At 44.1% G+C, this 72,089-nt stretch overlaps 2 protein-coding genes across 3 annotated transcripts in view; both read left to right on the top strand.

The window, feature by feature from the left end:
- The first annotated feature begins 19,655 nt into the window (after nt 1-19,655).
- On the top strand, nt 19,656-47,295 carry LOC115168077 (uncharacterized). Of its 2 annotated transcripts, XM_029722973.1 has the most exons (8): nt 19,656-19,979; nt 22,707-22,782; nt 33,273-33,348; nt 34,734-34,809; nt 44,894-45,078; nt 45,583-45,627; nt 45,738-45,875; nt 46,240-47,295. In XM_029722973.1, the coding sequence occupies exons 1-8, from the start codon at nt 19,889-19,891 to the stop codon at nt 46,354-46,356; spliced, it is 804 nt and encodes a 267-aa protein (XP_029578833.1). In that variant the 5' UTR covers nt 19,656-19,888; the 3' UTR covers nt 46,357-47,295. The 2 variants fall into 2 exon arrangements, 1 of the variants encoding a protein (XP_029578833.1); XR_003870616.1 differs by lacking the exons at nt 44,894-45,078; nt 45,583-45,627; nt 45,738-45,875; nt 46,240-47,295 and adding an exon at nt 20,105-20,186 and having other exon boundaries at nt 34,734-34,969.
- A 24,141-nt stretch (nt 47,296-71,436) lies between these two features.
- Nucleotides 71,437-72,089, top strand: part of LOC115168085 (D(1) dopamine receptor-like) — a 2,395-nt gene continuing 1,742 nt past the window's right edge. The window contains exon 1 of the mRNA XM_029722990.1: nt 71,437-72,089. This exon is cut by the window's right edge and continues 1,742 nt beyond it. Within this exon, the coding sequence (XP_029578850.1) occupies nt 71,539-72,089 (551 nt within the window). The 5' untranslated portion in view covers nt 71,437-71,538.

Here is a 72,089-nt window from a genome sequence, read left to right on the forward strand (position 1 = left end):
CTGCAGCTGGAAGAACTGACTAACAAAGGAAAATAGAAAGTCCAGGCCCCAGTGACGACTCCCATGCCGGAGGTAGGGACAATGGCTGCAGGCTCCCCAGGAGGGCTACCACCGCCTCCCGTCCGGCAAGCCCAAGTGCAACCCACACCACTAGTACTGAATGTATATACACAACAACATCAAAATTGGAATGGTGGCAATAAGTAATACAAAGATCTGCAAAAACATCAGAAAAAAGGAACCAGAAGTCCACAGGGACCACCTGGTGTCTGTTGGGGATGCCAACAGCCAGGACACTCCAGACGAGATTGCCCCACAAAGCCTTGGCAGAACCAAGGGGGAGGGAACGAAAGTAGTTGGCAGCCACAAGGAGGTGGGAACCAGAATAACTGGAACCAGGATGGTGGTTGGCAGGGCAACCAAAGGCAACCAAAAGGCCCTGTGAACCCATGGACGGGGCCAAATCAAGGATACTAGGGATGCCCAGAGAATCCTACAGGGGAAGGTCAGTTCCCAATGATAACCACGAGAGCTGATCAAGAACCTATGCTGCAGGTTCACATAGAGAACAGAGACACACCCATGATGATAGATACTGGAGCCACTTACACGTGTAATCCAAATTATGCCTCTCATCTCATTTTATGCCAAAACTATAGCATTCTCTGGAAAAACGCAGCTAATTCCAATGATTTTTTTTGTGTGCCCCTGGCAGAAGAATGCAGACATTTGTATGCGTTTACATACAGAGGAAGACAATACACGTATACTCATCTCCCCCAGGGATTTAGGTACTCTCCCCACGTTTTCAATCAGATATTGAGAGCTGATTTAGAATAATTAATGCTTGATGGCACATTGATTCAGTATGTTGATGATCTATTGATCTGTGCATCTACGTTGGAACAGTGCCATGCTGACTCCATGAAAGTACTACAACGATTGGCAGAAGGAGGACATAAAGTCTTCAAAACAAAACTTCAGTACTGCCAACCCCAGGTTGAGTACCTGGGAAGAACCATAGCTCATGGAACAAAGGCAATAGCACCAGGACAGCTGGAAGGAATCAGCAAAGCACCATTGCCACAAACGGTAGCTTTATGACCTTTTTAGGAATGACTGGATTTAACTCAGATTGGATAGAGGAATATGTAGCTAAAACAGCTCCTTTGTGAGAGATAATGAAAGAAGCAGGACAACTTAATCTTAGGGCAAAACTAGACTGGAACACTGATGCCCTGATTGCATTTGAGACCCTAAAAAATGAAATGCAAACAGCACCGGCCCTAGCAGCCCCAGATTACACAAAACCATTTTTGATATATTTAGCAAATAGGTGTCACGTCCTGACCAGTAAAGGGGTTATTTGTTATTGTAGTTTGGTCAGGACATGGCAGGGGTGTTTGTTTTATGTGGTTCGGGGTTTGCTGGGATATGTATTTATGTAAGAGGGGTGTTTGTTTTATGTGTTCCGGGGTTTTTGGGTAATGTTCTTGTTTTGTATTTCTATGGTTTTTCTATGTTGTGTATTTTTTTGTTGGCCTGGTATGGCTCTCAATCAGGAACAGCTGTACATCGTTGTTGCTGATTGGGAGTCATACTTAGGTAGCCCTTTTTTCACCTGTCTTTTGTGGGAAGTTGTTTTTGCATAGCTGTGTGTAGCCTGCGTTACTGTGCGTTCATTCGTTTTCTTGTTTTGTTTTTTCAGTGTTCAAATAAAAGTTAAAATGAGCACTCAACCCGCTGTGCCTTGGTCCACTTCATACGACGCCCGTTACAGAACTTCCCACCACCAACGGACCAAGCAGCGGGCCCAGGAGGAGCAAGGATCCTGGGCCAGGGAGAGAAGGGAGTGGAGGACATCTTGGACATGGGGGGAGGTAATGGCAGGGGACAAGACCCTGCCATGGAAACAGGTGGAGACAGCGAGGGAGGAACGGCGAAGTGGAGCGAAGAGCGGGCCCAACGAAGGAAGCACGAGAGGCACCCCCAATAATTTTTTTTGGGGGGGCACACGGGAATTTTGGCTGGGCCAAGGGTGAGCCCTAAGCCAACTCCCCGTGCTTATTATGGGGAGCATATGGAGTGGAGAATGCCAGTATATGCGGAAGTGTGCACAATCTCACCCGTGCGCATGCACAGTCCGATGCGAGCGATCCCAGCCCCTCGCAAGTGCCATGCTAGAGTGGGCATCCAGCCTGAAGGAGGATGCCTGCGCAGCACATCTGGCCACCAGTGCGCCTCCTAGGCCCAGGCTACCCTACGCCTGCTCTACGCACGGCAACCATCAGGCCTCTGCACAGCCCAGTTCGCCCTGTGCCAGCACTCCATTTGTACAGGGCTACTATTACATCCAGCCAGGACGGGTTGTGCAGGAGGTACGCTCCTGACCTCCAATGCCTACTCATGGCCTGGTGTATCCAGTTCCCGCTCCTCACACTAGCCCTGAGGTGCATGTCTCCAGTCTGGCATCTCCAAAGCCAGCACCACGCACCAGGCCTCCAGTGTGTCATCCCAGTCCAGCTCATCCTGCTCCTGCTCCTCGCACTAGCCCTGTGGTGCGTGTCCTTAGTCTGGCGTGTCCTAAGCCAGCCCCACGCATCAGGCCTTCAGTGTGCAGTCCCCGTCCAGAGCTTCCGACGACAGTGCCTCGTCCAGAGCTTCCGACGACAGTGCCTCGTCCAGAGCTTCCGACGACAGTGCCTCGTCCAGAGCTTCCGACGACAGTGCCTCGTCCAGAGCTTCCGACGACAGTGCCTCGTCCAGAGCTTCCGGCAACAGTGCCTCGTCCAGAGCTTCCGGCGACAGTGCCTCATCAAGAGCGTCCGGCGACAGTGCCCCGTCCAGTGTGTCCGACGACAGTGCCCCGTCCAGCGTGTCCGGCGACAGTGCCCCGTCCAGAGCTTCCGGCGACAGTGCCCCGTAGAGAGACGGCCCACAGTCCCGAGCCAGCAAAGACGGCCCACAGTCCGGAGCCAGCAGAGACGTCCCACAGTCCGGAGCCGAGAGAGACGTCCCACAGTCCGGAGCCGAGAGAGACGTCCCACAGTCTGGAGCCGAGACGGCCCACAGTCCGGAGCCGAGAGAGTCGCCCTACAGTCCGGAATCGGCGCAGCCAGAGTCGCCCTTCAGCCCGAGGTCTCCAGCGATGCACATCAGCCCGAGGTCTCCAGCGATGCACATCAGCCTGAGGTCTCCAGCAACGCACATCAGCCCGAGGTCTTCAGCGATCCGCCATATCCCAGAGACTTTGGGAAGGGTAACATTTAATAATTATTTAGCGGGGGTGGACAGGTTAGGTGGGGGAGTAAGGCTGGAGCCTGAGCCACCTCCATAGTAGGTGGGTTGGGAAGGGGGGGGGTGTAGCACAAGAGCCGTCGGTGACGGTGGCCACCCTCCCTTCCCTCCCTTTAGTTTGGGATTATTTTGGTTTTGGGGTTATTTTTGTGTTTTTGTGTGAGGTGCATCCGGGGTCTGCACCTTTGGGGGGGGGTACTGTCACGTCCTGACCAGTAAAGGGGTTATTTGTTATTGTAGTTTGGTCAGGACGTGGCAGGGAGTGTTTGTTTTATGTGGTTCGGGGTTTGTTGGGATATGGATTTATGTAAGAGGGGTGTTTGTTTTATGTGTTCCGGGGTTTTTGGGTAATGTTCTTGTTTTGTATTTCTATGGTTTTTCTATGTTGTGTATTTTTTTGTTGGCCTGGTATGGCTCTCAATCAGGAACAGCTGTACATCGTTGTTGCTGATTGGGAGTCATACTTAGGTAGCCCTTTTTTCACCTGTCTTTAGTGGGAAGTTGTTTTTGCATAGCTGTGTGTAGCCTGCATTACTGTGCGTTCCTTTTCTTGTTTTGTTTTTTCAGTGTTCAAATAAAAGTTAAAATGAGCACTCAACCCGCTGCACCTTGGTCCACTTCATACGACGCCCGTTACAATAGGTGTGATAGATATGCAGCAGCATTACTTATGCAGGAAACATGTTGTGGAAGAAGGAAACAGACAATTGCGTAATACAGTACTAAATCAGATCCAGTAGCACAAGTTTATCCACCGTGTTACCAAGGGGTGGCAGCATTACATTATGCTTATGATAAAGTGTCAACCATAACTATGGGATATCCTGTGACAATAAACACACATCATAAGATAGTGGAGCTGATAGAACAAATTTGTTTTAACTAATATAAAAACTTTGGATTACATGACCCTACAAACTTATCCAGATGTCTCAATTAAAAGATTTACTACTGTCAATCCAGCTGAAAGAGTTCCATTATAATTTGAAGGGAAAGCACATGATTGTGTAGCAGAATCTCCAACGTTTACCAAATTGCGTCCGGATCTTAAATCTATACCATTGCTAGACAGAGAGGGAAGTGATTTGGAGAATTACTTTGTAGATGGCTCCTGTTATAAAGTAGAGGTTGACCGATTAATCGGAATGGCCGATTAATTAGGGCCGATTTCAAGTTTTCATAACAATCGGTGTTACGGATACAGGTAGTGTGTATCCTGTATGTGTATTTCTTTTCTCTCCTTCTCATCCTCACAGGTGGCAATCATCATTCCCCCAATCAATCATCAATCAGAAGACACCTGCTCCTTTTTCATTACCCTATCACGTCCCTTTCCCTTGGTTTAAAACCCCAGTCAATCTCTTTCTGGAGTTCAATCTCACTCTCTGTAGCTCGATCTCTCTGTGTTTAAATCTCGCTGTGTCTCAAGCTCTTGCTATCGCTCTCTTTGAATACAGATCGCTCGTTTGTTTTGCCCATACATGTCACATTTGTCCGGTATCTGTGAGTATTGTTTTGTTGTGGTGCATGACTGTTTGTTTGTTAGTGGGAAAAGGGGTACCAAGACAAGTCGCCCATAAGCATACACTACCCGTAGGTAATTGTCTAAATACCCTAGTTAGAACTGGGCGGACCACCCACTGTATTTTTGGTTAGTTAGCTAGCTGTTATTGAAATAGGCTAGTCTAGCTTAGGGGTGTTTTTGGATTATTGTTTCTTTCCTTGGGTCCAGCTCAGCCCCTTTTCTCACACCCCATTACCGTGTGTTTAGAAATAAACCATTAGTATTTGATGGTACATTTAAGTTGTCTGTGGTTATTTGTTCTCACTGTTTATCACTATTATGATTTGCATGAGTTATGTTATGGGTCTCGTTGCCATCCCCCCTAGACTGCAGGGCCAAAGGGATTCGTAACAATCGGTAACCAGCATTTTTGGACACCGATCATGGCCGATACCATTGCACTCCACGAGGAGACTGTGTGGCAGGCTGACTATCTGTTGTGCGAGTGCAGCAAGGAGCCAAGGTAAGGTGCTAGCTAGCATTAAACATATCTTATAAAAAACAATCAATCTTAACATAATCACTAGTTATTAACTACACATGGTTGATATTACTAGTTTATCTAGCTTGTCCTGCGTTGCATAAAATCGATGCGGTGCCTGTTAATTTATCATTGAATCACAGCCTACTTCGCCAAATGGGTGATTTTGCAAAAAAAGCACTGTCGCACCAACGTGTACCTAACCATAAACAACGCCTTTCTTAAAATCAATACACAAGTATATATTTTTAAACCTGCATATTTAGTTAATATTGCCTGCTAACATGAAATTGTTTACTTCTCTTGCCTTCTGTGCAACAGAGTCAGGGTATATGCAGCAGTTTGGGCCGCCTGGCTTGTTGCAAACTGTGTGAAGATCATTTCTTCCTAACAAAGACAGCGTACTTCGCCAAACGGGGGATGATTTAACAAAAGCACATTTGCGAAAAAAGCACATTTGTTGCACGAATGTACCTAACCATAAACATCAATGCCTTTCTTAAAATCAATACACAGAATATTTTTTTAAACCTGCATATTTAGTTAAAAGAAATTAATGTTAGCAGGCAATTTAAACTAGGGAAATTGTGTCACTTCTCTTGCGTTCATTGCAGGCAGAGTCAAGGTATATGCAACAGTTTGGGCTGCCTGGCTCGTTGCGAACTAATTTGCCAGAATTTTACGTAAATATGACATAACATTTAAAGTTGTGCAATGTAACAGCAATATTTACACTTATGGATGCCACCCGTTAGATAAATGTAACAGTCTTCGTCGTCTGAAGAAGATGAATCATCGGACCAGAACGCAGCGTGGTAAGTGTTCATGATTATTTTAATAACTGAACACTAAAACAAAAATAACAAAGAGAATACTGAAACAGTTCCGTAAGGTGCAAAACACTGAACAGAAATTAACTACCCACAAAAACCCTGTGGGAAAAGGCTACCTAAGTATGGTTCCCAATCAGAGACAACGATAGACAGCTGTCCCTGATTGAGAACCATACCAGGCCAAAACAAAGAAATACACAAAACATAGAAAAGGGCACATAGAATGCCCACCCTAGTCACACCCTGGCCTAACCAAAATAGAGAACAAAACCCTCTCTATGGCCAGGGCGTGACAAAATATGGAATGGTTCCGTATTTCACTGAAATAATAAACATTTTGTTTTCTAAATGATAGGTCATTAATATGGTCAAATCCGGGACCTAAGGCTTGTATTTCTGTGTGTTATTATATTATAATTAAGTCTATGATTTGATAGAGCAGTCTGACTGAGCGGTGGTAGGCAGCAGCAGGCTCATAAGCATTCATTGAAACAGCACTTTACTGCGTTTGCCAACAGCTCTTCGTAATGCTTCAAGCGTTGCACTGTTTATGACTTCAAGCCTATTGTTAGGTTGCGTCAAGCGAATCTGGTATCAGAACAGAATTTAACACTAAGTCACTGAATATATTCTCAGCTTTTTATTATAGTCAAGCGATAAATGGTAAATGCAATCTTCGTATATACGGGTTCACTGTAACACCTCGCAGAGCAAACAGAGAACTGTTCAAACACAAAGTTATTTTTTAATACTCTGACAGAGATAGTTGCCGCTCAGAGCGAGCCTGTCAGAGTAGAGGCTGAGCGTGGTTTAGACTTGCTCAGCCTATCGCAGGCGCACAGGCTGGTCCCAGCCCCTTGGCGCATCACTGTTGCCAGGCATAGTTGTCTTCCAGCTTATCTTCGTGTGTGTACCCGAGAGTCAGACACCCAAGGACAGTGCCTGTTTTTATTGCTACAGTTATTCTCCCCTCTATCAGTTCCTCACGTACACCTGTCCTTGAGCGGCTTCACAACCAGGCAGTGTGTGTGTGTCACGAGTCTCCTCAGCCTACACCCTTGCTGCCCAGCAACCCTCCAGTTAGTCACATCTATTATATGTTGCTCAATCTATGTTAATACAATAAAAACCTGTTATATTTAACATTAATGTATTCATAAGCTATGCACCACAACTAGTTTAAGAAAATATAACCCAACACTATCAACTCCCGCGATTAGGCTGGCAATACTAAAGTACCTATTAGAACATCCAATCGCCAAATATATATGAAATTCAAATGGTATAGAGACAGTCCTATAATAACTACAACCTAAAACTTCTTACCTGGGATATTGAAGACTCATGTTTAAAGGAACCACCAGCTTTCATGTTCTCATGTTCTGAGCAAGGAATTTAAACGTTAGCTTATTTACATGGCACATATTGCACTTTTACTTTCTTCTCCAACACTTTTTTTGCATTATTTAAACCAAATTGAACGTTTCATTATTTATTTGAGACTAAATTGATTTTATTGATGTATTATATTAAGTTATGTTAGGGTTAAACTGGATATTTGTTTGCATAACTTATATAAGATTACATTATTAAGTATATAAACTACGGATAAGTCAACTGCTGAAGACAAGAAGAACTACACCCGGCGACAGGAAGTGCGTCACGACGCTGAGACCAGCCTGCGCGCCGACGATAGGAGGAGCAAGTTTAAACCACGCTCCTCCTCCCTCTGACAGGCCAGCATTGAGCGGGAACTATCTCTGTCAGAGTATAAAAGCGAGAACAATAGGATGTCGCTCTCTTCTTCTGTCTGCCCTGCGAGGTGTTACAGAGAGACCGTATACGAACGACATATTTACCATACACGTGTTTGCATTAATTAAAGTACAGCTAAATCAGAAGTTACTATGTGCTGACTATTTTGTTCTGATACCAGAAACGAACTGTCGCAACTTTAACAATGAATACAAAGCAAGAGATGAGATTACATCAGGATTTGAATCAATATTTCTGTGGATAACACCTAATAAAAACTTAGAGTGGATAAATTATATTTACTATAACCAACAAAGATTCATTAACTATACAGACTCGGCATTGACAGCCTTAGGAGAACAGGTACAGGCCACTAGTAAAATGCCATGGCAGAATAGACAGGCTTTGAATTGGCTCTAAGCTGAGAAAGGTGGAGTCGGTGTAATGTTCGGAGACGAATGTTGTATCTTCATTCCCAATAACACTGCACCAGATGGATTGTTCACAACAGCTATGACCAAACTGAAAGGATTAAGGCAAGAAGGTGATACCCATGCTTGGGATTGGCTGGATTTAACTTTGGGAAAATGGGGAGTAATGTTTGCAAAAATGGCAATCATGATAGGAGTCATGATGGTAATGGGAATATTTTTTTTGCTGTGTCCTACCTTTGTTGAAACCTCTTTTTGTTCAAACTACAGTGAAACAAATGGCGATAGGTATTTACAACCCACCGGTGGTAGTAAACCCTGTGCCTGGAGCTTCTTTTCGTCAAAGAAGTTCATGAATTTATCACTGCTGAAGTGAAAGCCATCTTCTCTTGGGGAATGCTGCTTTTTAGTTAGCTTTGCGACAGTATCTAAAATACATTTGGATTGTTCTTATTCTCCTCAATTAAGTTGGAAAATAGGATGATTGAGCAGCAGTGAGGGCTCTTTGATACTGCACGGTACTCTCTTTCCAAGCTAGTCGAAGACTTCCAGTTTGGTGTAGCGCCATTTCCGTTCCAATTTTCTTGAAGCTTGCTTCAGGGCTCTGGTATTTTCTGTATACTAGGGAGCTAGTTTCTTATGACTAGTTTCTTGTTTTTAGGGGTGCAACTGCATCTAGGGTATTACGCAAGGTTAAATTAAGTTCCTCAGTTAGGTGGCTAACCGATTGTTGAACTCTGATGTCCTTGGGTAGCTGGAGGGAGTCTGGAAGGGCATCTAGGAATCTTTGGGTTGTCAGAGAATTTATAACATGGCTTTTGATTATCCTTGGTTGGGGTCTGAGCAGATTATTTGTTGTGATTGGAAACGTAATAATATGGTTGTTCGATAGTCCAGGATTATTAGGAAAAACATTAAGATCCACAGTATTTATTCCACGGGACAAAACTAGGTCCAGAGTATGACTGTGGCAGTGAGTAGGTCCAGAGACATGTTGGACAAAACTGAGTCGATGATGGCTCCGTAAGCCTTTTGGAGTGGGTCTGTGGACGTTTCCATGTGAATATTAAAGCAACCAAAAATGTGAATATTATCTGTCACTACAAGGTCCCATAGGAATTCAGGGAACTCAGTGAGGAATGCTGTATATGGCCCAGGAGGCCTGTAAAGAGTAGCTATTAGGGTTGCCAACTGTCCCGTATTAGCCGGGATGTCCCTTATATTGGGCTAAATTGGTTTGTCCTATACAGGTCCTCCCTTATCCCATATATTCATCCAATCACAGTACAGCGGTTTGGCATATTAAGGCAATATGGATAAACCTGCAAAAAATAAGACTGTGCAGCTACAACAAACAACGAGAAACACAAAAGACGTGTGCTAAGGCTGTCAGTGGTGACTCGACGAAAGCATTCTGTACTTTATGCCGTCGGGAATTCTCAATTGGCCATGGGGGGAATGACCTAACTCAGCATGCATCCACAAAAATGTACAAGAAGGCCACGCTAGCTAAAGGTGCTAGCAATATCGGTGCATTCTACTGCGGAAAATGACAAAATCGCAGCAAGTGAAGCCTCATGTGTACTATACGGTTAAACATGGACTCAGCTACAACAGCACCATGTCGTGATTGCATTTGGTGTTGGGGGACAAAATACATTTATGTACGATGGCGTACGCGCGCAGCCGGTTTGGGTTCCGTGCGCGTGCACCATTGTGCGCCATCGTGCATAAATGTATTTTGTCCCCCCCCACATGAAACGCGATCACGACACGCAGGTTAAAATATCAAAACAAACTCTGAACCAATTATATTAATTTGGGGACAGGTCGAAAAGCATTCAACATTTATGGCAATTTAGCTAGCTAGCTTGCACTTGCTGGAGCCTACAATATAATGTGGAGCCTACAATATAATTTCCCTCAAACGCAGAAATGCAATAATAAATAGTCAAGATAGCAGAGTAGGCTCTTTCAACAATGAGACCAACGTTGAGGAAGGTGGTCTTGATCGCGCTGTTGGGCCGGGACCAGCCCCGCTGAAAGCGCAGGTCTGTGTGGGTCCAGAGATGGTTAAAGTCCAGAAAGCAGGCAGGGGAGATCCACCATCTCATTCAAGAGCTTCAACTGTTTGGAGAGGAATTCCGAAGTTACTTTCGTCTGGACCGAAGCCAGTTCGATCACCTGCTCCAGATGGTTGGAGCCAGGATCGCCCGGATGGATACCAACTACCGGGAGTCCATCAGCCCAGTTGAACACCTGGCGATTTGTCTCCGGTAAGCTACATTCTAGTACATTTTTAAAGCCTAGAAGTAGTAGAGGAACTTCAGACAGATACAGGGACTACTCATAAAGCCTAGACGTAGTAGAGGAACTGCAGACAGATACAGGGACTACTCATAAAGCCTAGACGTAGTAGGGGAACTGCAGACAGATACAGGGACTACTCATAAAGCCTAGACGTAGTAGAGGAACTGCAGACAGATACAGGGACTACTCATAAAGCCTAGACGTAGTAGAGGAACTGCAGACAGATACAGGGACTCTACTCATAAAGCCTAGACGTAGTAGAGGAACTGCAGACATGGCCATAAAGAGAGAGGGCAGGGCACTGGAGATCTGAGGTACAGAGAGGAGTGGAGGAGAGGTGTGTGTGTGTCTCTGCCTCTGAAAAAAAGAAAATAATGTGTAGCCATAACACAGCTAAACAAACAAATGGCCCCTGGATGTCATGGACCAGTCAATGGAACATAACTTCACAAAAAGTTTCAACACCCTGGTTTTCAAGTGGTTTTAAATGAAATAAATATATTCACCTTTAGTTTTGTAAGAGACCAACAAGAGCATCTGTGAATTCTCCTGTGTATGAGTTTCAATTCTGTCAATTCAGAAATGTATGTAACACTAATAATGAATGCTATCCTAAGACTTTATAAACAAATGACTTTATGAATTGACTGAATTTAAAGGGAACTGCCATGTGTGAAAGGAAAGGTACAACGAGGGAGGTCAAAACAACAACCAGACAACTCTTCCTGTCCATCCTGTGAGCTGCTCGGCTAAATTGACTCCATCTCTGGAAGGGAAGAGAAAAACAACACATACAAGCTTAACATAATATAACACCATAAAAGGTGAGATTTATGTTAACTAAACACTGCTGGTATTTACATTTACATTTAAGTCATTTAGCAGACGCTCTTATCCAGAGCAACTTACAAATTGGTGCATTCACCTTAAGATATCCAGTGGAACAAACACTTTACAATAGTGCATCTAAATCTTTTAAGGGGGGGGGGGATTAGAAGGATTACTTTATCCTATCCTAGGTATTCCTTAAAGAGGTGGGGTTTCAGGTGTCTCCGGAAGGTGGTGATTGACTCCGCTGTCCTGGCGTCGTGAGGGAGCTTGTTCCACCATTGGGGTGCCAGAGCAGCAAACAGTTTTGACTGGGCTGAGCGGGAACTGTGCTTCCTCAGAGGTAGGGAGGCGAGCAGGCCAGAGGTGGATGAACACAGTGCCCTTGTTTGGGTGTAGGGCCTGATCAGAGCCTGAAGGTACGGAGGTGCCGTTCCCCTCACAGCTCCGTAGGCAAGCACCATGGTCTTGTAGCGGATGCGAGCTTCAACTGGAAGCCAGTGGAGAGAGCGGAGGAGCGGGGTGACGTGAGAGAACTTGGGAAGGTTGAACACCAGACGGGCTGCGGCGTTCTGGATGAGTTGTAGGGGTTTAATGGCACAGGCAGGGAGCCCAGCCAACAGCGAGTTGCAGTAATCCAGACGGGAGATGACAAGTGCCTGGATTAGGACCTGCGCCGCTTCCTGTGTGAGGCAGGGTCGTACTCTGCGAATGTTGTAGAGCATGAACCTACAGGATCGGGTCACCGCCTTGATGTTAGTGGAGAACGACAGGGTGTTGTCCAGGGTCACGCCAAGGTTCTTAGCACTCTGGGAGGAGGACACAATGGAGTTGTCAACCGTGATGGCGAGATCATGGAACGGGCAGTCCTTCCCCGGGAGGAAGAGCAGCTCCGTCTTGCCGAGGTTCAGCTTGAGGTGGTGATCCGTCATCCACACTGATATGTCTGCCAGACATGCAGAGATGCGATTCGACACCTGGTTATCAGAAGGGGGAAAGAAGAAGATTAATTGTGTGTCGTCTGCATAGCAATGATAGGAGAGACCATGTGAGGATATGACAGAGCCAAGTGACTTGGTGTATAGCGAGAATAGGAGAGGGCCTAGAACAGAGCCCTGGGGGACACCAGTGGTGAGAGCACGTGGTGCGGAGACAGATTCTCGCCACGCCACCTGGTAGGAGCGACCTGTCAAGTAGGACGCAATCCAAGCGTGGGCCGCGCCGGAGATGCCCAACTCGGAGAGGGTGGAGAGGAGGATCTGATGGTTCATAGTATCAAAAGCAGCAGATAGGTCTAGAAGGATGAGAGCAGAGGAGAGAGAGTTAGCTTTAGCAGTGCGAAGAGCCTCCGTGACACAGAGAAGAGCAGTCTCAGTTGAATGACCGGTCTTGAAACCTGACTGATTTGGATCAAGGTCATTCTGAGAGAGATAGCAGGAGAGCTGGCCAAGGACGGCACGTTCAAGAGTTTTGGAGAGAAAAGAAAGAAGGGATACTGGTCTGTAGTTGTTGACATCGGAGGGATCGAGTGTAGGTTTTTTCAGAAGGGGTGCAACTCTCGCTCTCTTGAAGACGGAAGGGACGTAGCAAGCGGTCAAGGATGAGTTGATGAGCGAGGTGAGGTAAGGGAGAAGGTCTCCGGAAATGGTCTGGAGAAGAGAGGAGGGGATAGGGTCAAGCGGGCAGGTTGTTGGGCGGCCGGCCATCACAAGACGCGAGATTTCATCTGGAGAGAGAGGGAAGAAAGAGGTCAAAGCATAGGGTAGGGCAGTGTGAGCAGGACCAGCGGTGTCGCTTGACTTAGCAAACGAGGATCGGATGTCGTCGACCTTCTTTTCAAAATGGTTGACGAAGTCATCCGCAGAGAGGGAGGGGGGGGGGGGGAGGGGGATTCAGGAGGGAGGAGAAGGTGGCAAAGAGCTTCCTAGGGTTAGAGGCAGATGCTTGGAATTTAGAGTGGTAGAAAGTGGCTATAGCAGCAGAGACAGAAGAGGAAAATGTAGAGAGGAGGGAGTGAAAGGATGCCAGGTCCGCAGGGAGGCGAGTTTTCCTCCATTTCCGCTCGGCTGCCCGGAGCCCTGTTCTGTGAGCTCGCAATGAATCATCGAGCCACGGAGCAGGAGGGGAGGACCGAGCCGGCCTGGAGGATAGGGGACATAGAGAGTTAAAGGATGCAGAAAGGGAGGAGAGGAGGGTTGAGGAGGCAGAATCAGGAGATAGGTTGGAGAAGGTTTGAGCAGAGGGAAGAGATGATAGGATGGAAGAGGAGAGAGTAGCGGGAGAGAGAGAGCGAAGGTTGGGACGGCGCAATACCATCCGAGTAGGGGCAGAGTGAGAAGTGTTGGATGAGAGCGAGAGGGAAAAGGATACAAGGTAGTGGTCGGAGACTTGGAGGGGAGTTGCAATGAGATTAGTGGAAGAACAGCATCTAGTAAAGATGAGGTCAAGCGTATTGCCTGCCTTGTGAGTAGGGGGGAAGGTGAGAGGGTGAGGTCAAAAGAGGAGAGGAGTGGAAAGAAGGAGGCAGAGAGGAATGAGTCAAAGGTAGACGTGGGGAGGTTAAAGTCACCCAGAACTGTGAGAGGTGAGCCATCCTCAGGAAAGGAACTTATCAAGGCGTCAAGCTCATTGATGAACTCTCCAAGGGAACCTGGGGGCGATAAATGATAAGGATGTTAAGCTTGAAAGGGCTGGTAACTGTGACAGCATGGAATTCAAAGGAGGCGATAGACAGATGGGTCAGGGGAGAAAGAATGTCCACTTGGGAGAGATGAGGATTCCAGTGCCACCACCCCGCTGGCCAGATGCTCTATGCGAGAACACGTGGGCAGACGAGGAGAGAGCAGTAGGAGTAGCAGTGTTATCTGTGGTAATCCATGTTTCCGTCAGCGCCAGGAAGTCGAGGGACTGGAGGGTAGCATAGGCTGAGATGAACTCAGCCTTGTTGGCCGCAGACCGGCAGTTCCAGAGGCTGCCGGAGACCTGGAACTCCACGTGGGTCGTGCGCGCTGGGACCACCAGCGGCCACGCGGTGTGAAGCGTTTGTATGGCCTGTGCAGAGGGGAGAGAACAGGGATAGACAGACACATAGTTGACAGGCTACAGAAGAGGCTACGCTAATGCAAAGGAGATTGGAATGACATGTGGACTACACGTCTCGAATGTTCAGAAAGTTAAGCTTATGTTGCAAAAATCTTATTGACTAAAATGATTAAAATGATACAGTACTGCTGGCTGGTGAAGTAGGCTAGCTAGCAGTGGCTGCGTTGTTGACTTTGTTTGAAAGAGTAGCTGGCTAGGTAACCTCGATAGTTTCAGTACTACACCTTAACATGATACAAAGGCAACTATGTAGCTAGCTAACATAACACTAATCAAGACGTTCCTTTGTAATGTAGTTAGTTTCTACAATGCTGCTCGTCGGTAATAGTTGGCTAGGTTTGGAAATGGCGTCGCGGGGGACGAAAAATAGCTGGCCAGCTAACCCCGATAATTACTCTAAACTACACAATTATCAAACTATGACAAACTATGACAAAGACAACTTATTGACTAAAATGACTAAAATGATACAGTACTGCTGGCTGGTAAAGTAGGCTAGCTAGCAGTGGCTGCGTTGTTGACTTTGTTTGAAAGTGTAGCTGGCTAGGTAACCTCGATAGTTTCAGTGCTACACCATTATCATGATACAACGGCAACTATGTAGCTAGCTAACACTAGCTAACCTGGCTAGCTAACCTTGATAATTACTCTAAACTACACAATTATCTTAGATACAAAGACAGCAAAGACAACTATGTAGCTAGCTAACACTACACTAATCAAATCGTTCCGTTGTAATGTATTAGTTTCTACAGTGCTGCTAGTCGGTAGAAGTAGGCTAGCTAGCTAGCAGTGTTGACTAAGTAGGAGAACGGTGGCGCGGCGCAGCGGACGAAAATAGCTGGCTAGCTAACCTCGGTAATTACTCTAAACTACACAATTATCTTAGATGCAAAGACAACTATGTAGGTAGCTAACACTACACTAATCAAATCATTCCGTTGTAATGTAATAGTTTCTACAGTACTGCTAATCGGTAGAAGTTGGCTAGCTAGCTAGCAGTTGTTGACTAAGTAGCAGAACGGTGGCGCGGTCTAGTTAGTGGCATAAATATAGGAACAGTGTGGTAAAGTTGGTAATACTTGCTGTTTACTCATGGAATTTGTATTTCAGATCAAAAGATGAACATGACAGGCAAATATTTAGACAGCCAACTGTTTTAGGATATTTTCTAACCCAGAAACAACAGCTATACATTTGCCTCATATTAATACTTTGATCTGAAATACCAATTAGCCTACATGAGTATACTGTAAAAATTAGAGGTCGACCGATTATGATTTTTCAACGCCGATACCGGTTATTGGAGGGCCAAAAAAACGATACCGATTAATCAGCCGATTCTTTTTATTTATTTGTAAAAATGACAATTACAACAATACTGAATGAACACTTATTTTAACTTAATATAATACATCTATAAAATCAATTTAGCCTCAAATAAATAATGTAACATGTTCAATTTGGTTTAAATAATGCAAAAACAAAGTGTTGGAGAAGAAAGTAAAAGTGCAATATGTGCCATGTAAGAAAGCTAACGTTTAAATGCCTTGCTCAGAACATGGGAACATATGAAAGCTGGTGGTTCCTTTTAACATGAGTCTTCAATATTCCCAGGTAAGAAGTTTTAGGTTGTAGTTATTATAGGAATTATAGGACTATTTCTCTCTATACGATTTGTATTTCATATACCTTTAACTATTGGATGTTCTTATAGGCACTTTAGTATTGCCAGTGTAACAGTATAGCTTCCGTCCCTCTCCTCTCTCCTACCTGGGCTTGAACCAGGAACACATCGACCACAGCCACCCTCGAAGCAGCGTTACCCATGCAGAGCAAGGGGAACAACTACTCCAAGTCTCAGAGCGAGTGACATTTGAAACGCTATTAGAGCGCACCCGCTAACTAGCTAGCCATTTCACATCAGTTACACCAGCCTAATCTTGGGAGTTGACAGGCTTGAAGTCATAAACAGCGCAATGCATTGCGAAGAGCTGCTGGCAAAATGCACAAAAGTGCTGTTTGAATGAATGCTTATGAGCCTGCTGGTGCCTACCACCGCTCAGTCAGACTGCTCTATCAAATCATAGAATTAATTATAATATAATAAACACACAGAAATACGAGCCTTAGGTCATTAATATGGTCGAATCCAGAAACTATCATCTCGAAAACAAAACGTTTTTTTCTTTCAGTGAAATACGGAACCGGTCCGTATTTTATCTAACGGGTGGCATCCCTAAGTCTAAATATTCCTGTTACATTGCACAACCTTCAATGGTATGTCATAATTACGTAAAATTCTGGCAAATTAGTTCGCAACGAGCCAGGCAATGAACGCAAGAGCAGTGACACAATTTCATGTTAGCAGGCAATATTAACTAAATATGCAGGTTTAAAAATATATACTTGTGTATTGATTTTAAAGAAAGGCATTGATGTTTACGGTTAGGTACATTGATGCAACGACAGTGCTTTTTTCGCAAATGTGCTTAATAAATCATCACCCGTTTGTCGAAGTAGGCTGTGATTCGATGAGAAATTAACAGGCACCGCATCGATTATATGCAACGCAGGACACGTTAGATAAACTAGTAATATCATCAACCATGTGTAGTTAACTAGTGATTATGTTAAGATTGATAGTTTTTTATAAGATAAGTTTAATGCTAGCTAGCAACTTACCTTGGCTTCTTGCTGCCCTCGCGTAACAGGTAGTCAGCCTGCCATGCAGGCTCCCGGTGGAGTGCAATGTAAGGCAGGTGGTTAGAGCGTTGGACTAGTAACCAGAAGGATGCAAAAACGAATCCCCGAATCCCCCCTGAACAAGGCAGTTAACCCCTGTTCCTAGGCCGTCATTGAAAATAAGAATGTGTTCTTAATCTGACTTGCCTAGTTAAATAAAGGTGTAAAAAACAAACAAACAAAAAAAAACATCAAATCGGTGGCCAAAAATACCAATTACCGATTGTTATGAAAACTTGAAATCGGCCCTAATTAATCGGCCATTCTGATTAATCGGTCGACCTCTAGTAAAAAATGACCAACTTTACTTCACTGTTGCAACACTTATGACACTACCTGTGATGTGGAGGGGAAAAAACATACCATTGAACTCGGCTTCGAAAAGCAGCTGATACATTTTAACCTTGACTGCTGCTTTTCTTTGATGAGGCAGCCTCTTCAGTGTTGTCACCAGGCTCATGGCAAAGAGGGTCTCTTCATCCTCCTTCCTGTGAGCATCAGGTTGGGCTGCATCCCTCTCGACGGCTTGGAGGAGCCTCTGCTGAAATAAGTTGAGTGGATCTGGGGGCTGGTACCTCCGATGACGCCTGGTTTGACGTTGTTCCTCTTCGTTTCTCTCTCTGTTTGTCTCCACGGCCACATCATGTTCAACGAGGTCCTCAGTGGTCACTTCTGTGAGGTACATAATAATCTCAGGTGGTCCTAGATCCAGAGGTGCTTCCTCCATTTCATCATCTTCCATGACTGCACCGGTGGTGGTCATACTTGTGGATCATGTAGACTTTGTAGAGGGTCTCGCTGCACCGGTGGAGGCGATGGTCTCACTTGTAGATGACGTTGAGGGTCTTGATGCACCGGTGGCGACAACACTTGTGGATGACGTAGTAGAGGGTATGGCTGTAAAATTGCCACTCGTTGCCATAGGCACAATAATCCAGAAAAGAAAGAATGTGGCAGAAGCGCCAAGGCTGCTGGCCTGAAGCTGCTGACCCAGACCTCTTCTTCTCTTTCTCTGCCCTTCTGGCTCTCTGATACCTGTCCCTGAGTCCTCTCCACTTCCTCCTACAGTCTTCTTCTACATAGACATGAACATGATAAGCCAAACCATTGCCTAGCATAACTATAGTTATTAGATAGCCATCATGGACATGTCACCTACTGTACACACAGACACACACGGTTATCTGACCAAATTATCAGGGGTACAGAAATATCTACCATTTCTATGACTATTTATCTGACATTCACACTCTTTCAAACATGATTATTTGGTAAAGTTATCAGGGGTAGTAACTAGCATAATTTATATGACTATTTCTTTCACATACACACCTCATTGGCTAGGTTAGCAAGCTAGGTTAGCTAGCTAGCTAACTAGGCACATCTAGCACAAGCTCACTACTAAACTGACCTGGCAATCCTACAATCGTGGACACTTGTCTACAAGCAGCATCTTTTGTGTTTATGTCCCTGTAGCTGTCAGCAGTTGTGTCAAAAAGACACGGTTTTGAGGATACTGCGAAAATGATTCTCTCCTCCATGTGTCCAACCGCATGTGACCATCTGCAAAAGATACCTGCATCAGTATAGTTGCCTAGCTGCGCAAATTTTACGCAGCAGTGATGCAAAACCCAGTCGGTGTGTTCGAAGCGTAAATTCCTATAGGCACAAATTGATATTAAATAGTTTTCCAACGCATAATGATTTTAAAAAGAAATTTATGATGCTTGCTCAATGGGGTAAATTTAACATTTCAACTACACTGGAAAAGCTTTTGAAGCAGGTGTTCCTAAAGGGTCAATATAAAAGCGCTATTATTTACCCAGTGGGCTGAGCCAGACGGTTACTATGGGAATCAGACTAAACACAAGGTGACGTTTGTTTTTGTGTGTGATAGTTTCTCTGCTGCATGTACTTGTACTTCACATCAAAGACATGGAATGCAACACTTTTCTCTCACTCATTGAGATGACTGATAACTAATTAACATATTACTAACGATAATGGAAGTGTACGAGAAGATTCTGTGTCTGGGCAGAGGTGGAGCAACATAAATATTCCTGATGAAGTACGCGGAGTCTAAGAGATTGCATGCAGTGAAAAGAATACAAGCAGACGACTCTGGCAAAACAAACACTAAAGAGGCCATCCTACAAGAAGCAGAAATACTCAGGAGGCTGAAGCACCCTCACACAGTGACTGTGCAGGTGTAAAATATACTTTATGTATTTCACCGAAAATCTCTCATATGTATTTTAATTTATTATTTTAAGGTTATTTTTTTAGATGTATTATATTATTATCAAGAGTGAACTATTTTATTGTATTTATTTTCTAAACGGTGTTAATGCTGTGACGTCATCAACGGGTGCCATACTTTTACTCCTCAGTTTGCTCAGAGCGTGACGAGGGGATACATGTGTTATGTATGCTCTGGTCTTTTGAATTGCCATGTTCACAAATGCACAAGAAAAGACAAGCAAAGGTTATATCGTTCTGATTAGTGTTGCATTACTGTTTATAGGAATATATATTAATGTGAATGGGGATAATGTTCGAGTGCAACGTTGCAAGGCTAGCCCAGCTACGGTTTGCCTTGTTGCGGGAGAGGGTATCTTTCAGGTGCAGACATCGTGAGTTTTTTGATGATTTTCTTATGGGCATTCTGCGCTGTCTTTTATCAGTCAAATATACTTGTATGGGAGTCTAGACGGCAGCATTAACTTTTGCCTTGTATTTTTTTATCAATTTCATGCAGTCATTCAAAGAGAGACAACCGGCATAATTGTGTCCAGAGCCTTGTCTTCCACCTATACCTTACCAGAACACAACGCAGAAAGGTACCGGTACAGAGCTGGTTACACATACATCTACACAGTGGTGGAAAAAGTACCCAATTGCCATACTTGAGTAAAAGTAAACATACCTGGTTTTAAATAAAATTCAGTATCAAAAGTAAAAGTATAAATAATTTCAAATAACTTATTAATGAAAACCAGATGGCATCATTTATTTTTTTAGTTAGAGAAAGCTAGGGGCACACTACAACACAGACATAATTTACAAACAAAGCATTTGTGTTTAGTGAATCCACTAGATCAGAGGCAGTAGATGACCAGGGATTTTTGTTTGAAAGTGTGTGAATTCTTCTCTGATAGACTTCAGTGTGTCAAATAGGAGGTCCTGTTGTCCGGGCCTCTGGCAGTCTCTATGGGGGTGCCACAGGGTTCAATTATTGGGCCGACTCTTTTCTCTGTATACATCAATGATGTCGCTCTTGCTGCTGGTGAGTCTCTGATCCACCTCTACGCAGACGACACCATTCTGTATACTTCTGGCCCTTCTTTGGACACTGTGTTAACTACCCTCCAGACGAGCTTAAATGCCATACAACTCTCCTTCCGTGGCCTCCAACTGCTATTAAATACAAGTAAAACTAAATGCATGCTCTTCAACCGATCGCTGCCTGCCCGTCCGTCCAGCATCACTACTCTGGACGGTTCTGACTTAGAATATGTGGACAACTACAAATACCTAGGTGTCTGGTTAGACTGTGAACTCTCCTTCCAGACTCACATTAATCATCTCCAATCCAAAGTTAAATCTAGAATTGGCTTCCTATTTCGCAACAAAGCATCTTTCACTCATGCTGCCAAACATCCCCTCGTAAAACTGACTATCCTACCGATCCTCGACCTCGGCGATGTCATTTACAAAATAGCCTCCAATACCCTACTCAATAAATTGGATGCAGTCTATCACAGTGCCATCCGTTTTGTCACCAAAGCCCCATATACCACCCACCACTGCGACCTGTACGCTCTCGTTGGCTGGCCCTCGCTTCATACTCGTCGCCAAACCCACTGGCTCCAGGTCATCTACAAGACCCTGCTAGGTAAAGTTCCCCCTTATCTCAGCTCGCTGGTCACCATAGCAGCCTTCACCTGTAGCACGCGCTCCAACAGGTATATCTCTGGTCACCCCCAAAGCCAATTCCTCCTTCGGCCGCCTCTCCTTCCAGTTCTCTGCTGCCAATGACTGGAACGAACTACAAAAATCTCTAAAACTGGAAACACTCATCTCCCTCACTAGCTTTAAGCACCAGCTGTCAGAGCAGCTCACAGATTACTGCACCTGTACATAGCCCATCTACAATTTAGCCCAAACAACTACCTCTTCCCCTACTGTATTTATTTATTTATTTTGCTCCTTTGCACCCCATTATTTCTATTTCTACTTTGCACCTTCTTCCACTGCAAATCTACCATTCCAGTGTTTTACTTGCTATATTGTATTTACTTCGCCACCATGGCCTTTTTTGCCTTTACCTCCCTTATCTCACCTCATTTGCTCACTTTGTATATAGACTTATTTTTCTACTATATTATTGACTGTATGTTTGTTTTACTCCATGTGTAACTCTGTGTTGTTGTACGTGTCCAACTGCTTGCTTTATCTTGGCCAGGTCGCAATTGTAAATGAGAACTTGTTCTCAACTTGCCTACCTGGTTAAATAAATAAAAAAGAAATAAAAAATGTGAAAATGTTCCTGTCCTGCTAAGCATTCAAAATGTAAGGATTACTGGGTGTCTGGGAAAATGTACTGAGTAAAATGTACATGATTTTCTTTAGGAATGTAGTGAAGTAAAAATTAAGTTGACAAAAATATAAAAAGTAAAGTACAGATACCCCAAAAAACGACTTAAGTAGTACTTTGAAGTATTTTCACTTAAGTACTTTACACCACTGCATCTACGTAGTCATGGACTACTGCAATGGAGGGACACTGGATGATGGTCAAGGTTAGAAAGACAGGGGACTATTTCCTAGAGTGGATGATAATGGAGTGGTTGTACAGGTTACCATGGCAGTCAGCTACGTCCGCCCAGCTAGAATCGTCCACCAGAACATTAAGACCTCCAATGTGCTTCCAGCTAAGATAGGCGTGGTAAAGGTGGGGGACTTTTGGATATCCAAGATAATGACCAACACAGTGGATATGGCACGTACCTGTGTTGGTACCCCCAGCTACCTGAGTCCAGAGCTGTGTCAGGACGTCCCATACAGTTCTAAGTCTGATGTCTGGGCACTGGGATGCTTGTTGTATGAGATCTGTTCTGTCAGACCGCCGTTCTGCTCTATAAGATCATCAGAGGAGAGTACAGCCCTGTTCCCCAGACCTACTCAGACAGCATCACCTCTCTGGTCCCTCTCTGGTCTTCCTGCCATCCAGGACCTCTATATCAGGTGGTGTCAGAAGAGTAGAGAAGATATAGTTAACTCACCAGCTAAACAACTAACCAACTAACCAACCAACCAAGTGCATCGATTTAACTCTTGTTCTTTCTTTACTTTTCAAGCACCGTCCACAGTTCCACTGCTTCCACGAGGGAACCAACCAAAACCCCTTCAGATTTCTGCTTACTTCACTTCAAGGTATTTTGAAGGAGGGTGTTCCCCTATCTTACCCACAGATGTTCACACTTCAAGGTGCTATATCTTGTCTACTGTTTTCAAATCTAATGTTATTTGTCACACGCACTGAATACAACAGGTGTAGTAGACCTCACTGTCAAACGCTTACTTACAAGCCCTTAACCAACAATGCAGTTTTAAGAAAAGAGTTTAAAAAATATTTACTAAATAAAGTAAAAAAAGAAAAATAACAAAAGTAACACAATAAAATAACAATAATGAGACTATATATAGGGGGTCTTCTGACACTGGTTAGTTGGTTGGTTAGTTAGTTGGTCAGTTAGTTGGTTGGTTAGTAAGATAAGCAAGACACCCCTAATCTATTCCTGTTCCATGGCATGGGTCTCAGGGATGCAGGAGTTGTTTCAGAGTATGGCTGCATATCCCAAATGGCACCCTATTCCCTATATAGTACTCTACCTATTGGCCCTGGTTAAAAGTAGTGCTCAAAAGTAGTGCACTATATAGGGAATAGGGTTCCATTTGGGACGCATGTATGTTAGAGTATTTCATGTTTTTTTTAAGCCAAAAAGCGCTGGTTCTACTTTTAATAATAAAGAAGCTTTTTCATTTAATTCCATTGACTTCCAAGTGTTGCTGAATCTCCACTTCAGTTTGCTCCTCAATTCATGCACCTTGGTTTGGAAAGCGAGGCAACAGCAGTGATCCCTTCCCTTTGCACATCTCAGTGAGGACAAACATCCACACAGACACAAACATATTGCACATAATAATAATGATCAACATTTGATACAGAGGTGGAGGGAACAACGTTCTGTCCTGCCCTCTACTGGCCAGAGAGGAAATGAGCTGTTACACTGTTAAAGGTTATGCATCATAGGAAGTGTACGCAATCAATGAATTGCACTACATTTTGGTTAAAACTCAGTCTGTGACCATTTTGGTTTGATAATCCCCTAAAATGTCCTTCACACCTCATAGGCTTTATTTAGCTCAGCTGTGACCACACCACTGGAGTTGCTAAACATTTAGCATCACTCATTCCTCCTATGCACATATAGGTGAGAGGTCACCAGTAAAGTCTGAAACATCTCTAATGGCACCCTATTCCCTATTCCCTATAGCTCTATGGTCTAAACTAATGCACTGTTATGGAATAGGGCGTCATTTGGGAGGTATCCTCTGTCTCTGCTTGCTCATCATGGGAAGGGGGAAAACAGGTGGGTATATGGGGGAGGGGACGGCGTTTCCAGGTAACATTTTGATCTCCCACGTATTTGGAATAATGATATATCTTTAGATATCTAACGATGGATTGATCTAAGAAGTGAACAAAGTGAACTCCTGCTATTGGTTGGGAATTTCACACACTGGGATGTGTTTTTATCCATCCACGTCTCATGGCTCTATCTTCTCTATCAGTGGATATATCTCATGGTGAGGTCTGTGTGATAGACATAATTACGTGATGGGTTCAAGAAATGCATGGGTTGTAAGCGGAAATCTGTTGCAGGACTCATATCATCACACAATCTGACATCTTTCACGTTTCTTACACACACACACACACACACACACACTAGCTTGCAAGCTAAGAAGTTTGGTGGAAAAGTTCTATAGTAGAGACGAGATGGACAGAATGAGACATACTCACAACTCTCCTGTCTGAGTCATGAGAAAACTAGGGATGGCTTCCAATCATCACACTATCTGACATCAGAATCCCCCCTGCATCCCCCATATTCTGTACCTCCCCACTCATCTCTCTGCCCACACACTGATGGTGTGGAGACATAGGTAACTGACTGTTGACTGGAACTTATGGCACCTTTCCGATTCCAACGACTTTTATTACCAAGTCATCAGACGTAATAGGAATAATGATACGTTTAGACATCTGACTTTAAACTCAACATCTCAGCACCCAGAAGAACCAAATCAGATACTTCAATTTGATGTTAAACATTCAATAACAAAAAAATTCAATGACGTCAGCCATTGTCACAGAAATCATGTGGTGAACATACCAACATATTGGGGCATACTCCATTCAGATACATTGTATTGTAATGAATCGATTTTCTTTTTATGACCTCTTACCATGTGGCCTAGCTAGAGAATGGCCTTTTGGTTTGAGGGAGGGTGGGAGTTCTCTCTAGGGGTAAACCCTGTACAAACCGCAACACTACCATAGCGGATTTAGAAAAGGCATTTGATAAAGGACGACTGGAATTTATATATAAAAGCCTGGATTTGTTAAACATTTCTGTGAGTCTCTTAGTCAATAGGCTAAATTAATGTATAGCAACCCCAGGTGTAAAATGGTAAATAATGGCTACTTCTCAGAGAGTTTTGAACTGTCAAGAAGAATTAAACTAGAGTGTCTGTTGTTACCATATCTATTCATTACAATCAGATCAAATAAGAACTTTAGGCGATTAGAAATCCAAGGCTTAAAAACAAAGGTGCCCATGTATGCCGATGACTCAAGTTTTATATTAAGTCCACAAGCTAGATCCCTGCAATGTCTCATTGAAGATCTAGATAACTTTTCTGGCCTGTCTGGACTAAAACCCAATTATGATAAGTGTACCATATTATGTATTGGATCTTTAAAAGACACAACTTTTACGTTAACCTGCAGTTTACCTATAAAATGGGCTGATGATAAAGTAGACCCTTTGCTACGAGACTCAAAATTGAGCTCAGGTGCATCCTGATTCCATTGATCATCCTTGATTGGAGTACCTGTGGTAAATTCATTGATTGGAAAGGATTTGGAAAGGCACACACCTGTTTATATAAGGTTTCACAGCCATGAGGACGATGGAATTGTCCCTAGATTTTCGAGACAGGATTGTGTCGAGGCACAGATCTGGGGAAGGTTACCAAAACATGTCTGCAGCATTGAAGGTCCCCAAGAACACAGTGGCCTCCGTTATTCTTAAATGGAAGAAGTTTGGAACCACCAAGACTCTTCCTAGAGCTGGCCGCGTGGCCAAACTGAACAATCAGGGGAGGAGGGCCCGATGGTCACTCTTACAGAGCTCCAGAGTTCCTCTGTGGAGATGGGATAACCTTCATGAAGAACAACCATCTGTGCAGCATTCCATCAATCAGGCCTTTATGGTAGAGTGGCCAGACGGAAGCCACTCCTCAGTAAAAGACACTTGACAGCCCACTCGGAGTTTGCCAAAAGGCATCTAAAGACTCTCAGACCATGAGAAACAAGATTCTCTGGTCTGACGAAACCAAGATTTAACTCTTTGTCCTGAATGCAAAGCATAACGTCTGGAGGAAATCTGGCACCATCCCTACGGTGAAGCATGGTGCACCATCTGCTGTGGGGATGTTTTTCAACGGCAGGGACTCGGAGAATGGTCAGGATCGAGGGAAAGATGAACGGAGCAAAGTACAGAGATCCTTGATGAAAACCTGCTCCAGAGCGCTCAGGACCTCAGACTGGGGTGAAGGTTCACCTTCCAGCAGGACAACAATCCTAAGCACACAGCCAAGACAACACAGGAGTGGCTTCGGGACAAGTCTCTGAATGTCCTTGAGTGCCCCAGACAGAGCCCGGACTTGAACCCGATCTAACATTTCTGGAGAGCCCTGAAAATAGCTGTGCAGCGATGCTCCTCATCCAACGTGACAGAGCTTGAGAGGATCTGCAGAGAAGAATGGGAGAAACTCCCTAAATACAGGTGTGCAAGTTTGAAGCGTCATGCTCAAGAAGACTCGAGGCTGTAATCGCTGCCAAAGGTGCTTCAACAAAGTACTGAGTAAAGGGTCTGAATAGTTATGTAAATGTGATATTTCAGTTTTTTATTTTTTAATACATTTGCAAAAATGTCTAAAAACCTGTTTTTGCTTTGTCATTATGGAGTATAGTGTATAGATTAATGAGGGGAAAAACAAACAATTGAATCAATTTTAGAATAAGGCTGTAACGTAACAAAATGTGGAAAATGTCAAGGGGTCTGAATACTTTTGGAATGCACTGTATGGTGCATAGAAATCCAAAGAGGGTGTCCAGCAGAGAGAGGTGGGGTGGGCTGAGGGAAGCTGAGGGTTGGGATGTGGAATTGGAGACAAGTGGGAGGTGAGTTGCTGGGCGGGGATAGAATGACGGTCAAAGATAAAAGTAGAGAAATAAAGTCAAAATAAAATAAAACAAAAAGTAAGTTTGAATGACACTGAGGGGCAAAGTTGTTACATCTGATGCCTGTTTGCCTGAGGGCTGATGCCACGCAGGTGTTTGTACACATGCAAATACACACACTCATTCAAACACACACAAGTGCACATACACAGACATACGTCAAAGGAACATGTTGCCATACATGCACTAAAACATATTCAGTGGGCTTTTATTTTATTATTTTTGTTGTCCTTGATGCCTTTTGTTTTTTGCATTGTTTTCTGTTTTTTCCTTTGTCTTTTGTTTATTTTGTTGGTTATTGGTGCATTGGGGGACGGGGGCTTGGGGGACGGGGGCTTGGGGGATCTTGGATGGTTGAGGGCAGCTCTCAGGGATCTGTGGGGGGGATCTTGGATGGTTGAGGGCAGCTCTCAGGGAACTGTGGGGGGGATCTTGGATGGTTGAGGGCAGCTCTCAGGGAACTGTGGGGGGGATCTTGGATGGTTGAGGGCAGCTCTCAGGGAACTGTGGGGGGGATCTTGGATGGTTGAGGGCAGCTCTCAGGGAACTGTGGGGGGGATCTTGGATGGTTGAGGGCAGCTCTCAGGGAACTGTGGGGGGGATCTTGGATGGTTGAGGGCAGCTCTCAGGGAACTGTGGGGGGGATCTTGGATGGTTGAGGGCAGCTCTCAGGGAACTGTGGGGGGGATCTTGGAGGGCTGGCGGTTGGGAGTTTTGGCCAGCGGCTGATAGGTCGCTGGTTCGGGTCCTTGTTTTTGACCTTGTGGGAGATCTGTCGACGTGCTTTTCAGCAAGGCTTTGACCCTGGTTACTTCAGTGGGTTTCTCTGGATGGGAGTCTGTTAGATGACTGATGTACAGTGAGGGGAAAAAAGTATTTGATCCCCTGCTGATTTTGTACGTTTGCCCACTGACAAAGAAATGATCAGTCTATATTTTTAATGGTAGGTTTATTTGAACAGTGAGAGACAGAATAACAACCAAAAAATCCAGAAAATCTCACGTCAAAAATATTATAAATTGATTTGCATTTTAATGAGGGAAATAAGTATTTGACCCCCTCTCAATCAGAAAGATTTCTGGCTCCCAGGTGTCTTTTATACAGGTAACGAGCTGAGATTAGGAGCACACTCTTAAAGGGAGTGCTCCTAATCTCAGCTTGTTACCTGTATAAAAGACACCTGTCCACAGAAGCAATCAATCAGATTCCAAACTCTCCACCATGGCCAAGACCAAAGAGCTCTCCAAGGATGTCAGGGACAAGATTGTAGACCTACACAAGGCTGGAATGGGCTACAAGACCATCGCCAAGCAGCTTGGTGAGAAGGTGACAACATTTGGTGCGATTATTCGCAAATGGAAGAAACACAAAAAACTGTCAATATCCCTCGGCCTGGGGCTCCATGCAAGATCTAATTTCGTGGAGTTGCAATGATCATGAGAACGGTGAGGAATCAGCTCAGAACTACACGGGAGGATCTTGTCAATGATCTCAAGGCAGCTGGGACCATAGTCACCAAGAAAACAATTGGTAACACACTACGCCGTGAAGGACTGAAATCCTGCAGGTCCCCCTGCTCAAGAAAGCACATAAACATGCCCGTCTGTTGTTTGCCAATGAACATCTGAATGATTCAGAGGACAACTGGGTGAAAATTTTGTGGTCAGATGAGACCAAAATGGAGCTCTTTGGCATCAACTCAACTTGCCGTGTTTGGAGGAGTAGGAATGCTGCTTATGACCTCAAGAACACCATCTCCACCGTCAAACATGGAGGTGGAAACATTATGCTTTGGGGGTGTTTTTCTGCTAAGGGGACAGGACAACTTCACCGCATCAAAGGGACGATGGACGGGGCCATGTACTGTCAAATCTTGGGTGAGAACCTCCTTCCCTCAGCCAGGGCATTGAAAATGGGTTGTGGATGGGTATTCCGGCATGACAATGACCCAAAACACACGGCCAAGGCAACAAAGGAGTGGCTCAAGAAGAAGCACATTAAGGTCCTGGAGTGGCCTAGCCAGTCTCCAGACCTTAATCCCATAGAAAATCTGTGGAGAGAGCTGAAGGTTCGAGTTGCCAAACGTCAGCCTCGAAACCTTAATGACTTGGAGAAGATCTGCAAAGAGGAGTGGGACAAAATCCCTCCTGAGATGTGTGCAAACCTGGTGACCAACTACAACAAACGTTTGACCTCTGTGATTGCCAACAAGGGTTTTGCCACCAAGTATTAAGTCATGTTTTGCAGAGAGGTCAAATACTTTTTTCCCTCATTAAAATGCACTTTTTTCCCTCATTAAAATGCAAATAATTTTATAACATTTTTGACATGAGTTTTTCTGGATTTTTTTGTTGTTATTCTGTCTCTCACTGTTCAAATAAACCTACCATTAAAATTATAGACTGATCATTTCTTTGTCATTGGGCAAACGTACAAAATCAGCAGGGGATCAAATACTTTTTTCCATCACTGTAGATGTTGAGTGGCTTCACTGCAAGTTTTACAGTTTTTCCCAATTGTTAACACACATTTGCTGAAACTACATCTCAGGTACTCAAAACTCTAAACACAAAACAGTTAGCCAATTTCCCCAAACCCCACAGACATCTTGCAAAATGAAACCCAGCAATCAAAATCATGTACTCCCTGCTCAAAATTAAACTCTGTATGCAAATGAGACACACACACATCAAATGAATGTAACTTAGTGACAACTGAGATCACACTGTGACATATTCAAAACATTGCTATCAGAACCAGTTTCAGTGTAAAGACTTATATTTTGTTAAACTGTATATTGTTTGTGCGTATTCAAACAAGAAAGGAACGCAAATGCAAAAATAAGTTTTATATTTACATTTTACATTTACGTCATTTAGCAGACGCTCTTATCCAGAGCGACTTACAAATTGGTGCATTCACCTTATGATATCCAGTGGAACAACCACTTTACAATAGTACATCTATATATTTTTTTTTGGGGGGGGGGGGGGTTAGAAGGATTACTTTATCCTATCCCAGGTATTCCTTAAAGAGGTGGGGTTTCAGGTGTCTCCGGAAGGTGGTGATTGACTCCGCTGTCCTGGCGTCGTGAGGGAGCTTGTTCCACCATTGGGGTGACAGAGCAGCGAACAGTTTTGACTGGGCTGAGCGGGAACTGTGCTTCCGCAGAGGTAGGGGGGCCAGCAGGCCAGAGGTGGATGAACGCAGTGCCCTTCTTTGCCCTTTGGGTGTAGGGACTGATCAGAGCCTGAAGGTACGGAGGTGCCGTTCCCCTCACAGCTCCGTAGGCAAGCACCATGGTCTTGTAGCAGGACTCAAACAGCATACTGTACGCACACATACAGTAAAAATGCAAACATACAGTAAATATATTTTGCATATGCAAAGGAAGAAAAATAGGCCTATTTGTACTACTGTAATGTATGTTAGATGAATTGTACGGAATAGATGAATAAAATACAGTCAAATCTAAATCATAAGACAAGAAACAAATACTCCATTGCAAAAACAAAATCAGTAATGTTTGTTGTTTTGGTCCGGCCACAGATTTTCATCAACATCACAGGCCAGACAGCAGGGAAATATCTTTCAGCATGATGCATCCACCCCTGACCGGACTCTGCTGGAATGTCACCACAGGCCTCCTCCATTGCCTGGAGAACAGCCATACATTCATGGGGTTTGTGATCATACACCTTCCACCGCCATGCTGAAAACAACTCCTCAGTGGGGTTGAGAAATGGGGAATATGGTGGGAGATAGAGAATTATAAACCTGGGATGGTCATGGAAGCAGTTGCAGACCTGAGCAGCCCGATGGAGGGGGAAAAAAAGTCACGTCCCAAATTAGAACATACAGGATCACCTGGCCCTCTCTTCTGGCTGGAAAAAGATTGTCATGTAAGGTGTTGAGAAAACGAAGGAGATGGGCAGTGTTTAATGGTGGTGGAGGACCCCATTGTGGCTTATAGCTGCGCATATGGTGACATTTCCCCCGCGCTGACCAGGTACAGTACCTCAATGGTGGCGTCCTTCCTCTCCTCCTCGTCTTTGCTAAGTTTAATCCAGCCTCATCTATGAATATGAGTTGCTGGGGGATGGGACTTGCATCCAACTCCATGATTCTCTGAAATGACATTATTTTCAACTACCATTTGCACAATGGCAGCCTCCTGTTCGTCTGTAAATATACACGATCTACCACCACACAGGTGTTGGTCATCTCTCAGTTCTACAAAAACAAAATAGCATGGAGTACAGTAAACACTACAGTAGTACAGTATACAAGATAAACATGTTACAAAATAGTATAGCTCCCAATTTCATACATGCAGTAATACACGAAACACTGACCTTGTTTCCCCTTACAGTATGTATTGGAATCTACAGTCTTTACTGTGCTTGTCCCGGACCTGCTGTTTTCAACTCTCTCTCTCTACCGCGCCTGCTGTCTCTAACTCTGAATGATCGGCTATGAAAAGCCAGCTGACATTTACTCCTGAGGTGCTGACCTGTTGCTCCCTCTACAACCACTGTGATTATTATTTGACCCTTCTGGTCATCTATGAACGTTTGAACATCTTGGCCATGTTCTGTTATAATCTCCACCCGGCACAGCCAGAAGACTACTGGCCACCCCTCAGAGCCTGGTTCCTCTCTAGGTTTCTTCCCAGGTTCCGGCCTTTCAGGGAGTTTTTCCTAGCCGCTGTGCTTCTACATCTGCATTGCTTGCTGTTTGGTGTTTTAGGCTGGGTGTCTGTATAGCACTTTGTGACATTGGCTGATGCACAAAGGGCTTTATAAATCAATTTGATTTGATTCTATGTTGTACTACTGTCAAGTAGTAAAAGTAGTAGAGAGGACCAATGTCTGCAGTAAAAACCTCTTCTCATTGTGGAACGTCCGGATGATGGATGCTACGGTGAAACGGCTCAGATTGGGCAGCACTCTCTGCCTCGCTCAAGGTCAAACCATGGCTGACCACCCCTCTCAAGGTCAAACCATGGCTGACCACCCCTTCTCAAGGTCAAACCATGGCTGACCAGCCCCTCTCAAGGTCAAACCATGGCTGACCAGCCCCTCTCAAGGTCAAACCATGGCTGACCACCCCTTCTCAAGGTCAAACCATGGCTGACCAGCCCCTCTCAAGGTCAAACCATGGCTGACCAGCCCCTCTCAAGGTCAAACCATGGTTGACCAGCCCCTCTCAAGGTCAAACATGGTTGACCAGCCCCTCTCAAGGTCAAACCAGGGTTGACCACATGGTCCACCATAGTTGGCTGAATTTCATCAGAGATTACTGTCCTTGTTCTTGGTCTTCCTCTACTAAGTTTGCTTCCATTGTTCTCCAAACACAGGAGTACTCACCTGTGGCCTTTTTATCCATACAAAAGGTCTGATTGCAAAGGGTACATTTAAGCAGTTAGTGTTTGCACATATGAAGAGAGAAAGGGATCAATTGGTAATTGAGCTTAGCTTGTTGAACAGTGTTGCTTTTCATTTGCACACAATGCATTTTAGTTGTGAAGGTTGTGCCGAAGGTAGATAATTGTGTGTTGTGTTTTGCTAAATGTTTATTATAGAATTGCTATCTGTGTGTAAAGCAAAACATGTGCCAGTAGTATTGCAGAGTTACAGGGTTGGGTCATTGTGCCTCATGAGCCAGTTTCAGTGTGTAAACAATTGGAAAAAACGGTCATATTTATTTAAAAAAAAAAATATATATATATATATATACACTCTTTAAACAAATTTCTTGTTTCCCCTTCTCCCTCATACCAGATCTCAGCCTCTCTTTTTCCCTCTGATACTGCCCACACTGTAGCAATACATGCTCCACTGTCTCTCTTTCCTGGCAACAATCACACTTTCCTGTTGGATGCTTTCCTATCACATTTAAGGTCTTATTCAACCGGATGTGTCCCACCCTTAATCTTGTAAAATAGCCTCTCTTCTGTCCCTTCCTGCCATCCTCCCCGACTTTCCTCTGTACTTGAAATAAATGCCTGCCCTTAGTATCTCTATTCCATACAGTTCTAAGTCTGATGTCTGGGCACTGGGATGCTTGTTGTATGAGATCTGTTCTGTCAGACCACCGTTCTGCTCTATAAGATCATCAGAGGAGAGTACAGCCCTGTTCCCCAGACCTACTCAGACAGCATCACCTCTCTGGTCCCTCTCTGGTCTTCCTGCCATCCAGGACCTCTATATCAGGTGGTGTCAGAAGAGTAGAGAAGATATAGTTAACTCACCAGCTAAACAACTAACCAACTAACCAACCAACCAAGTGCATCGATTTAACTCTTGTTCTTTCTTTACTTTTCAAGCACCGTCCACAGTTCCACTGCTTCCACGAGGGAACCAACCAAAACCCCTTCAGATTTCTGCTTACTTCACTTCAAGGTATTTTGAAGGAGGGTGTTCCCCTATCTTACCCACAGATGTTCACACTTCAAGGTGCTATATCTTGTCTAAAATCTCTAAAACTGGAAACACTTATCTCCCTCACTATCTTTAAGCACCTGCTGTCAGAGCAGCTCACATATCTCTGCACCTGTACATAGCCCATCTATAATTTAGCCCAAACAACTACCTCTTCCCCTACTGTATTTATTTTTTTATTTTGCTCCTTTGCACCCCATTATTTCTATTTCTACTTTGCACCTTCTTCCACTGCAAATCTACCATTCCAGTGTTTTACTTGCTATATTGTATTTACTTCGCCACCATGGCCTTTTTTGCCTTTACCTCCCTTATCTCACCTCATTTGCTCACTTTGTATATAGACTTATTTTTCTACTATATTATTGAATTATTGACTGTATGTTTGTTTTACTCCATGTGTAACTCTGTGTTGTTGTATGTGTCCAACTGCTTGCTTTATCTTGGCCAGGTCGCAGTTGTAAATGAGAACTTATTCTCAACTTGCCTACCTGGTTAAATAAATAAAAAAGAAATAAAAAATGTGAAAATGTTCCTGTCCTGCTAAGCATTCAAAATGTAAGGATTACTGGGTGTCTGGGAAAATGTACTGAGTAAAATGTACATGATTTTCTTTAGGAATGTAGTGAAGTAAAAATTAAGTTGACAAAAATATAAAAAGTAAAGTACAGATACCCCAAAAAATGACTTAAGTAGTACTTTGAAGTATTTTCACTTAAGTACTTTACACCACTGCATCTACGTAGTCATGGACTACTGCAATGGAGGGACACTGGATGATGGTCAAGGTTAGAAAGACAGGGGACTATTTCCTAGAGTGGATGATAATGGAGTGGTTGTACAGGTTACCATGGCAGTCAGCTACGTCCGCCCAGCTAGAATCGTCCACCAGAACATTAAGACCTCCAATGTGCTTCCAGCTAAGATAGGCGTGGTAAAGGTGGGGGACTTTTGGATATCCAAGATAATGACCAACACAGTGGATATGGCACGTACCTGTGTTGGTACCCCCAGCTACCTGAGTCCAGAGCTGTGTCAGGACGTCCCATACAGTTCTAAGTCTGATGTCTGGGCACTGGGATGCTTGTTGTATGAGATCTGTTCTGTCAGACCGCCGTTCTGCTCTATAAGATCATCAGAGGAGAGTACAGCCCTGTTCCCCAGACCTACTCAGACAGCATCACCTCTCTGGTCCCTCTCTGGTCTTCCTGCCATCCAGGACCTCTATATCAGGTGGTGTCAGAAGAGTAGAGAAGATATAGTTAACTCACCAGCTAAACAACTAACCAACTAACCAACCAACCAAGTGCATCGATTTAACTCTTGTTCTTTCTTTACTTTTCAAGCACCGTCCACAGTTCCACTGCTTCCACGAGGGAACCAACCAAAACCCCTTCAGATTTCTGCTTACTTCACTTCAAGGTATTTTGAAGGAGGGTGTTCCCCTATCTTACCCACAGATGTTCACACTTCAAGGTGCTATATCTTGTCTACTGTTTTCAAATCTAATGTTATTTGTCACACGCACTGAATACAACAGGTGTAGTAGACCTCACTGTCAAACGCTTACTTACAAGCCCTTAACCAACAATGCAGTTTTAAGAAAAGAGTTTAAAAAATATTTACTAAATAAAGTAAAAAAAGAAAAATAACAAACAATAATGAGGCTATATATAGGGTGTCTTCTGACACTGGTTAGTTGGTTGGTTAGTTAGTTGGTTGGTTAGTTGGTTGGTTAGTTAGTTAGTTGGTTAGTTAGTAAGATAAGCAAGACACCCCTAATCTATTCCTGTTCCATGGCATGGGTCTCAGGGATGCAGGAGTTGTTTCAGAGTATGGCTGCATATCCCAAATGGCACCCTATTCCCTATATAGTGCTCTACCTATTGGCCCTGGTTAAAAGTAGTGCTCAAAAGTAGTGCACTATATAGGGAATAGGGTTCCATTTGGGACGCATGTATGTTAGAGTATTTCATGTTTTTTTTAAGCCAAAAAGCGCTGGTTCTACTTTTAATAATAAAGAAGCTTTTTCATTTAATTCCATTGACTTCCAAGTGTTGCTGAATCTCCACTTCAGTTTGCTCCTCAATTCATGCACCTTGGTTTGGAAAGCGAGGCAACAGCAGTGATCCCTTCCCTTTGCACATCTCAGTGAGGACAAACATCCACACAGACACAAACATATTGCACATAATAATAATGATCAACATTTGATACAGCGGTGGAGGGAACAACGTTCTGTCCTGCCCTCTACTGGCCAGAGAGGAAATGAGCTGTTACACTGTTAAAGGTTATGCATCATAGGAAGTGTACGCAATCAATGAATTGCACTACATTTTGGTTAAAACTCAGTCTGTGACCATTTTGGTTTGATAATCCCCTAAAATGTCCTTCACACCTCATAGGCTTTATTTAGCTCAGCTGTGACCACACCACTGGAGTTGCTAAACATTTAGCATCACTCATTCCTCCTATGCACATATAGGTGAGAGGTCACCAGTAAAGTCTGAAACATCTCTAATGGCACCCTATTCCCTATAGCTCTATGGTCTAAACTAATGCACTGTTATGGAATAGGGCGTCATTTGGGAGGTATCCTCTGTCTCTGCTTGCTCATCATGGGAAGGGGGAAAACAGGTGGGTATATGGGGGAGGGGACGGCGTTTCCAGGTAACATTTTGATCTCCCACGTATTTGGAATAATGATATATCTTTAGATATCTAACGATGGATTGATCTAAGAAGTGAACAAAGTGAACTCCTGCTATTGGTTGGGAATTTCACACACTGGGATGTGTTTTTATCCATCCACGTCTCATGGCTCTATCTTCTCTATCAGTGGATATATCTCATGGTGAGGTCTGTGTGATAGACATAATTACGTGATGGGTTCAAGAAATGCATGGGTTGTAAGCGGAAATCTGTTGCAGGACTCATATCATCACACAATCTGACATCTTTCACGTTTCTTACACACACACACACACACACACACACACACACACACACACACACACACACACACACACACGTAGGTACACACAGTAGCATGCAAGCAAAGAAGTTTGGTGGAAAAGTTCTATAGTAGAGACGAGATGGACAGAATGAGACATACTCACAACTCTCCTGTCTGAGTCATGAGAAAACTAGGGATGGCTTCCAATCATCACACTATCTGACATCAGAATCCCCCCTGCATCCCCCATATTCTGTACCTCCCCACTCATCTCTCTGCCCACACACTGATGGTGTGGAGACATAGGTAACTGACTGTTGACTGGAACTTATGGCACCTTTCCGATTCCAACGACTTTTATTACCAAGTCATCAGACGTAATAGGAATAATGTTCCGCTAGCGGTGTAACATCTAGATGTAAGAGGTTTACGAGTGTGCTCCTAATCTCAGCTCGTTACCTGTATAAAAGACACCTGGGAGCCAGACATTTTTCTGATTGAGAGGGGGTCAAATACTTATTTCCCTCATTAAAATGCAAATCAATTTATAACATTTTTGACATGCGTTTTTCTGGATATTTGTGTTGTTATTCTGTCTCTCATTGTTCAGATAAACCTACCATTACAATTATAGACTGAGCCTTTCTTTATCAGTGGGCAAACATACAAAATCAGCAGGGGATCAAATACTTTTTTCAATCACTGTAGCAACCCCAGTTGTAAAATGGTAAATAATGGCTACTTCTCAGAGAGTTTTGAACTGTCAAGAAGAATTAAACGAGAGTGTCTGTTGTTACCATATCTATTCGTTATGGCCAAGCTATTACAATCAGATCAAATAAGAACTTTAGGCGATTAGAAATCCAAGGCTTAAAAACAAAGGTGCCCATGTATGCCGATGACTCAAGTTTTATATTAAGTCCATAAGCTAGATCCCCTGCAATGTCTCATTGAAGATCTAGATAACTTTACTGGCCTGTCTGGACTAAAACCCAATTATGATAAGTGTACCATATTATGTATTGGATCTTTAAAAGACACAACTTTTACGTTAACCTGCAGTTTACCTGTAACATCGGCTGATGGTGATGTAGGTATACTTGGTATTCATATCACAAAATATATAAATGAGCTCTCCTCCATGAATTTCAATAGAAAATGTGTAAAAATAGACAAGATCCTGCAGCCATGGAGAGGTAAATACCTGTCTATTTAGAGTGTGGTTAGAGTGTTGGGCCTGTAACTGAAAGGTTGTTGGATTAAATCCCCGAGCTTACAAGGTAAAAATCTGTTGTGCTGCCCCTGAACAAGGCAGTTAACCCACTGTTCCCTGGTAGGCCCTCATTGTAAATAACAATAGGTTTTTAACTGATTTGCCTAGTTAAATAAAGGTTAAATAAAAATTAAGAAAAGCTCATCCCTTGATTAAAAATAGTCGCTTCTCAATTAAAAATGAAACCTTGTTCAAAGTATCTCTCTTTTTCAAACAGGCAATACAGAGCTGGTTACAATTTCAATTTCATCCCCCGGAAAAGATTGAGCAAATATGATGGTTGAACTCAAATTTACTAGTTGATAGAAGACCTGTATTTATGGAAAAGAAAAGGTATTTTGTTTTTAAATATTGTACATTGGAACGGTAGAGTTATGTTTTTCATGGAGTTATCGGAAATGTGTGGGAATGTCTGCTCAATCCAACCAATTGATTACAGCACTACACTAGAATCTTTTTGGAGGCAAGTGACAGTGGGAGGAGGTAGAAAACTGCTCTTTCTGCCCAATATAAAGGATCAAAAATGCCGGAGGAATAAAAATAGGATAAATATGAAAGTGCCATACAGATTGCAAAATAGCTGGGAAGATATTTTTGATATACCAATTCCACGGCACAGGGTGTATGAGTTGATATATAAAACAGCACAGGGTGTATGAGTTGATATATAAAACAACACAGGGTGTATGAGTTGATATATAAAACGAATTCCACGGCACAGGGTGTATGAGTTGATATATAAAACAGCACAGGGTGTATGAGTTGATATATAAAACAACACAGGGTGTATGAGTTGATATATAAAACAACACAGGGTGTATGAGTTGATATATAAAACAGCACAGGGTGTATGAGTTGATATATAAAACAACACAGGGTGTATGAGTTGATATATAAAACAGCACAGGGTGTATGAGTTGATATATAAAACAGCACAGGGTGTATGAGTTGATATATAAAACAGCACAGGGTGTATGAGTTGATATATAAAACAGCACAGGGTGTATGAGTTGATATATAAAACAGCACAGGGTGTATGAGTTGATATATAAACAGCACAGGGTGTATGAGTTGATATATAAAACAGCACAGGGTGTATGAGTTGATATATAAAACAGCACAGGGTGTATGAGTTGATATATAAAACAGCACAGGGTGTATGAGTTGATATATAAAACAGCACAGGGTGTATGAGTTGATATATAAAACAGCACAGGGTGTATGAGTTGATATATAAAACAGCACAGGGTGTATGAGTTGATATATAAAACAGCACAGGGTGTATGAGTTGATATATAAAACAGCACAGGGTGTATGAGTTGATATATAAAACAACACAGGGTGTATGAGTTGATATATAAAACAGCACAGGGTGTATGAGTTGATATATAAAACAGCACAGGGTGTATGAGTTGATATATAAAACAACACAGGGTGTATGAGTTGATATATAAAACAGCACAGGGTGTATGAGTTGATATATAAAACAGCACAGGGTGTATGAGTTGATATATAAAACAACACAGGGTGTATGAGTTGATATATAAAACAACACAGGGTGTATGAGTTGATATATAAAACAGCACAGGGTGTATGAGTTGATATATAAAACAGCACAGGGTGTATGAGTTGATATATAAAACAACACAGGGTGTATGAGTTGATATATAAAACAACACAGGGTGTATGAGTTGATATATAAAACAGCACAGGGTGTATGAGTTGATATATAAAACAGCACAGGGTGTATGAGTTGATATATAAAACAGCACAGGGTGTATGAGTTGATATATAAAACGAAGCAACATTCAACACTTCGCACTTTCATAAAAAATTATTGTACAGAATTATTGCCACCAACAAAAATGTTTAATATTTGAGGCACACAACCATTGCAGCTCTGCAGATTTTGCTGCGATGATACAGAATCAAAACACCATTTGTTTTGGTATTGCGCTCAGGGAGCTTCTTCTGCTTCTCGTCTCAGGTTCAAGAATGGCTGAAAAAGCATAACATGAATAAATCATTTACCCATTGTTGGGAGACTTGGAGAGACCTTATTTGTCTTCACCTCGCAATTGGTGGATTCTCTTCGATTAGATTCAAATTGTATGCTAAACATCACAGCACAGTTTAAAGATATCAGGTTCATAGAAATCCGAAGAGGATGGCCAGCAGAGATAGATGGGATTGGCTGAGGGAAGCTGAGGGTTGGGATGTGGAACTGGAGATGAGAGGGAGTGAAGTTGCTGAGTGAGGGGTAAAATGACGGTAAAAAACACACACACATGTAAATATGAAAGTGCCATACAGAATAGTTGGGAAGATATATTTGATGTACTAATTCCACGCACAGTTGACCTTGCTGCTTTAATTGTTGTCTTTTGTTCTACATTGTTGTTTTCCTTTTCTCATTTTTTGCCTCTCTTTTTTTCTTTATTTTTATTGGTCGTTGGAACATGGGCTGGGGAGTTGGACGGTTGGGTTGGACGGTGGCTCAGAGGGGGTGGAGATAGGGGTGCTTTGGGGGTGGGGAGGTTTTTTTGGGGGTGAACTGGGGGGGGGGGGGGGGGTCTTGGATGGTTGAGCGTTGGGCCAGTGGCCTGAGAGATCGCTGCTTCGGATCCCCGAGTCAACAGGGTGAAGGATCTGTTGATGTTCCCTTGACCTGATGACAGCATCTGATGAATGACTAAAATGTCATGTAAATGTTGACCGGCTTCAATTCAATAAAGAAATCTATAAAATAAACCACTACCAAGGATGGGGAAGCCCTCTTACCCCCGATGTCATACCCATATTATCTGTATGACCTTCAATATCTTTCCAGCGCTGTGGTTTACCCATAGGACCGTTACTTTCCTCTCAAGATGACCATGTAAATCTATGTAGACCTTCACTGGTAACCACAGTGACTCAGACCTGTCTGGGCCTCTCCACCCTGGTCTCTTATCTGCAGTCAGAGGATCTCATTATTTCACCCAGAGAAAAGATAGTCACCACAGCTAGCCTAACCACAGTGACTGACAGCTCTATGGGCCTTTCGACCCTGCTGTGTTATCTCCTACATCACTGATGATGATCTCTGTGGATTAGCAATACCGACGAGAAGAGCGGCTGTGCTATTTCTGCTGTGCTGTGAGAATGAACATGGTGGCACAGTGATGCGTCACAAATTGCATCCTATTCCCTATATAGTGCACTACATTTGACCAAGGCCCATTTGGGACGTAGCCCCATATCTCTGGGTTAGAGCCAGGCTATATAGTTACTGTAGGCCTACTTCATGCCTCCATAGAAGGCAGACCTGGGTTTAAATAGTATTAGTATCATTTAATATATTTTATCTGTGCTTGATTGATCTTGCCTGGCTCAATATACTGATAGAGTAGCCCCAATAATGCAACACTTCCCTAAACCCCGCCCATCTGGCATTCCAGGCAGGCCGGGGCAAACGCTCAAACTATTTTAGTTCTTTAGAATAATATTTGAACCCACTACCACTACACGGACATATTAGTGAATTAATGTAATCATTCTAGACTTGGTTATGGGCCTGGGCATGCATGAGTAATAAGCAATTATATAGCAACTCTGAGGGCAAATGAAATTGGCACAAACACGTAAACACATCACAACAGAAACACATGAACACAGAACGACTGGCTGGTAACAGCTAGGGACGGAAGGCTGGGAGAGGGGAGAATTTAATCATCAGAATTTGTAATGGAAAAAATAATGAATAAAACATGTAATTTATTAGAGCATACTAATGGACACATACAGTACATGCAATGGATTAAAGTACAGGAAATGTAGATGTAGTATCAATTTGAGTGTGTACTCTTCATATGAGATACAGTCAGACTCGTAGAGGAGATGTGTGAGTGGGTCTAGTGCAAATGAAAACATCTCTTAGGTTCTGACAGGAAATCGGATTTAAACAGCAGAGATAACCATCTCATAGTTGCTTCCCAAATGGCACCCTATTCCCTATATGGGCCCTGGTAGAAGTAGTGCCCCGTAAAAGGAATAGGGTACCATTTGGAACACTGCCATGTGTCCTGACCAGGTTCATGAACCATGCAATAATCAAAGATTATATAGGCGGCAGCTGCTCGGATTCCTTTATCATTCAAATTATGCAATTGGAATTAGTTTAAGGTTGTGGTTAGTTTTTCAAATCTAGGCCCAACAGAAAATTCAACGAAGAAAGTAAATCTAACCCACGAGAGCTGTCACCATCTCCACATAGCATCAGAAGTTGTGCTGAGATGGTAGTCTCTGATAAGGTGTCATGGAGAGAGACCTCAGAAACTCTACTTCACATAGGGTATTAGTACGCTTCTCCTCGCACACTAGAGAAGACTGAGAAACCCCACAGTTCTTCACTGGAAGGGGAATTTTACACCTGCAAGACTGACAGCTTGGGCGCGTCCGAAATGGCACCCTATTCCCTATATTGTGCACAACTTTTGACCAGGGACCATAGGGTGCCATTTCAGACACAGTCCCAGTGTGCAACTTGCCTGATCTGTGAAGTGCTGATGGTGGTTGGATGATGCCTAGAGTCATTTCATGGTAGATTTGTCTATTTGACAGATGTGCAATATGGTTTCAAGCATGGTCAGAGTGCTTCAAGCAGGCTTGAGAGGCACAGCAAAAGTCTGTCTGTGCAACCAGATAAATATAGTATCATCTTATCTTGGAGAGGCAGGTAACCTAGTGTTTAGAGCGTTGGGCCAGTAACCGAAAGGTTTCTGGATCAAATCCCCGAGCTGACAAGGTAAAAATCTGTCCTGCCCCTGAACAAGGCAGTTAACCCACTGTTCCTAGGCCATCATTGTAAAACATAATTTGTTCTTAACTGACTTGCCTAGTTAAATAAAGGTTCAATACATTTAAAAAAAAAATCTCATTGAGGACCACCACTTCCTTTTGTAGCCTACAACTCAAGGTGCATCTCTGGGTCATCTCGCAAACGAGGCTAGAGGTCCACATCTTCAAAACTCCTCCACAAAACATTGTACAACCTATATTTACTTTTTTGCTCTTTTGCACAAAAGTATTTCTACTTCCACATCATCATCTGCACATCTATCACTCCAGTGTTCATTTGCTACATTTTTATTACTTCGCTACTATGGCCTATTTATTGCCTTACCTCCTCACGCCATTTGCACACACTGTATATAGACTTTTTCTATTGTGTTATTGACTGTACTTTTGTTTATGTGTAACTCTGTGTTGTTGTTTGTGTCGCACTGCTTTGCTTTATCTTGGCCAGGTCGCAGTTGTAAATGATAACTTGTTCTCAACTGGCCAACCTGGTTAAATAAAGGTGAAATAAAAAATCTCCACCACCTCATCTATAACCTCACAATGACCTTTCACCACTGAGTCAGACTGCTGTTTTGATGCTCTTTAAAGTACTCAGCCAGGTCTACTATCCTCTCTATAGAAGCACTCAGCCAGGTCTACTATCCTCTCTATAGAAGCACTCATCCAGGTCTACTATCCTCTCTCTCTAATTGGTTAAATAAAGGTGAAATATATATATTTTTTAAACAACCTATTAGAGCCTATATTTGATGAAAGCACAGTCCATAGCTTTGCCAGTGCAAGATCGAGATCACCATGTGCACCGGCACTCTAAAAAGACATCTGCTGGTCTGGAACGAGAGAGCAGCAGTTCTTAAAACCTCTCTGGGGTAGGTGGGACGGTAGCGTCCCACCTGGCCAACATCCGGTGAAATTGCAGAGCGCCAAATACAAAATACAGAAATACTCATAATAAACATTCCTAAAATATACAAGTGTTATACATCGGCTTAAAGATTAACTTCTTGTTAATCCAGTCGCTGTGTCGGATTTCAAAAAGGCTTTACGGTGAAAGCATACCATGCGATAATCTGAGGACAGCGCCCCGCTTACAAAATCATACACACATTTTCAAGCCAAGTAGAGGAGTCATGAAAGTCATAAATAGCGATGTAATTAATCACTTACCTTTGATGAGCTTCATCTGGTTGTTGTCACAAGAGTCCCTGTTACACAATAAATGTTTGTTTTGTTCGATAAAGTTCCTCTTTATGTCCCAAAAACTTGTTTTGTTGGCGCATTTTGTTCAGTAATCCACTGTCTCAATGGCGGTCACAACATTCAGACGAATAAATCCAAATAGTACCGGTAAAGTTTGTCGAAACATGTCAAACGATGTGTAGAATTAATCCTCAGGTTGTCTTTTGTCAAAATAATCGGTAATATTTCAACTGGACAATAGCGTATTCAATAGAAAGGAAAAAGAATGGAGGGCGCACTCCCGGTCGCGTGCGCAAATAAGCTCTGGTACATCTCACTGTCCACTCAAGTCAGGGGGTCTTTTTTCCTAATTTTTCAAAATAAAAGCCTGAAACCCTGTCTAAAGACTGTTGACATCTAGTGGAAGCCATAGGAACTGCAATCTAGGTCCTAACCATTGACATACTGTATAGGCAGGCAAGAGAAAAGCACCCACATCAAAAATATCCCACTTTCTGGATGGATTTTACTCAGGTTTGCGCCTGCCATATCAATTCTGTTATACTCACAGACATTATTTTAACAGTTCTGGAAACTTTAGAGTGTTCTCTATCCACATCTACCAATTATATGCATATCCTAGCTTCTGGGCCTGAGTAGCATGCAGTTTACTTTGGGCACGCTTTTCATCCGGACGTCAAAATACTACCCCCTACCCAAGAGCGGTTTTAACATCTTTAATAGGTTTTATTTTAACAGGACAAAATGTTGTTAACATACATGGTCCTGGACACAACAAAATGAAACTATCCATCATAATCATCAAACATCTTTATCAGATTCAAATATACGAGGTGGCAGGTAGTCTAGAGGTTAGAGCGTTGGACTAGTAACCGAAAGGTTGCAAGATCGAATCCCCGAGCTGACAAGGTACAAATCTGTCATTCTGCCCCTGAACAAGGCACTTAACCCACTGTTCCTAGGCCGTCATTGAAAATAAGAATTTCTTAACTGACTTGCCTAGTTAAATAAAGGTAAAATAAATAAATATATGAACGAATATCATCCCTGACCTGTGATGGTGATGATGATGACACTGTGTTTTCCTTGATCTCTCCGAACCAGAGCCTGGTGTCTGGGCTGTTTCAGTGACATCACGGTTTCTGTACGTCCTCTCACAACAACTTCCTGTTTGATTGCCATAAAAAGCATTAATGTTGCTGATCTCTGCCATTCTCACTTCACACATTCTAAAGGGACCGACAGACCGAGAAAAACAGAGCGAAAGAGAGTAATAGACAGAGATCACAGTATGAAAAGAATGAAGTCAGCTGTTGTTGTCATTGTGATTCTCAACATGCTGCATCGCTGTCTGAGCAACAACTTACGCACAGAGATCCTGAAAGACTTGAGCAACCTCACTCCGGAGAACTTCACTTACGTAAGTATGCTGTAATAAGCTTAGTGATGTTCTTATCACTGGTAGTTAGTTGTGCCACAAATAGTACCCTAGTGTCTATATACTTTTGACAAAAGAAGTGGACTATATTTAATTTTTTATTTATTTTATTTTACCGTTATTTTACCAGGTAAGTTGACTGAACACATTCTCATTTACAGCAACGACCTGGGGAATAGTTACAGGGGAGAGGAGGGGGATGAATGAGCCAGTTGGGTAAAAGGGTCCCATTTGGGACAGCCATTTGGAGTTGAGCTCAAAGTTAAGCTCACTGACAGTAGTTGTCCATGTAAAGAGTTGGGTAGTGAGTTCCATACTATGTGCATCATCGTGGCTAGTCACAAACCGCAGGGCATTGGTTCAACGAGAGATGTTATCGAAAGTCAATACATACACAGAGACCGTGAGATGATTGGTGGAATTGTAATATACTGCCATTCTGATTGTAGCCTGTGTATCTTATACTGTTTTTCTTCCATCATACAGCCAAAGCGATACCGAGTACCAACATTACAAATGCAGGAGAAAGCAGTAAGTCATCTATCCTTCATCAATCTGCACACACACACATGCACACACGTTAGTGGTGTATGCATAACTTACAACTGTTGTCTGATCAAGTCTCCTCGTGTTACTTGCAGTGTGAGTGCCAGGGGATGTTTGCCACTGAGCTGAAGCATGTGGTCAACAAGGTGAAGGCCCGGACCGAGGAACACAAACCACTTCTGAACAGACTACAAAAGAACATCCAGGCTCTGCCTCAGATCTCTACCCCTGAGGTGAGTTTCTGAACACTGGCTGTTTTACACACAGTTTAGTGAAGTGTTTTGGACAGGTCAGTCCCTATGGGCCCTGGTCAAAAGTAGTGCACTATATAGGGAATAGGGTGCCATTTGCCTCTGTATAATACACACTCTCTGGATGCATCCTAAATGGCACTCAATTCCCTATATAGTGCACTAATTTTGACCAGGGCCAATAGGAATAAGGTGCCATTTGGGACTCTGTCACTGTTTGGCAGACGGTAGCATTCAGTTCAGGTCCAGCTCCGGCACAGTTCTGCTCACTCTACTTGTGCAGGTAGAAGTTAGTTCAGGGCACCGAATGCTGCGTACTAATGGCTCAATTATTTATATTTTTAAGGAGGCCAGTATCTGCCCCATGAAGAATAAGCTGCTGCTAACCCGTCCACCGAAGACTATTGTTCTAATAGCTTACAGACGTTTCCTCCAGAACCTGAACGAAAAGGAATGTAAGTGAGATACTACCGTAGAGATAATTCGATTATCTCTATATTTTATAGAATGATCTTTTCGGGTAATATGGCCCATAAATATGCTGCATCTCTCTTCGGGTAATATGGCCCATAAATATGCTGCATCTCTCTTCGGGTAATATGGCCCATAAATATGCTGCATCTCTCTTTGTGTAATATGGCCCATAAATAGGCTGCATCTCTCTTCGTGTAATATGGCCCATAAATATGCTGCATCTCTCTTTGTGTAATATGGCCCATAAATAGGCTGCATCTCTCTTTGTGTAATATGGCCCATAAATAGGCTGCATCTCTCTTCGTGTAATATGGCCCATAAATATGCTGCATCTCTCTTTGTGTAATATGGCCCATAAATAGGCTGCATCTCTCTTTGTGTAATATGGCCCATAAATAGGCTGCATCTCTCTTCGTGTAATATGGCCCATAAATATGCTGCATCTCTCTTTGTGACAGAAGTAATGATTTATTTATAGACCATTCTCAGGTTTAGGTTGTTCATGTATTTTTTGATGTACTATACTTATTGATTGGATCACTCTGTTTTTATTGAAATATATTCAAATTTGAGTTATGTATTTAAACAAACATTTATTTGTTAAATTATTACTTTTGAATTATGTCTTAAAGATAACAGTCAGTGTTCTTCCCATGGCTGTTTGTAGTCAGACTAAAAACGTTTGCTTGATATACGGTACTATGTACTTCCATCATGAAAAGCATAATTGTTCTCAAATAAGATCATTTTATATTGAAATACAAAATGTTTCACATGAATGTACAAATTTTATACGTATTGATTATGTATTTATTCTATACTGGTTGAATGTAAATGAATCCTACATTTTATACTGTAAAGAACTTACATCAGTGATGTGCGATCAACTGTTTTTTTCTTATAGAAAATAAATATATATTTTTCAAAACTTTGCCTCATGAGTAATAGCAAACTAAAGATATCTGTACGGAGGACAGGAGTTTGTTCCTACAAACACGACCCAGGTGTCCAGAGTTCATTTGTCAAGTCCCTATCTGGAGAGATATCAGATACATACAATTTGTATGTTTCTGCGTGCAGTTTGCCAGTCTACAGGAACAGGTAGCATGTCATTTCAGCCTGTGGCGCCTGGCCTTATAGACATTTACCCTCATCCAGAGGTTGGAGAGATCTTATCTCCTATAGTCTCACTATCTGAAGAGGACGAGGATTCACAGTTCGCACAAACGCACGCACACATATGCGATAAGATATCCCAAACATAACTTGTTTGGCAACCGTGTTGTCATGCTTTGAATAAGTTCACCAAAGATCTTGAATATTTTAAGTCTGCAGAGGAGTACAGGAAGACCAACGTGGGTTGCGTCTCAAATAGAAAATTTTTCCTATTTAGTGGACTACTTTTGACAAGGGCCCATAGGGAATATGGTACCATTTGGCATGCGTATGTGGTATGGGTTCAGAGCAGGTTTATCATGTCTGCTTTTACAACATTCCTCTGTCAGATCAGTCTGTGGCTGCAGCTGAGTTTGTTTGACAGTCTTTAAACTTCTGTTGTGTGTGTGTTGTGTGTCTCACTCTGATTTACTTATTTCTGTACTGTATCACTCCAGTGTTTAAATGTATTTATAAAGCCCTTCTTACATCAGCTGATATCTCAAAGTGCTGTACAGACTCCCAGCCTAAAACTCCAAACAGCAAGCAATGCAGGTGTAGAAGCACGGTGGCTAGAAAAAAACTCCCTAGAAAGGCCAGAACCTAGGAAGAAACCTAGAGAGGAACCAGGCTATGAGGGGTGGCCAGTCCTCTTCTGTCTGTGCCGGGTGGAGATTATAACAGAACATGGCCAAGATGTTCAAATGTTCATAAATGACCAGCATGGTCAGATAATAGTAATCACAGTGGTTGTCGAGGGTGCAACAGGTCAGCATGGCCAGGTGGACTGGGGACAGCAAGGAGTCATCATGCCAGGTAGTCCTGAGGCATGGTCCTAGGGCTCAGGTCCTCCGAAAGAGAGAAAGAAAGAGAATTAGAGAGAGCATACTTAAATTCACGCAGGACACTGGACAAGACAGGAGAAATACTCCAGATATAACAGACTAACCCTAGCCCCCCAACACATAAACTACTGCAACATAAATACTGGAGGCTGAGACAGAAGGGTTCAGGAGACACTGTGGCCCCATCCGATGATACCCCCGGACAGGGCCAAACAGGCAGGATATAACCCCACCCACTTTGCCAAAGCACAGCCCCTACACCACTTGAGGGATATCTTCAACCACCAAAGGCCGAGTATAGCCCACAAAGATCTCCGCCACGGCACAACCCAAGGGGGGGGGGGGGGGGGGGCGCGCCAACCCAGACAGGAAGACCACGTCAGTGACTCAACCCACTCAAGTGACGCACCCCTCCTAGGGACGGCATTGAAGAGCGCCAGTAGACTCAGCCCCTGTAATAGGGTTAGAGGCAGAGAATCCCAGTGGAGAGAGGGGAACCGGCCAGGCAGAGACAGCAAGGGCGGTTCGTTGCTCCAGTGCCGTTCCGTTCACCTTCGCACTCCTGGGCCAGACTACACTCAATCATAGGACCTACTGACGAGACGAGTCTTCAATAAAGACTTAAAGGTAGAGACCGAGTCTGCGTCTCTCACATGGGTAGGCAGACCATTCCATAAAAATTGAGCTCTATAGGAGAAAGCCCTGCCTCCAGCTGTTTGCTTAGAGATTCTAGGGACAATTAGGAGGCCTGCGTCTTGTTACCCTAGCGTACGTGTAGGTATGTACGGCAGGACCAAATCGGAAAGATAGGTAGGAGCAAGCCCATGTAATGCTTTGTAGGTTAGCAGTAAAACTTTGAAATCAGCCCTTGTCTTAATAGGAAGCCAGAGTAGGGAGGCTAGCACTGGAGTAATATGATCACATTTTTTGGTTCTAGTCAGGATTCTAGCAGCTGTATTTAGCACTAACGGAAGTTTATTTAGTGCTTTATCCGGGTAGCCGGAAAGTAGAGCATTGCAGTAGTCTAACCTAGAAGTGACAAAAGCATTGATACATTTTTCTGCATAATTTTTGGACAGAAAATGTCGGATTTTTGCAATGTTACGTAAATGGAAAAAAGCTGTCCTTGAAACAGTCTTGATATGTTCGTCAAAAGAGAGATCAGGGTCCTTCACAGTTTTATTTGAGACGACTGTACAACCATCGACATTAATTGTCAGATTCAACAGAAGATCTCTTTGTTTCTTGGGACCTAGAACAAGCATCTCTGTTTTGTCCGAGTTTAAAAGTAGAACGTTTGCAACAATCCACTTCCTTATATCTGAAACACAGGCTTCCAGTGAGGGAAATTTTGGGGCTTCACCATGTTTCATCCGCATAGCAGTGAAAGTTAACATTATGTTTCCGAATGACATCCCCAAGAGGTAAAATATATAATGAAAACAATAGTGGTCCTAAAACGGAACCTTGAGGAACACCGAAATTTACAGTTGATTTGTCAGAGGACAAACCATCCACAGAGACAAACTGATATCTTTCTGACAGATAAGATCTAAACCAGGCCAGAACCTGTCCGTGTAGACCAATTTGGGTTTCCAATCTCTCCAAAAGAATGTGGTGATCGATGGTATCAAAAGCAGCACTAAGGTCTAGGAGCATGAGGACAGATGCAGAGCCTTGGTCTGACACCATTAAAAGGTAATTTACCACCTTCACAAGTGAAGTTTCAGTGCTAGGACGGGGTCTAAAACCAGACTGAAGCATTCCGTATACATTGTTTGTCTTCAGGAAGGCAGTGAGTTGCTGCCCAAAGCTTTTTCTACACATTTTGAGAGGAATGGGAGATTCGATATAGACCGATAGTTTTTTACATTTTCTTGGTCAAGGCTTTTTCAAGAGAGGCTTTATTACTGCCCCTTTTAGTGAGTTTGGTACACATCGGGTGGATAGAGAGCCATTTATTATGTTCAACATAGGAGGGCCAAGCACAGGAAGCAGCTCTTTCAGTAGTTTAGTTGGAATAGGGTCCAGTATGCAGCTTGAAGGTTTAAAGGCCATAATTATTTTCATCATTGTCAAGAGATATAGTACTAAAACACTTGAGTGTCTCCCTTGATCCTAGGTCCTAGCAGAGTTGTGCAGACTCAGGACAACTGAGCTTTGAGGAATACTCAGATTTAAAGAGGAGTCCGTAATTTGCTTTCTAATGATCATGATCTTTTCCTCAAAGAAGTTCATGAATTTATTACTGCTGAAGTGAATGAAAGCCATCCTCTCTTGGGGAATGCTGCTTTTTAGTTAGCTTTGCGACAGTATCAAAAATACATTTTGGATTGTTCTTATTTTCCTCAAATAAATTGAAAAAATAGGATGATCGAGCAGCAGTGAGGACTCTTAGATACTGCACGGTACTGTCTTTCCAAGCTAGTCGGATGACTTCCAGTTTGGTGTGGCGCTTGAGTATTTTCTGTATACCAGGGAGGTAGTTTCTTATGACACATGTTTTTAGTTTTTAGGGGTGCGACTGCATCTAGGGTATTGTGCAAGATTAAATTGAGTTCCTCAGTTAGGTGGTTAACTGATTTTTGTCCTCTGACATCCTTGGGTAGGCAGAGGGAGTCTGGAAGGGCATCAAGGAATCTTTGGGTTGTCTGAGAATTTATAGCATAACTTTTGATGATCCTTGGTTGGGGTCTGAGCAGATTATTTGTTGCGATTGCAAACATAATAAAATGGTGGTCCGATAGTCCAGGATTATGAGGAAAAACTTTAAGATCCACAACATGTATTCCATGGGACAAAACTAGGTCCAGAGTATGATTGTGGCAGTGAGTAGGTCCGGAGACATGTTGGACAAAACCCACTGAGTCGATCATGGCTCCGAAAGCCTTTTGGAGTGGGTCTGTGGACTTTTCCATGTGAATATTAAAGTCACCAAAAATGTGAATATTATCTGCAATGACTACAAGGTCCGATAGGAATTCAGGGAACTCAGTGAGGAACGCCGTATATGGCCCAGGAGGCCTGTAAACAGTAGCTATAAAAAGTGATTGAGTAGGCTGCATAGATTTCATGACTAGAAGCTCAAAAGACCAAAACATCTGGGTTTTTTGTCAATTGAAATTTGCTATCGTAAATGTTAGCAACACCTCCGCCTTTGCGGGATGCGCGGGTGATATGGTCACTATTGTAACCAGGAGGTGAGGCCTCATTTAACACAGTAAATTCATCAGGCTTAAGCCATGTTTCAGTCAGGCCAATCACATCAACAACAAAAAATCTCCACCACCTCATCTACAGTGGGGGGAAAAAGTATTTGATCCCCTGCTGATTTTGTACATTTGCCCACTTACAAAGAAATGATCAGTCTATAATTTTAATGGTAGGTTTAATTGAACAGTGAGAGACAGAATAACAAAAAAAAAATCCAGAAAAACGCTCGTCAAAAATGTTATAAATTGATTTGCATTTTAATGAGGGAAATAAGTATTTGACCCCTCTGCAAAACATGACTTAGTACTTGGTGGCAACACCCTTGTTGGCAATCACAGAGGTCCTACGTTTCTTGTAGTTGGCCACCAGGTTTGCACACATCTCAGGAGGGGTTTTGTCCCACTCCTCTTTGCAGATCTTCTCCAAGTCATTAAGGTTTCGAGGCTGACGTTTGGCAACTCGAACCTTCAGCTCCCTCCACAGATTTTCTATGGGATTAAGGTCTGGAGACTGGCCTGGCCACTCCAGGACCTTACTGTGCTTCTTCTTGAGCCACTCCTTTGTTGCCTTGGATGTGTGTTTTGGGTCATTGTCATGCTGGAATACCCATCCACGACCCATTTTCAATGCCCTGGCTGAGGGAAGGATGTTCTCACCCAAGATTTGACGGTACATGGCCCCGTCCATCGTCCCTTTGATTCGGTGAAGTTGTCCTGTCCCCTTAGCAGAAAAACACCCCCAAAGCATAATGTTTCCACCTCCATGTTTGAAGGTGGAGATGGTGTTCTTAGGGTCATAGGCAACATTCCTCCTCCTCCAAACACGGCGAGTTGAGTTGATGCCAAAGAGCTCCATTTTGGTCTCATCTGACCACAACACTTTCACCAGTTGTCCTCTGAATCATTCAGATGTTCATTGGCAAACTTCAGACGGGCATGTATATGTATTCTTGAGCAGGGGGACCTTGCGGGCGCTGCAGGATTTCAGTCCTTCACGGCGTAGTGTGTTACCAATTGTTTTCTTGGTGACTATGGTCCCAGCTGCCTTGAGATCATTGACAAGATCCTCCCGTGTAGTTCTGGGCTAATTCCTCACCGTTCTCATGATCATTGCAACCCCACGAGGTGAGATCTTGCATGGAGCCCCAGGCCGAGGGATATTGACAGTTCTTTTGTTTCTTCCATTTGCGAATAATCGCACCAAATGTTGTCACCTTCTCACCAAGCTGCTTGGCGATGGTCTTGTAGCCCATTCCAGCCTTGTGTAGGTCTACAATCTTGTCCCTGACATCCTTGGAGAGCTCTTTGGTCTTGGCCATGGTGGAGAGTTTGGAATCTGATTGATTGATTGCTTCTGTGGACAGGTGTCTTTTTTACAGGTAACAAGCTGCGGTTAGGAGCACTCCCTTTAAGAGTGTGCTCCTAATCTCAGCTCATTACCTGTATAAAAGACACCTGGGAGCCAGAAATCCTTCTGATTGAGAGGGGGTCAAATACTTATTTCCCTCATTAAAATGCAAATCAATTTATAACATTTTTGACATGTGTTTTCTGGATATTTTTGTTGTTATTCTGTCTCTCAGTGTTCAAATAAACCTACCATTAAAATTATAGACTGATCCTTTCTTTATCAGTGGGCAAACGTACAAAACAAGCAGGGGATCAAATACTTTTTTCCCCCACTGTAAAATGTAGTGTACCGCAGGGCACCTCTCTAGGCACTCTACTCTTTTCTATTTTAAAGAATGACCTGCCACTGGCATTAAACAAAGCATTTGTGTCCATGCATGCTGATGATTCAACCATATACACATCAGCAACCACAGCTAATGACATCACTGAAACCCTTAACAAAAAGTTGCAGTCTGTTTTGGAATGGGTGGCCAGTATAAACTGGTCCTGAACATCTCTAAAACTAAGAGCATTGTATTTGGTACAAATCATTCCCTACGTTCTAGACCTCAGCTGAATCTGGTAATGAATGGTATGGGTGTTGAACAAGTTGAGGAGACTAAATTACTTTCCGTTACCTTAGAATGAGAACTGTCATGGTCAAAGCATATAGTTTCAATGGATGTAAATATGGGGACAGGTCTGTCCATAATCAGAAGATGCTCTGCTCTTTTGACATCACACTCCAAAAAGCAAGTCCAGCAGGCTCTAGTTTTGTCTTATCTTGATTATTGTCCAGTCGTGTGGTCAAGTGTTGCAAGGAAAGACCTAGTTAATAATAAGGATCTCTACAAATCGGTGTCCCACCCTCGGGACGGTTGAACTAATGTGCGCTAATGTGATTAGCATGACGTTGTAAGTTACAAGAACATTTCCCAGGACATAGACATATCTGATATTGGCAGAATGCTTAAATTCTTGTTAATCTAACTGCACTGTCCAATTTGCATTAGCTATTACAGTGAAATAATACCATGCTATTGTTTGAGGAGAGTGCACATTTGGGGAGTCTTGATACAACATTTTTAACAGTGCAAATGCAATGGTTTATTGGATCAGTCTAAAACTAAGCACATACACTGCTGCCATCTAGTTGCCAACATCTAAATTGCACCTGGTCTGAAATAATACATTATGGCCTTTCTCTTGCATTTCAAAGATGATGGTACAAACAAAATGCATGTTTTTTTCTTTGTATTATCTTTTACCAGATCTAATGTGTTATATTCTCCTACATTCATTTCACATTTCCACAAACTTCAAAGTGTTTCCTTTCAAATGGTATCAAGAATATGCATATATATCCTCCATTTTATTCACCTTGCCTTATTTCTATCAAAAAGACTCCAGCAACTTCATTGTGGGCACATTTACTCTATTTCTTTCATGTTTTGGACTTTCTGGAGTATTTGCGTATTGGTATTGTATTGATATTGTATTACTGCACTGTAGGAGCTGCACCTGCTGTAATATCTGCTAATCTGTGTACATAACCAATAATGTTTGATTTGATTTGTAACATGTGGCTGGGACCGTGGATTGTCCCGCGTTTGTGGCTGTCTATATCCCTGCTCTTTGTTGTTTTCAATCTTCCCCGTGACCTGCCCTGTCTGGAACTGCGAGGAGTAACAGCGTAACCTACGTTGCTACCATGACAAAGAACAAAGCCGGCGGGAGTACCGTTGAGGACAGTGGTGTGTCTCCATCACAGTTGAAGGATCTGTTAACCGAACAAAAAGAGTTCTACAAGCAGTTGTTACGACAACAAGAAAATAGCTTCAACTGTTTTGTCCAAATACTGGTGGAGTCAACTAATAAAAGAATGGATGACCTGACCAGAGAGGTCCAGGACCTGAAGAACAGCTTGCAGTTCTCCCAGGGTCAGCTTGATGACTTGAAAGAGGAGAAAGGCAAGATGACAGCAATCTGTAAGTCATTGATAGAAGACATCAGTTCTGTGTGTGAATCCATGATAACAATGACAGATAAATCATGGGACAATCAAGGCGGAATAACATGGTCGTGGACGGAATTGCAGTATATCCACATGAGACCTGGACGGAGTCTGAGGACAAAGTAAGAGAAATGAGCTCTGAGAAATAGAAGATGGACAACTGGAAGATTGAGATGGAGCGCGCCTACAGGACTGGAAAATCTACCACTGGTCCAGGTGACAGGTCCAGGCCGATAGCGGTCAAGTTCCTGAGGTTCAAGAACAAGGTAGCTGTTCTGGAACGAGCCAAGAACTTGAGAGGAACGTATATCTTCCTCAACGAGGACTATCCTGAAGCTGTGCGCCAGAAGAGCAAAGAGCTTATCCCAGCTATGAAAGCTACCAGAGCGCGTGGGGACATTGCTTACATCCACTATGACAGGCTCATTTTCCACCCTCCCTCGCAGAAGCCTGCAGCACACACACACACACACACACACACACACACACACACATACACACACACACACACCAATTGATTAATAGACTGCTGAATGTATATTTTTTTCTCTTGCTTTGTTTGTTCTTCCACATTATGTCTTTTCCATATTATGTCTATCTCTGATAAGCTACCCAGGAAATGGCTGAAAATAGCCCATATTAATATATGTAGCCTTAGAAATAAGGTTAATGAAATCAATAACTTGCAAACATCTGTCGTTCTGCCCCTGAACAAGGCAGTTAACCCACTGTTCCTAGGCCGTCATTGAAAATAAGAATTTGTTCTTAACTGACTTGCCTAGTTAAATAAAGGTTAAATAAAATAACATTAGATAACAGTCATATATTAACCATTACTGAGACCCACTTAGATAATTCATTTGATGATACAGCAGTAGCAATACAAGGATATAACATCTATAGAAGAGACAGGAATCCTTATTGGGGAGGTGTTGCTGTATATATTCAGAGCCATATCCCTATAATGCTTAGAGAAGATCTTATGTCAAGTGTTATTGAAGTGTTGTGATTGCAGGCTCACTTGGCACATCTAAAGCCTTTTCTTTTGGGGTGTTGCTATAGGCCACCAAGTGCCAACAGGCATTATCTGAATAGCATGTGTGAAATGCTTGATAGTGTATGTGATGTAAACAGAGATGTCTACTTTCTTGAGGACTTGAATATTGACTGGTTTTCCTCAAGCTGTCCACTCAAGAGGAAGCTTCTTACTGTAACCAGTGCCTGTAATCTGGTTCAGGTTATTAATCAACCTACCAGGGTGTTTACAAACACTACAGGAACAAGATCATCCATACGTATCGATCACATTTTTACTAATACTGTAGAACTTTGTTCTATAGCTGTATCCATACCCATTAGATGCAGTGATCACAGTATAGTGGCTATATCCAGGAAATCCAAAGTTCCAACAGCTGGGCCTAAAATAGTGTATAAGAGATCATACAAAAGATTTTGCTGGGACTCTTATGTGGATAATGTTAAAAATATTTGTTGGTCTGATGTGATTAATAAGGAGCATCCAGACACTGCACTTGATGAATTTATGAATTTGCTTCTTCCAATTATTGATAAACATGCAGCTGTTAAAAAACTGACTCTTAGAATTGTTAAGGCTTCATGGATTGATGAGGAATGTAAAAACTGTATGGTTGAAAGAGATGGGGCAAAAGGAGTGGCTAATAAGTCTGGCTGCACATCTGACTGGCTGACTTACTGCAAATTGAGAAACTATGTGACTAAACTCAACAAAAAGAAGAAGAAAATGTACTATGAAGCCAAGATCAATGACATAAAGAATGATGGGAAACAATTTTGGAGTACTTTAAATCAAATTAGGGTCAGAAAGACTAATCCAACTCTATCTTTCATCAAATCAGATGGCTTTTTCATCACAAAACCATTTGATGTTGCCAATTATTTTAATGATTACTTCATTGGCAAAGTGGGCAAACTTAGGCAAGAAATGCCAACAACGAACACTGAGCCATCGTATTCATGCATTCATGCACAAATAATGAAAGAAAAGCGTTGCAAGTTTAAATTTTCTAAAGTTAGCGTGGGAGAGGTGGAAAAATTATTGTTATTGGTGGAAATCTACTGAGTATGGTATCTGACTCTATAGCCACTCCTATCTGTCATATCTTTAATCTGAGCCTAGAGGAAAGTTTTTGTCCTCAAGCCTGGAGGAAAGTAATTCGCTACCCAAGAGTGATAAAGCAGCCTTTACTGGTTCTAACAGCAGACCTATCAGCTTGCTGCCAGCTCTAAGCAAACTGTTGGAAAAAATTGTGTTTAACCAAATTCAACGCTATTTCTCTGTAAACAAATGAACAACAGACTTTCAGCATGCTTACAGAGAAGGGCACTCAACATGTACTGCACTGACACAAATGACTGATGATTGGTTGAAAGAAATTGATAATAAGAAGATTGTGGGAGCTGTACTGTTAGATTTCAGTGCAGCCTTTGAAATGATTGACCATAACCTGTTGTTGAAAAAATGTATGTGTTATGGCTTTTCAACCTCTGCCATATTGTGGATTAAGAGCTATCTGTCTAATAGAACATTGGGTTTTCTTTAATAGAAGCTTCTCTAATGTCAAACATGTACAGTGGGGGAAAAAAGTATTTGATCCCCTGTTGATTTTGTACATTTGCCCACTTACATAGAAATGATCAGTCTATAATTTTAATGGTAGGTTTATTTGAACAGTGAGAGACAGAATAACATCAAAAAAATCCAGAAAAATGCATGTCAAAAATGTTATAAATTGATTTGCATTTTAATGAGGGAAATAAGTATTTGACCCCTCTGCAAAACATGACTTAGTACTTGGTGGCAAAACCCTTGTTGGCAATCACAGAGGTCAGACGTTTCTTGTAGTTGGCCACCAGGTTTGCACACATCTCAGGAGGGATTTTGTCCCACTCCTCTTTGCAGACCTTCTCCAAGTCATTAAGGTTTCGAGGCTGACGTTTGGCAACTCGAACCTTCAACTCCCTCCACAGATTATCTATGGGATTAAGGTCTGGAGACTGGCTAGGCCAGTGCTTCTTCTTGAGCCACTCCTTTGTTGCCTTGGCCGTTTGTTTTGGGTCATTGTCATGCTGGAATACCCATCCACGACCCATTTTCAATGCCCTGGCTGAGGGAAGGAGGTTCTCACCCAAGATTTAACGGTACATGGCCCCATCCATCGTCCCTTTGATGCGGTGAAGTTGTCCTGTCCCCTTATCAGAAAAACACCCCCGCAGCATAATGTTTCCACCTCCATGTTTGATGGTGGAGATGGTGTTCTTGGGGTCATAGGCAGCATTCCTCCTCCTCCAAACTAGGGGGCTAGGGGGCAGTATTTACACGGCCGGATAAAAAACGTACCCGATTTAATCTGGTTACTACTCCTGCCCAGTAACTAGAATATGCATATAATTATTGGCTTTGGATAGAAAACACCCTAAAGTTTCTAAAACCGTTTGAATGGTGTCTATGAGTATAACAGAACTCATATGGCAGGCAAAAACCTGAGAAGATTTCATGCAGGAAGTGGCCTGTCTGACAAGGTGTTGTTGTTCTTGCCTCTGTTTATTGAAGACTGAGGATCTTAGCTGTAACGTGACACTTCCTACTGCTCCCATAGGCTCTCAGAGCCCAGGAAAAAGCTGAACGATATCGAGGCAGCCTCTGGCTGAAGCACATTATCGCCTTTGACAAGTGGCCAATCAGAGGACAAAGGGCTTAGGCGCGTGCCCGAGTCGACCCCATGCTTTATTTTCTTTCGTCTGTTTACCTAATTGCAGATTCCCGGTCGGAATAGTATCGCTTTTTTATGAGAAAAATGTCACAAAAATTGATTTTAAACAGCGGTTGACATGCTTCGAAGTACGGTAATGAAATATTTAGAAATCTTTTGTCACGAAACGCGCCGTGCGCGTGACCCTTATTTACCATTCGGATAGTGTCTTGAATGCACGAACAAAACGCCGCTGTTGGAACATAACTATGGATTATTTTGGACCAAACCAGCATTTGTTATTGAAGTAGAAGTCCTGGGAGTGCATTCTGACGAAGAAAACCAAAGGTAATCAAACTTTTCTAATAGTAAATCGGAGTTTGGTGAAGGCTAAACTTGCTGGGTGTCTAAATAGCTAGCCCTGTGATGCCGGGCTATCTACTTAGAATATTGCAAAATGTGCTTTCACCAAAAAGCTATTTTAAAATCGGACATATCGAGTGCATAGAGGAGTTCTGTATCTATAATTCTTAAAATAATTGTTATGCTTTTTGTGAACGTTTATCGTGAGTAATTTAGTAAATTATTAGTAAATTCGCCGGAAGTTTGCGGGGGGTATGCTAGTTCTGAACGTCACATGCTAATGTAAAAAGCTGGTTTTTGATATAAATATGAACTTGATTGAACAAAACATGCATGTATTGTATAACATAATGTCCTAGGTGTGTCATCTGATGAAGATCATCAAAGGTTAGTGCTGCATTTAGCTGTCTTCTGGGTTTTTGTGACATTATATGCTAGCTTGAAAAATGGGTGTCTGATTATTTCTGACTGGGTACTCTGCTGACATAATCTAATGTTTTGCTTTCGTTGTAAAGCCTTTTTGAAATCGGACAATGTGGTTAGATTAACGAGAGTCTTGTCTTTAAAATGCTGTAAAATAGTCATATGTTTGAGAAATTGAAGTAATAGCATTTCTAAGGTATTTGAATATCGCGCCACGGGATTCCACTGGCTGTTACGTAGGTGGGACGATTTGGTGCCACCTACCCTAGAGAGGTTAATAACCTGTCTGGGATAGGGGGCAGTATTTGCACAGCCTGATAAAAAACGTACCAGATTTCATCTGGTTACTACTCCTGCCCAGTAACTAGAATATGCATATAATTGTTTGATTTGGATAGAAAACACCCTAAAGTTTCTAAAACTGTTTGAATGGTGTCTGTGAGTATAACAGAACCCATTTGGCAGGCCAAAACCTGAGAAGATTCCTAACAGGAAGCGCTCTCTCTGACCATTTCATGGCCTTTTTGATCATCTCTAACCAAAACAGGGGATCTCTGGCATAACGTGACATTTTCTAACGCTCCCATAGGCTCTCAGAAGGCGCCAGAACGATGAATGGTGGCTTTGCAGGCCATGGCTGAAAAACATTAGCGCATTTGTAAGTGGTCGATCAGAGAACAATGAGACTGGAGGCGCGTGCACGAGCCGACACCATGTTTACTTTCTCTCTCTTTGAATGAAAACAACGACTCCCGGTCGGAATATTATCGTTTTTTTACGAGAAAAATAGCATAACAATTTATTTTAAACAGCGGTTGACATGCTTCGAAGTACGGTAATGGAATATTTTGAATTTTTTTGTCACGAAACACGTCGGGCGCGTCACCCTTCTTTACCCATCGGATCGTGTCTTGAACGCACGAACAAAACGCCGCTATTTGGATATAACTATGGATTATTTGGAACCAAACCAACATTTGTTATTGAAGTAGAAGTCCTGGGAGTGAATTCTGACGAAGACAGCAAAGGTAATCAAACTTTTCTAATAGTAAATCGGAGTTTGGTGAGTACCACACTTGGTGGGTGTCAAAATAGCTAGCCTGTGATGGCCGGGCTATCTACTCAGAATATTGCAAAATGTGCTTTCACCGAAAAGCTATTTTAAAATCGGACATAGCGAGTGCATAAAGGAGTTCTGTATCTATAATTCTTAAAATAATTGTTATGTTTTTTGTGAACGTTTATCGTGAGTAATTTAGTAAATTCACCGGAAGTGTTCGGTGGGAATGCTAGTCACATGCTAGTCACATGCTAATGTAAAAAGCTGGTTTTTGATTGTCATCTGATGAAGATCATCAAAGGTTAGTGCTGCATTTAGCTGTGGTTTGGGTTTATGTGACATTATATGCTAGCTTGAAAAATGGGTGTCTGATTATTTCTGACTGGGTACTCTGCTGACATAATCTAATGTTTTGCTTTCGTTGTAAAGTCTTTTTGAAATCGGACAGTGTGGTTAGATTAACGAGAGTCTTGTCTTTAAAATGCTGTAAAATAGTCATATGTTTGAGAAATTGAAGTAATAGCATTTCTAAGGTATTTGAATATCGCGCCACGGGATTACACTGGCTGTTGAGTAGGTGGGACACAAGCGTTCCACCTAGCCCATAGAGGTTAACAAAAAGTTACAGTCTGTTTTGAAATGGGTGGCCAGTATAAACTGGTCCTGAACATCTCTAAAACTAAGAGCATTGTATTTGGTACAAATCATTCCCTAAGTTCTAGACCTCAGCTGAATCTGGTAATGAATGGTATGGGCGTTGAACAAATTGAGTAGACTAAATTACTTTCCGTTACCTTAGAATGAGAACTTTCATGGTCAAAATGTGTGTGTGTGTGGAATGGGCCACATCTAAATTGCACCTGGTCTGGAATAATACATTATGGCCTTTCTCTTGCATTTCAAAGATGATGGTACAAACAAAATGCATGTTTTTTTCTTTTTATTATCTTTTACCAGATCTAATGTGTTATATTCTCCTACATTCATTTCACATTTCCACAAACTTTCCACATAACATGGTCGTGGACGGAATTGCAGTATATCCACATGAGACCTGGACGGAGTCTGAGGACAAAGTGAGGGAAATGAGCTCTGAGAAATAGAAGATGGACAACCGGAAGATTGAGATGGAGCGCGCCTACAGGACTGGAAAATCCACCACTGGTCCAGGTGACAGGTCCAGGCCGATAGCGGTCAAGTTCCTGAGGTTCAAGAACAAGGTAGCTGTTCTGGAAAGAGCCAAGAACTTGAGAGGAACGTATATCTTCCTCAACAAGGACTATCCTGAAGCTGTGCGCCAGAAGAGCAAAGAGCTTATCCCAGCTATGAAAGCTGCCAGAGCGCGTGGGGACATTGCTTACATCCACTATGACAGGCTCATTTTCCACCCTCCCTCGCAGAAGCCTGCAGCACACACACACACACACACACACACACACACACACACACACACACACACACCAATTGATTAATAGACTGCTGAATGTATATTTTTTTCTCTTGCTTTGTTTGCTCTTCCACATTATGTCTTTTCCATATTATGTCTATCTCTGATAAGCTACCCAGGAAAGGGGTGAAAATAGCCCATATTAATATATGTAGCCTTAGAAATAAGGTTAATGAAATCAATAACTTCCAAATATCTGTCGTTCTGCCCCTGAACAAGGCAGTTAACCCACTGTTCCTAGGCCGTCATTGAAAATAAGAATTTGTTTGTTTGTTTCTACTTTACAGACATACATTTTCTTTATGCAGTTCTCAAATGTAGTAGGCAAACCAGTTTAAATGTCAAATCTATAGGTTAACCAAACATTTACGTGATCATCAATTAATAAGAGCAATTTAAAAAAAATTACAAAGAAGAAGATAATATAAAAAGTAATGTGAGCGTTGCATTGTGAAAGGCAATTACTTTATATGAACATGTATTTCAATGTGAAATGTATTTCTAGATTAAACACTGATTAAGTTTGGTGAAAAAGTGACTGTATGATTTTGTGTGTTGTTCTTAGCCAATTGAAAATGTACTTTGCCTTTTTAATGATCTGTTTTGAGTGTTGTACAAAGAATTGTGAAAATGTACCACATACTTTTCATCAAAGAGCAGTATGTTCCTGTTTTAGCAGCCTGTTTTAGGTGCCTGTTCTAGTTGACAGACAGACACAACTGGGCCTATGACAGATATTGTCAAATTATTGAATTTTTTTGAGAAGCAGACAATTGATTAGTTGATGAACCGCAGTAGCAGGGGCTAAAACCGAGGTGCCTTTGGGTTGCACAAGAAAAGCACTTTATTCTGATCGAGAGAAACTGGGCATGTATCCCAAATGGCACCCTATTCCCTACATAGTGCGGGACGTACTCGCGAGCTTGATGTGTAGGTGTAATGCTCGGGCGTCGTGGGTGAGGAATCAAACGCAGGAAGCAGCGAATACAGGGTAGTGGCTTTTAATAGGCCAAATGGCAAAAAACACAAGCCACCCCAAACAGTGATGAGAGCGCACACAAAACAAAGTGCCCCAAACACAGGGGGAAAAACACAGTCGGTGCAAAACCAACGCACTAGCGCAAAAACACAACCAGCGTGTACACAAGCATACAACAGATAAACGCAATCCCGCACAAAGGAAAGGCGGACCAGCTAATATAAATAGCCCCGCTAATCACCCCCACTCAGAACAGGTGCACACAATCACAAACAGGGGAAAAACAAAAATGGAATCAGTGGCAGCTAATAGGCCGGTGACGACGACCGCCGAGCGCCACCCGAGCAGGAGGGGGCGCCATCGTCGGTGGGAATCGTGACAGTACCCCCCTCCTGGAGCCGCGCGCCGACACCAGCCTCGAGGACCACCCGGAGGGCGAGGCGCAGGGCGATCCGGACGGAGGTGATGGAAATCCCTCAACATGGATGGGTCCAAGACGTCCTCCGCCGGCACCCAGCACCTCTCCTCCGGACCGTACCCCTCCCAGTCAACGAGGTACTGCAGGCCCCTCACCCAGCGTCTCGAGTCCAGAATGGCCCGTATGCTGTACGCCGGGGACCCCCCGATGTCCAGAGGGGGCGGCGGGACCTCCGGCACCTCACCCTCCTGCAGGGGACCAGCTACCACCGGCCTGAGGAGAGACACATGAAACGAGGGGTTAATACGGTAATAGGAAGGGAGTTGTAACCGATAACACACCTCGTTTATCCTCCTCAGGACTTTAAAGGGCCCCACACACTGCGGCCCCAGCTTCCGGCAGGGCACGCGGAGAGGCAGGTTCCGGGTCGAGAGCCAGACTCTGTCCCCCGGTACGAACACGGGGCCTCACTGCGGTGGCGGTCAGCACTCCTCTTCTGCCGTCCACTGGCCTCCTTCAGGGATTCCTGGACGGCTCTCCAGGTCTCTTTGGAGCGCTGTACCCAGTCCTCCACCGCAGGAGCCTCGGTCTGGCTCTGGTGCCATGGTGCCAGGACCGGCTGGTAACCCAAAACACACTGAAAGGGTGATAAGTTAGTAGAGGAGTGACGAAGTGAGTTCTGGGCTAACTCCGCTCAAGGAATGTACCTCGCCCACTCCCCTGGCCGGTCCTGGCAATACGACCTCAGAAACCTTCCCACCTCCTGGTTCACCCTCTCCGCCTGCCCATTACTCTCGGGGTGATAACCGGAGGTCAAACTGACCGAGACCCCCAGCTGCTCCATAAACGCTTTCCAGACCCTGGATGTGAACTGGGAACCTCAATCAGAGACAATGTCCTCCAGCACCCCGTAGTGCCGGAAGACGTGGGTAAATAGGGCCTCCGCAGTCTGCAGGGCCGTAGGGAGACCGGGCAACAGGAGGAGACGGCAGGACTTTGAAAACCGATCCACAACCACCAGGATCGTAGTGCTCCCCTGAGACGGGGGGAGATCTGTCAGGAAGTCTACTGACAGGTGCGACCATGGCCGTTGTGGAACGGGGAGGGGCTGTAACTTCCCTCTAGGGAGATGCCTAGGAGCCTTACTCTGGGCGCACACCAAACAGGAAGAGACATAGAACCTCACGTCCTTAGCTAAGGTCGTCCACCAGTACTTCCCCCTGAGACTCCGCACTGTCCTCGCCACACCAGGATGGCCCGAAGTGGGTAGCGTGTGCGCCCTCCAAATCAAAAGATCACGAACACCGACCGGTACGTACTTGCAACCCACGGGACACCGTGCAGACGCAGGTTCCAATACTAATGCCCGCTCGATGTCCGCGTCCACCTCCCATACCACAGGTGCCACCAGCCTAGACGCTGGAATGATGGGAGTTGGATCGATGGGCCGGTCCTCCGTGTCATAAAGACGGGACAGCGCGTCGGCCCTCGTGTTCAGGGAGCCTGGTCTATAGGAGATCGTAAACCTAAACCGGGCGAAGAACATGGCCCACCTTGCCTGACGCGGATTCAGTCTCCTAGCTGCCCGGATGTACTCCAGATTTCGATGGTCGGTCCAGATGAGAAAGGGGTGCTTAGCCCCCTCAAGCCAGTGTCACCACACCCTCAAGGCTTTTACCACCGCTAGCAACTCCCTGTCCCCCACATCATAGTTACGCTCCGCCGAACTGAGCTTCTTCGAAAAGAAAGCGCAGGGGCAGAGTTTCAATGGCGCACCCGAGCGCTGTGATAGCACGGCACCCACCCCAGCCTCGGATGCGTCCACCTCTACTATGAATGCTAGAGACGGGTCCGGATGCGCCAACACGGGTGCTTCGGTGAACAGCGCCTTCAACTTCTTGAAGGCTCCGTCCGCCTCCGTCGACCAGTGCAAACGCACCGGCCCCCCCTTCAGCAATGAGGTAATGGGAGCCGCTACCTGACCAAAACCCCGGATAAACCTCCGGTAGTAATTGGCAAAGCCTAAGAACCGCTGCACTTCCTTCACCGTGGTTGGAGTCGGCCAATTACGCACGGCCTTAACGCGGTCGCATTCCATCACCACCCCCGTGGTGGAAATGCGATAACCCAGGAAGGAAACGGCTCATTTGGAATACACACATTTCTCAGTCTTAACGTATAGGTCATGCTCCAGCAGTCTACCAAGCACCTTGCGCACCAGGGACACATGCGTGGAGCGGGTGGCGGAATATATCAGAATATCATCGATATAGACAATCACGCCCTGCCCGTGCAGGTCCCTGAGAATCTCGTCTACAAAGGATTGAAAGACAGCTGGAGCATTCTTCAACCCATACAGCATGACGAGGTACACATAATGGCCCGATGTGGTGCTAAATGCGGTTTTCCACTCGTCTCCCTCCTTGATATGGACCAGGTTATACGCGCTCCTGAGATCCAGTTTTGTGAAGAACTTTGCTCCGTGAAATGATTCCACCGCCGTAGCGATGAGAGGTAGCGGGTAACTAAACCCCACCGTGATCGCATTTAGACCTCTGTAATCAATGCATGGACGCAGACCTCCCTCCTTTTTCTTCACAAAAAAGAAACTCGAGGAGGCGGGTGAGATGGAGAGCCGAATGTACCCCTGTCCCAGAGATTCCGTGACATATGTCTCCATAGCCACCGTCTCCTCCTGTGACAAGGGGTACACGTGACTCTTGGGAAGCGCAGCGTTAACCTGGAGATCTATCGCACAACCCCCCTGTTGATGAGGTGGTAATTTGGTCGCCCTCTTTTTACAGAAAGCAATCGCCAAATCGGCGTATTCAGGGGGAATGCGCACGGTGGACACCTGGTCTGGACTCTCCACCGATGTGGCACCTATGGAAACTCCTAGACACTTCCCTGAACACTCCTCTGACCACCCCTGGAGAACCCCCTGTTTCCACGAAATCCGGGGATTGTGATCAGCTAGCCAGGGGACCCCCAGCACCACCGGAAACGCAGGCGAATCAATAAGGAAAAAAGAATCCGTTCCTTATGATTCCCCTGCGTCACCATGTCCAGTGGAACCGTAGACTCCCTGACTAGCCCTGACCCTAATGGTCGGCTATCTAGGGAGTGCACGGGGAAGGGAGAATCTATCGGCACTCGCGGAATGCCCAGCTTAATGGCAAGTCCGCGATCCATAAAGTTCCCAGCTGCGCCTGAATCGACTAGCGCCCTATGCTGGGAAGAGGGAAAAAAATGTGAAAACGAAATAGTTAAGAACACGTGACCAACAGGGGGATCTGGGTGAATCTGGTGCTGACTCACCTGGGGTGACCGAGAAGTGTTCTGCCTGCCCTCTCGACTCCCAGACTGGCTCCTCCAGCACCGGTCGGCCGTGTGTCCTCTCCGACCACAGCTGGTGCAGGAGGAGCCACCTGCTCCGGTGCCCCTTGGCACAGCCCCCCCCCACCTCTATCGGAGTAGGGGCTGGGGTGCACGGGGGTGGAACGGACAGTACCCTTTCCGAACGCCCGCGGGCAGCCAGCAGATTGTCCAGACGGATGGACATATCGATAAGCTCATCCAGGGACAGAGCGGTGTCTCGACAGGCTAGCTCCCTGCGGACGTCCGCCCAGAGACTGCACCGGTAATGGTCTATAAGGGCCCTGTTGTTCCACCCTGCCCCAGCAGCCAAGGTCCTGAACTCCAGCGCGAAGTCCTGCGCGCCCCTCGTCTCCTGCCTGAAGTGGAACAGCCGCTCACCCGCCGCTCTTCCTTCCGGAGGGTGGTCGAACACGGCCCGAAAGCGGCGGGTGAACTCTGGGTAGTGGTCCCTCGCCGAGTCTGGACCATTCCAGACAGCATGTGCCCACTCCAGAGCTCGGCCCGTCAGGCAGGAAACGAGGGCACTCACGCTCTCCTCTCCCGAGGGAGCAGGTCTAACGGTGGCCAGGTACAGCTCGAGCTGGAGCATACTCCCTCGGGAGCGCCAGACGAAGCGCGCCAGAGCCAGACGCAGTGGGAGGCGGAGGTGGCTGTGTCGGAGGAGCTGGAGGTGGAGAGAGGAGACCACTGCTCTCCCATCGGTCCATCCTCTCCATCATCTGATCCATCGCGGATCCGATTCGGTGGAGGACAGTAGTGTGGTGGAGCACGCGTTCCTCCATCGAGGGAAGGGGGTTGGCCGCTGCTCCTGCTGACTCCATAGTCGAGGTGCGTGATTCTGTAATGCTCGGGCGTCGTGGGTGAGGAATCAAACGCAGGAAGCAGCGAATACAGGGTAGTGGCTTTTAATAGACCAAATGGCAAAAAACACAAGCCACCCCAAACAGTGATGAGAGCGCACACAAAACAAAGTGCCCCAAACACAGGGGGGAAAACACAGTCGGCGCAAAACCAACACACTAGCGCAAAAACACAACCGCCGTGTACACAAGCATACAACAGATAAACGCAATCCCGCACAAAGGAAAGGCGGACCAGCTAATATAAATAGCCCCGCTAATCACCCCCACTCAGAACAGGTGCACACAATCACAAACAGGGGAAAAACAAAAATGGAATCAGTGGCAGCTAATAGGCCGGTGACGACGACCGCCAAGCGCCACCCGAGCAGGAGGGGGCGCCACCTTCGGTGGGAATCGTGACAGTATGCTAATGTGCTGACTAGACATTATTAAATTATCTTTCACAGGTCATCATTCACTAATTATGCTGATTGATTGACTGTCCTCATCTACCCACAGGTCAAATCCTTCACAGATAGATGGATTTATAGACATCCCTTCATCCATCCCTCAGTATTTTTCTCTCTCTCCATTAGGTTGCCTCAGTGATCTGCATCTGTCCTAGTGCATCTGTAAATAATCTGAGTTATCTCCCTAAATAACACTGAATACTCATTTTCTAAAAGGTTGAATACATCTTTATTATTCAGTAACACTTATTGAAGAAGAAACATAAGTAGGAGGATACTCATCAATGAGGTTTGTAAAATTTTCTGGAAGAGTGCCTAATTCACATTTTTATATAAATAAAAACAGGTGAAGATTGAGTAGAGATTACCGGATTTGCTCACATTTTCCAGACCGGACCGGATTCCAATAACAGAATTAAATGCGCATGCAGGGGGGATTAACCAAATGACAATCGTCTCATGTGGCGTCATCTTGTAATGGTCATTGTGACGTCACAGCACTGGTGAGAAACCTCTTGGTGCCTTTAGTGTTGCGGAGACGGGGAGAGAGAGTAGACGGGACTCTGAGGGAGAGCGGATAGACCGGACTCCGTTGAGGGCAGCGCTGCGCAAACGGAAGTGATTTTTGGGCACAACATCACAAATGGGTCATGGAGGTTAGGCCTAATCAACTGTCAAATCAAATGATCATTATGCCCCTTCAACCGTCGTTATTTATCTGATGGTCTGAAGTCAAGACCTAGGTCGGAGGTCGTCTATAATTACCCTTTTTTGTTTTCTTCTTCCTTTGACATGGATCGCGCTGTAGCATAGGTTACTTCCCCCAGCTTTACAGAGAGGAAACATAACTCAATCCCACACAAACAAGTTCTCATTAAAATTGATTCATTATACATTTTCCCAAAGGAATGTACTTTTGGAGAAGCGATGCTGCTCTTGGAAATCTCGAGGTTGCCTTGTCCTGAGTAAATTGGTGAGTAACTGCTTATTTGGAGCTGGCTGGATGTTAGATAATTGATCTAGTTGTAACCCACATTCATTTTCACAAAGCATCCTAGCTAGGTATGTAAAAACATACCCTGGGAAACTAGAATAGAATTGAATCAAATTGAAAATGATTCTACAGACTAGAATACAGTAGAATTTAATAGAAGAGAATATGACTTAATTGTCTAGTCAAAGAAATCTGATGCCTGTACATTCTATGGTGTTAAAGCATGTGAAAACACCACAGATGCTAATTCCCTCTATCAGGGAACCCTGGAAATGCATGTGAAAACACCATGAGAAGCAATTTAACCTCTATCAGGGAACCCTGGAAATGCATTTGAAAACACCATGAGAAGCAATTTAACCTCTATCAGGGAACCCTGGAAATGCATTTGAAAACACCATGAGAAGCAATTTAACCTCTATCAGGGAACCCTGGAAATGCATTTGAAAACACCATGAGAAGCAATTTAACCTCTATCAGGGAACCCTGGAAATGCACGTGAAAACACCATGAGAAGCAATTTAACCTCTATCAGGGAACCCTGGAAATGCACGTGAAAACACCATGAGAAGCAATTTAACCTCTATCAGGGAACCCTGGAAATGCATTTAAAAGAGGCAGAGTAACACAAGTAACACAACATGATTGTTATTCAAAATACTGTAACTATTAAACAGACTAACTATTAAGGAAAAATAGACAATCTGGTTCTATTTTGAGAACCACTATGTGTATGCTCACACTGTTCATGATTTGACGCTGATGAGGCTACGTTGTCTCCTCTTTTCCTCTCCAGTGCTGATGGTAGGGAGAGTCGCCTCGGTCGGCCTGTGTCCAGTGCTGATGGTAGGGAGAGTCGCCTCGGTCGGCCTGTGACCAGTGCTGATGGTAGGGAGAGTCACCTCGGTCGGCCTGTGTCCAGTGCTGATGGTAGGGAGAGTCGCCTCGGTCGGCCTGTGTCCAGTGCTGATGGTAGGGAGAGTCGCCTCGGTCGGCCTGTGACCAGTGCTGATGGTAGGGAGAGTCGCCTCGGTCGGCCTGTGACCAGTGCTGATGGTAGGGAGAGTCGCCTCGGTCGGCCTGACACCAGTGCAGATGGTAGGGAGAGTCGCCTCGGTCGGCCTGAGACCAGTGCAGATGGTAGGGAGAGTCGCCTCGGTCGGCCTGTGACCAGTGCTGATGGTAGGGAGAGTCACCGTCTGTCTGTCAGCTTGAGACCAGTGCTGATGGTAGGGAGAGTCACCTCGGTCAGCTTGAGACCAGTGCTGATGGTAGGGAGAGTCACCTCGGTCAGCATGAGACCAGTGCTGATGGTAAGGAGAGAAACCTTGGTCTGTCTGACACCAGTGCTGATGGTAGGGAGAGACACCTTGGTCTGTCTGAGACCAGTGCTGATTGTAGGGAGAGTCGCCTCGGTCTGTCTGAGACCAGTGCTGATGGTAGGGAGAGTCGCCTCGGTCGGCCTGTGACCAGTGCTGATGGTAGGGAGAGTCACCTCGGTCGGCCTGTGTCCAGTGCTGATGGTAGGGAGAGTCGCCTCGGTCGGCCTGTGACCAGTGCTGATGGTAGGGAGAGTCGCCTCGGTCGGCCTGACACCAGTGCAGATGGTAGGGAGAGTCGCCTCGGTCGGCCTGAGACCAGTGCAGATGGTAGGGAGAGTCGCCTCGGTCGGCCTGTGACCAGTGCTGATGGTAGGGAGAGTCACCGTCTGTCTGTCAGCTTGAGACCAGTGCTGATGGTAGGGAGAGTCACCTCGGTCAGCTTGAGACCAGTGCTGATGGTAGGGAGAGTCACCTCGGTCAGCATGAGACCAGTGCTGATGGTAAGGAGAGAAACCTTGGTCTGTCTGACACCAGTGCTGATGGTAGGGAGAGACACCTTGGTCTGTCTGAGACCAGTGCTGATTGTAGGGAGAGTCGCCTCGGTCTGTCTGAGACCAGTGCTGATGGTAGGGAGAGTCACCTCGGTCGGCCTGTGACCAGTGCTGATGGTAGGGACAGTCACCTCGGTCGGCCTGTGACCCATCTACCTGTCTGTCTGTCCACAGGTCACATGGGATACAGAAGACAGAAGGACTCCTCTCACCCTGTACAGAGGCTGCAATAGGAGATCTAAAACCTCTACTATCCCCTGTGGGAATATGTGCAACCATCCACCTGTCCAGGACGAAGGATGTCAGAACTGATACAAAGTCTGGAACAATGCCAACCCCAGAGAGAGGCTGCCTAGAATGTCTTTTACCTTGTTGTTTTTTATTATCACGAGACACAAACAAACAAACTGTTATCAGAGATGTTTGTTTGGATGAAAGGGAGAAACCCCTAGAGGGCTTTCCTTCTGACCAGGCTCTTCTCTACACTATGAGCTGATTGACCCCTCTCTGCCCCGCCTCCACCCCCCCCACACACACAAATTGTCCCTCCCCACCACCTCTCCCTCCCACCGACGATGGATCTGACGAATGACACCACGGTCATCACAGACAGCGACTTATTGGATGACTCCTCAACCCGCGTCCTGACTGGCTGTTTCCTCTCGCTGCTCATCCTCTCCACGTTGCTCGGCAACATCCTTGTATGTGCCGCCGTCACCAAATGCCGTCACCTGCGTTCCAAAGTCACCAACTTCTTTGTGATCTCGTTGGCCGTCTCCGACCTTCTGGTCGCTGTACTGGTGATGCCGTGGAAGGCCGTGACGGAGGTTGCAGGGTTCTGGCCGTTTGGCTCGTTCTGCGATACTTGGGTGGCGTTCGACATCATGTGCTCCACGGCATCCATCTTGAACCTGTGTGTGATCAGCGTGGACCGTTACTGGGCAATATCCAGCCCGTTCCGCTATGAGAGGAACATGACTCCTAAAGTGGCGTTTGTGATGATCAGCGTGGCCTGGACGCTCTCCGTCCTCATCTCCTTCATCCCCGTCCAGCTCAACTGGCACAAAGCCCAGACCTTTTCCTCTACCTCCATCACTACATCCACAACCTCTAACCCTGTTGGGGA

This window comes from Salmo trutta, chromosome 3, assembly GCF_901001165.1.
Source record: "Salmo trutta chromosome 3, fSalTru1.1, whole genome shotgun sequence".
NCBI lineage: Eukaryota > Metazoa > Chordata > Actinopteri > Salmoniformes > Salmonidae > Salmo > Salmo trutta.

Excerpts from the sequence above, each read along its gene's own strand:
- LOC115168077 (XM_029722973.1), top strand. The coding sequence starts at position 19,889 with ATGGGGATAATGTTCGAGTGCAACGTTGCAAGGCTAGCCCAGCTACGG. Across the intron at positions 22,783-33,272 it reads TCTGCTTACTTCACTTCAAG|CACCGTCCACAGTTCCACTG; the intron begins GTATTTTGAAGG and ends TTACTTTTCAAG. Across the intron at positions 45,876-46,239 it reads CTCAGATCTCTACCCCTGAG|GAGGCCAGTATCTGCCCCAT; the intron begins GTGAGTTTCTGA and ends TATATTTTTAAG.